Source organism: Gobio gobio (assembly GCF_949357685.1).
Source record: "Gobio gobio genome assembly, chromosome: 1".
NCBI lineage: Eukaryota > Metazoa > Chordata > Actinopteri > Cypriniformes > Gobionidae > Gobio > Gobio gobio.
In genome coordinates, this window is record NC_137097.1 from 16,431,768 (window position 1) to 16,503,856 (window position 72,089).

General features: G+C 41.4%; 1 protein-coding gene across 2 annotated transcripts; it reads left to right on the top strand.

The window, feature by feature from the left end:
- Positions 1–27,800: 27,800 nt before the first annotated feature.
- Positions 27,801–50,808, top strand: LOC307138386 (uncharacterized protein). Of its 2 annotated transcripts, none has more exons than XM_079836662.1 (3): positions 27,801–27,863; positions 47,963–48,172; positions 49,540–50,808. In XM_079836662.1, the coding sequence occupies exons 2-3, from the start codon at positions 48,013–48,015 to the stop codon at positions 50,358–50,360; spliced, it is 981 nt and encodes a 326-aa protein (XP_079692788.1). In that variant the 5' UTR covers positions 27,801–27,863; positions 47,963–48,012; the 3' UTR covers positions 50,361–50,808. The 2 variants fall into 2 exon arrangements, with proteins under 2 accessions (XP_079692788.1, XP_079692789.1); XM_079836663.1 differs by lacking the exon at positions 27,801–27,863 and adding an exon at positions 36,268–36,365 and having other exon boundaries at positions 49,540–50,800.
- The last annotated feature ends 21,281 nt before the right edge of the window (positions 50,809–72,089 follow it).

Here is a 72,089-nt window from a genome sequence, read left to right on the forward strand (position 1 = left end):
TGAGGGGGGGAAGTACCATAATTCAAATATACTACTACAGGGTTTCTACTGATACAAATCTTAATGCTAAATCACCGAAGTTACCCTTTAAATTGTTTAATGATTAAATGAATTAGACATGTTTTTTACTTTTTAGTAAAATTTGATGTAACCATTAAAATGGGAGTTAAAAAAAAATGGTGAAAACCAGGGCATTTGATGGGGCAGCGCCTGTGCTGTCGTCTCCGCTGGTTTCAAAACATGTCTCCTTTATGTTGTCATTTTCTGCTCTTAACAACATCACAACGTCTCTACAGTAAGAGACGAGTTTTAGGTTTTATCACTGAGGTGGCGTTGACATTATTTTTTTACGGACTACCACATGAGAAACAAAGGCGAATGGTGCATGACATGCGTCACGACCAAACGTTAGCAGATCTAGAGTGGCTCTGGGCAGATCCAATAGTTTTAAACTTCAGAGTTCCCGCCTTCAAGGAAGTAAGCGCTTGTCAATGGAGAGTGGCCAGACTCTCTGTACAAATGAAATGTACGAGAGTCTGGTAAGACCAGGCTAGGTAGGGCACTCTTTTCAATCCAGATATGCCTAATTCTCTGCAAAGCTGAAGTGGTAAACTGGTTCAGGTTGGAGCTAAACTATATACTATATACTATGCAGGATAGCAGCCCTCTAGGAGCGAGTTTGGAGACCCTGCTCTTGATTTTCCTTTTGTATTGTTTTGGCCTATGGATTAAGTCACACTATTCTGAAATAATGTCCTAGAATGACGTACCATAGCTAACAAAGATCGCATGTTTAGCATCTATGATCTGCAAATTTAACTTTCTGTATGTTCATTTACATAATATTTCTTAACTATTTTATGTATTACTCTTATAAGAGTCTTAAAAGGTATTCCCTCAACACTTTCAATTTTTTTTCAAATTCAGGGAAGAAATTCTGACATGAAGATGTTGAGCTAGTTTGTGCCATGCTGCGGCCTTGTCTTTTATGTTACAGCAGTTTAAAAAAAAGAAAAAAGTGGCATCCACACGAAAACGCAAAAACACACACTGTCAAGAGCATGCCAAACCAACAGGTGGCAATATAACCCTAACCGTGAAGCCATGTTGGCCAATCAGAAGCCTGGAAAAAAGGTTATTGCCGGTTCCGATTCTGACACAACGCCTGCGTCCCAATTCGCCTACTTATACTACGTCCTAAAAGTATGTACTCTTTTTGTGAAGAAAAAGTACATACTTTTGAGTGTGTAGCAGAAGAGTATGCAAGCTTTGGGACATACTACTTCGTCATCTTTAACGGACTCTGTTACGTGCGTCCCGTCACCGTTTAAACTGCCCTGTCAATCATCGTCACAGTTCAAATCCCCCGCTTTCAATTTAATTTCCTACCGTATCGGAGAGAAATGTAGTCGCTCGTTGTCTGCCTTTCGTGGGTCTTTAGACTCCTCTCATGTGTTTGCAAAGTTAATGGCCAAACGTATCATTACAAAAGTTCTCAATGCTGCTGAAGGAGAAATATAATGTGGATAATATTGAATAAATATCTTTTCGTCAGGTTAAATACTGATAATTGCTCACTCAAACCACTTTATCTTATCCTCTCCACTTAACCGTCAGACTCGCGTAACCGTCATGTTTGTAGTTTTTTAACACTTTTTATCCGCGTGTGTAGTTCTAATCGAATCCTCGTCCATCTCGCAATGGGTTGTGGGCAATATCAGCCGTTAGAGTGCGCATCGATCTGCACTTCGGATTCTGACCGGAAATAGTAGACCATCCGGGAATCTTTGGAATACTTTTTTCAACATACTAAGATTTGGGACATACTAATTCTTTTTTCGAATACTATTTAGTACGGATAGTATGCGAATTGGGACGCAGCCAACAAGAAAAAAAATCTCCTGTCCTTATCAGATTTAGCTCAAAGAAAAGTAGAAAATATCTAGTGGGTCTGAGATCACCAAACACCTGTAATATCTCTTCAGTGTTATTTGGAGTCTGGGATTCGGGGTCTGACACCAAACAAAAAAAATTTTTGTCTCTGCACTTACATGCAATTAAAAATCTCAGTTTAGTCACTTACTGCTTGAATAATGCGCATGAACACAATAATCGGTTTCAATGAATATTATTAGTATTCCTGGTCACTTCTTTCCAGGGTTGCCAGGTTTTCACAACAAAACCCGCCCAATCGTTACTGAAAACAAGCTCAATCACGTTTCAGGGGGGCTTCTCCAGTCAAATTCGCGTTCAGGGGGTTAGGTATGTGGGTTTTTTTGCAGGGCTGCCTGCTAAAATTCTTATTCCCAGGGCCAAATATCACATAATTGGGGTTGCTTCAAGCCGCAGACATGAAAAACAGCCCGCGGCAACAGTGTAGAAGTAGCCCTATTCTGCGGGAAAACCGCAGACATGGCAATACTGCTTCTTTCTTCTTTCACTTAACTGTATTGTGAAAGAATTAACTGTATAAGCGACTCTCAAATCTCTCTCACCACGAGCTGGCACGCAAGTGACGGCAGCAACATCCAATAAACTCACATAACATTGATAGCTTTGAACTTACAACATTAATTTTCATTATTTAAAACAATAATACAGACATGTTTAAATAATCTAATAGTGTAACAAAAACAACTTACATTTTTAATTTTACCCTCTTCATTCCCGATTCATGAACGGCCTTAATCATCCACATCATCTTCCATTTACATTGCTCTCGTGTGTACTGAAGGGGCAGGTCAGTTACCTGTGTCTCTTCTTTTATACACCTATCCTTCTCAATGTTTCTTTTTATTATATCTATAACCTGAATAATCAAGGGTAATCAAAATAACTATCTCTTTCTCTGCTTTCATATGTAGTCTAGAGATGATTGTAATTCTGTGTGATTTCATACTTCTATATATTTAGTTTGAGGAGTCTCTTCAGCTGCTTGGGTTGACCTCCAGCCAGGATGCATGGCTCACTCTCGTGAAGGATAGCTGTGGCTGTATCGCTGTTTGGGTATTGAGTGTTCTCTTGATAAACGGTCATAATCCCCTGACATTAACTAGAGTGTGATGCCCTAGAGCTTGTATGTGTGTGCGTTTCACAAGTTCTGTGTTTGTTGGAGCTATCTGATCGGGGCCTGTCCCCCCTCCCGACATGCAGGCACCCTTTACGGCGTCCGAGGCCAATCTTACCCATCTGGGAGGGATGTTGCGACGAGCATCCTGACTAAACTACGCCATTCCTGCATATCTATACATGTGTGACAAATGTTTAGGCTTTTAGGTCTCTGTAGCAAATCAAGGCTTAGGCCATCTGTTATTGTTGATGTAATCAATGTCCTTGTAAACAGTATAACTGGTGGGCAAAATTCTCTGGAAGTTAGAGTCTGGCCTGCGATTCCACGAGAGACTCTGACGCTGGCTTCTGCTGACGAAACTGCAAACTATTCTTCAGTAAATTTTTCTTTAATTAATCTAACTCCTGGTCTTCATTTTTCACTACTGGTCCTGGTTCCTAAACTGTTACACCAACAGTTTGCGGATATTTCTTGAAACGAGGAGGGAAAAAAAAAGATTGGATAGGGAAAGCTCTGGCTTCGTGTGGACGGGGCCTCAAACTCAGCTCACTATCCTGCAGAGTTTAGCTCAAACCATAATTCAACACACCTGATCCAGCTCATCAAAGTCTTCAGGGTTACTAGGAACTTACAGGTGAGTTAAAGCAGGTTTGAGTTTGACAGGAGCTGAGTTTGAAACCACTGCTATCGACATTCTCACTAAACTAAACCAGTGTTAGTGGGATGTCTAAGACTGACTTAGAATACTCCTAAAAGTACACGCCTCCTCCCACCAGCTGAAGGAGCAACGCCTCGGCTCTGTGACCTCTATTGGATAAAAAGTTTGACTAAATTAATAAATATAAATGCTAATAATGAACCATCGTACACTAGTGATGCGCGGGTCGTCTCATAACCCGCGGGTCGGGTTGGGGCGGGTTAAGAAATGTTCGCTTATTTTGCGGGGCGGGTCATTAAAAACAAAAAAAACTAAAATCAATGTATATTGCCTGCAATTCCCTATAGCCTATATTAAATATTTGGGAGTATATATTTTCATATTTTATTAGGTTCTTTGATAAGGTTACAATACGAAGACCGTAGCAACGTAACTTGCGTGATGTCCCCAAGCCTTTGGCGACACGTCATGAAAGCTGCGCGCCGAGCGGCTCCCACTACCGGCAGCCACCACAACAAAAATGGAGATAAAAGTGAAGATGGAAGACGAGGTGCGGAAGAATCCCGGCCACAAGCGCATCAAGCGGGCGCACTTTCAGCTGCTGGCCGTTGCTGGAGTCTAGCCGAAACAGATTAAACCCCGGTACAGTGGACGCCATTCTTATTTTGCACAGCGAATGTAAACACGCTATGAACATTTCTCTGTGTTAAATAAAACAAAAGTTTAGTGGTTATGTAGCGTAGGCTGTAAACTGCCAATACAAATCTGAAATAAAAAATAGTTTAGCCTACTATACAAACGCTGCTTTGGTGAAAATTAAATGTTGAAAATGTTTATCATTATCTTGTTATTAATATGACCTGATTTATGAGTCATATTCATAATTATCGTATGGTGTTGCCAGTTTACAGGGCGATGTTTCCAAGCACTTTCGGAAATAAAGGCTGTTTTCATTTACATTACAATGGCTAGTATGTCTATTTAATGGTCGCGGGTGCGGGGCGGGTTGTAAAAATAGATACACTGGTGCGGTGCGGGCTGGGGCGGGCCAAATAATTTCATAAAAGCGGGACCCGCGGGTTGGAAAAAAAGTCGATCCGCGCATCACTATCGTACACTAATCATCCACTCGCACTCATGATTTCCTCTGATTTGTGCATCCACACCCGATCGTCACACAATTATTAAAATGTGTGATGATATGGTAACATATAACTCTGAAGTAGGCTGCTTTTAATGAACATTTATTTAAAGAAAAAAAATCCTTTTTCATATATCTTCATTGGTGAAATTACATTTCTTTAATAACAATCTTTAATATAATAATTAAATGAATCCAGTCACAGTCAATGTAAGGCATCATATTCCCATTAGATTTTTCTTTTTCAAAAACACTGATGGTGCATTAATAATGACAGTATGAAATAATAAAATTGCTTTGTTATCTTCATGGTGGTGGTTCACTACATAAAATGTTTGTTATGTTCTTACATTACATTAAATCAGTGCTTCTCAAACTTTTTTGGTCATGCCCCCCTTTCAACTTATGCCCCCTGTCATGCCCCCCCCCCCATAAATTAATTTCATACAAAAACAAATTTGATTTTCTTTTTTTTTATTGAAATTGAACATTTTTTTAAACGTTTTGAAATTACTGACATTTTGAAATACATTTTGTGTTGCTGTTAAAACGGATCAGGCGCATAGCACATGAAGCACACAAATGCTTTAACTTTTGTGAATAACAGATTAAAGCATAACTTTTCATTTAAATAATCAACATATTTACACATTTTAGTGATGCTACTGTGGGATTACAAATTTTAGAAAGTACATTGCATTTAGCATTTTAGGTAAAAATGATGATATCAGATGAATTAGTCTGCTACGCAAATCTCCCAGACCTGTTTTACTGACTTCAAAGGCTCTAACAAGAGTCTCCTTTCCTGCCAGCTCTATTGTGTTTTAAATGAGTCAAAGCCCACCTTTGGGAGCCCAGCCCAGACATTGATCTTTTATGGCTCTTTGGCCTGGCTAGTATCAGCATGCGAATAGCTATGCTGATTCAATGGGACTGGTAGGGATTTCATAGTAGGGTGTGTCCTTTACCTACACAACACATGCATTCCTTTGTTTGAATGTCTCCTCCTCTGCTGTATAACCACTCCCCCTAACATCTAGATAAATTGCCTTATTTTGTACTGTTAAATCAGACTGTTTTCGGACGACCTGCAGCACAGAAGGTTCTCATTAAAAGAATAATTCTGTCTTGATCCGACGTCTCCTGGTCTATTCTTCAACAAACAACTGAAGTTCACAACAGATGGTGCCTTGTGACCCGGATATAGTTTCCAGCTTCCTCACCTAAAATCCAGATTGAAACTTCAAGCTCAAAGAAAAAGATCTGCCTACGTTCCAGACTGGAATCCAGAGCGAAACTTCCAGCTGAACAAAGATTTTCCAGACTGAATCTTTCAACCAAGGGTTGTGGTGAGTGCTGCTCTATCCAAAAGAACCTTAAAAGACCTTAAAATTTGTTTATCCTCTGGCTGCCAGGGAAGAGTTAACAGACGGCTGTAGGGTTTGGTTAACTAAGTTATCCTCTGTTATCAAACAGAAAAGATTAGCCTCACAAACTAAGAATTGTTCTGTTTGAAATAGGGAAGATTAGCATTTAGCTAATATTTGTGTTACCCTCTAATTCTGTTTGAAATAGGGAAGATTAGCATGTAGCTAATATTTGTGTTTTGTGTTACCCTCTAATTCTGTTTGAAATAGGGAAGATTAGCATTTAGCTAATATTTGTTACCCTCTAAAAAGTGTTTTTTAGGGATGAGTTATCCTCTGTTTGTCAAATAGGGAAGTTATTAGCCTCACAAACTAATAATTGTTCTGTTTTAAATAGGGAAGATTAGCATTTAGCTAATATTTGTGTTACCCTCTAAAAAAAAGTCAGTTTTTTTTAGGGATGAGTTATCCTCTGTTTTTCAAATAGGGAAGTTATTAGCCTCACAAACTAATAATTGTTCTGTTTTAAATAGGGAAGATTAGCATAGCTAATATTTGTGTTACCCTCTAAAAAGGTGTTTTTTTTAGGGATGAGTTATCCTCTGTTTTTCAAGCAGGGAAGATTAACATTTAGTTAATATTTGTGTTTGTCCTCTGTTTTTGTCAAAGAAAGTTAACAATAGTTAAGCTGTGTTAACAAAGAAATGATCAGAAAAGTCAGTGTTGGTGAGTGTGTGTGGTAACAGAGAAATTCATAAAATGTTTAGGAAAAGTGCTAGACTGATCCCCACAACTGAAAAAGGTGGTCTCGCAGCTCCTTTGTGGACCGAAAGTGATTTCAAATCACAGTTAGGGGTGCAGATGGATTTAATTGTCACAGAGAAAGTTAAGCAAGAACTAACTCAGAAATATGAAATACATCCAGACAAGACTTGGTCGATTGATGAATGTAAAAAAGTTTTAGGAGCATGTATTCGCAAGAACAATGTGAAAGGCATTATTTGTTGTCACAGAGAATTTGTTTTAGCAATAGCTACAGAACAATCTACACTTAACTCAGAGCTGGAGAAACAGAACAATGAGCTCCGGGCTAGAATATCTTCTTTGACTAATAAATTACACCGCAACAAAGATGCAGAAAAAACTGATGAGGGAGAATTTAGTCAGCCGGATAACATTTATCCTGACTTAAAAGTTTTCTTTGAAACAGATGTAAACATCCAATCAGTAACTGATAAGCCAGTAGATTCAGTGAAGGTGTGTGGGGCAAGGAGAAGGTCTCAGGGAATTGAGGGAACTGAAAGTGTTCCTCCCAACTCTTCTGTTGTCCAAATACAAGCTGTTGCCAAAGCGCTAGGACCCAAAGATATCGAGAGACTATCCCAGAGTTTACCCTCAGCACGCACAGATTTTTCTGAATTTAGAAGGGCATTGATCAGTAAAATGCATCTTTACGACATGTCGTTGCCGGAAGTTACACAGCTGATGTCACAAATTCTAACTGAATCTGAATTCAACAGTTTTGAGTCTGCTGTTACTTCCGAACTGCAACATGCCAGTAAGGGTGATTTGAGAGAAGGTGTTGTGAAAATCCTAAAAAATCTTTTAGGACCCAAAATAGATTGGTCGCAAATTACTAGATGTGTACAAAAGAAAGGAGAGACTATAAGTGAATACACTGAAAGATTTTGTCAGGCAGCTGCAACTTACAGTGGAATAGTGGAGGATTCCGAACAAGTACTAGATGATAGAGGAGCTCTAATCCGTATTTGGGCAGATGGTCTTATAGCTGAGTACAGATCAGCCTTGCCATTCCTACATGTTACATGGGCTAACGAAACTCTCAGAAGTAACCTAGACAGGTTAGCTACATGGGAAAGGGATGCTGATGTTAAAACCCAAGTGAGAATGGCAGCAGCTACGTTTAACCCAACGAAACAAGACAATAGATGGCCTAAAAACGAAAGTACATGCCACTACTGTGGAAAATTAGGGCATTGGGAGAAAGAATGTAGGAAGAAGTGGCATGATAATAAAAGAAATAGAATGCATAATTCTGCCCCTTCTCAGCCGGCTTACAACCCTGATGTAGTTCCGCAAGTATCCACTGAAACTTTAGGACAGCTCGTTCAGGCTCTTCTAAGAGCACAACAAGACCAGGAAAAAAACTAATTGTTGGGGCTGTGAGTAGCTACCTTTCCCCGGTAATTCATCACAATGACCAGATAATTTTTGTGAAAGGTAGCATACAAGAGAACGAGACCCTCACAGCCCCGGACATTGTTCTACAGAGTGCACCTGTCACAAACCCATCCTCATGTATGATGTCAGCAATGACTGAAGTTTTGTTAGAGGATGAAATGACTCATGATTGTGTTACGGTTACAAACGCAACTACGAATGAAATAGCAGAAACTCCCATTGAGAATGCAGAATTGGAGTTGTTTGTTGAGGGTTCAGCTCAAGTGATTGAAGGTAACATTACAGCAGCTGCAGTTTTGTGTCAGGGAAGGAAAACCTGGAGTCATATGTCACACTATAAAGTTGTTCCCCCACCAACAGGGATAGGGTAGGACACGAATCAGTGAGGAGCCCAGGAAAGAACTGAATGCAACAGGCATTCGGGGGCCAAACCTGCGGCGAAGATTCCCTTGTAGGCATTCCCATCCACTAGTCCATCCTTACCTCACTGTTTTCTTTAGGTGTCAAAGGAATTAACAAATAGGGAAAGAAGGAACAACAAGAGCAGACTCCGATTGAACAATGAGACAACCCTGATGTTTGCTGTCTTTTAGAACAAATACTGCTCTGTTGTCTTTTGTTTTTTCTTTGTGCAGATACCACTTGATGGCTGTCCCCAGACCCATATGCACAGACTTCCTCACCGGCGTATGAAGCCACAACCTCTGAAGGACAACGAGACCAACTACTGAGTCAACTGTCAAGAAGAAGAATAGGAAAAAAATAAAAAAAAATACACAACGCAGAGAATAATCTACGGGAACTTCAGTCTTCCATCAACATGATCAAGACTGCCTTGCTACTACTTGCTACTAGTAGCCTTGCTACTACAAGATTGCCTTGCGACATCACACAAAGTGTAGACTCCAGAAACAACATATTCTCAGAGCTGATGAATATGTCAAGAAACACCTTGTTTGCTGGAAAGAACGTTTGCATGCCACACCTGCCTTCAGTAGGAGCAGGAATCCCATGGGTGGCACATGATGGGAGGAACGTCTGTATATAACATCCTGCTCAGCCAATTCAATGGCAGGTGCACCCTGATTGCTCTCCTACCACCAACAAAGAAGATGGCTGCATTCAAGGACTCACTTATGCATAAACATGGTGGTCAAGGACTCTTGAACAAAATCCAACAAGACATTCTTGATCTTTCAGCAAAATTACATCAAATGACTGAAGATAATTCTTCATGGTTCGGAAACCTGTAAGGTCAACAAAGATCTCACAAGGACTGTTCCAACCACAAAAGAATATTGCCCGTAATGAACTTCACGGACCCTAGTGGCATGTTTGTTTCTGTGGCAGCATGTCATTCGTCACTACAGACAATCAACACAGAGCAAGTGAAATGTGCCTGTAACTTTTTCCAAGTTACATGACTAGACGATGGGGCTTATGCTAAAAAACATAAGCTATAGAATGGACTGATGAAGGTTTAAATTTGTATTATGTGGGAGTTATTAGAACTCCCAAAGGGGGAATTGTGGGATTACAAATTTTAGAAAGTACATTGCATTTAGCATTTTAGGTAAAAATGATGATATCAGATGAATTAGTCTGCTACGCAAATCTCCCAGACCTGTTTTACTGACTTCAAAGGCTCTAACAAGAGTCTCCTTTCCTGCCAGCTCTATTGTGTTTTAAATGAGTCAAAGCCCACCTTTGGGAGCCCAGCCCAGACATTGATCTTTTATGGCTCTTTGGCCTGGCTAGTATCAGCATGCGAATAGCTATGCTGATTCAATGGGACTGGTAGGGATTTCATAGTAGGGTGTGTCCTTTACCTACACAACACATGCATTCCTTTGTTTGAATGTCTCCTCCTCTGCTGTATAACCACTCCCCCTAACATCTAGATAAATTGCCTTATTTTGTACTGTTAAATCAGACTGTTTTCGGACGACCTGCAGCACAGAAGGTTCTCATTAAAAGAATAATTCTGTCTTGATCCGACGTCTCCTGGTCTATTCTTCAACAAACAACTGAAGTTCACAACACTACATATGAACACTCAGTGGCTGCAGTGAGCCTGGTTTTCACTGCACATTTTTTCAAAGCGGGGCTGCAGCTTTGATATTGCCACTCTTAAGTCATTTTCAATGTTGAGCTTAGATCTGTGCTTTGTCTTCAGTGAGGAAACAGCAGAGAACCCTGTTTCACACAGATAGGACGTAGCAAAGGGGAGCAGAATTGCAACTGCCTTCTGACCAATGAGTGGTAACTCCTTCTCCACACCAAGCCAGAATTCACAGAGGCTTTGTGATGGGAACTTTAGCCTCATGTTTGAGTCAGACGTCATTTCAATGAACTGCTCTTCCTCAGAGGAGCTCAGATCAGCAGGTGCAGAAGCAGTGAACGGATCTCTCACCCAATCAAACTGCACACTATTGTCAGGGAAGTACTTCTGAAAATGACGTCTCATAACAGAAATGTGTTCCAAAAAACACGGGATCGGTGTGATTTCTGTGAGCTTATTAATTTCTGAAAATCTTTTAAGATTTTCAAATGAATCTGTATTGCCTTGCTCAAGTTTCCTGCCCCACATCTCCAATTTTCGGACGAATGAGTTTACTTGGTCTGCCAGATGTGGTAGGTGTTTGTCTTTGCCCTGCAGCTGAAGGTTTAATTGGTTCAGCTTGGCGAACATATCAATGAGATATGCCAATTTCATAAAAAATTGTTCATTACTGAACTTGCTGGCAAGCTCAGTCAATCCTTCTTCCTGCAGAAAAATGTTAATTTGCTCCCTGAGTTCAAACACCCTGGATAGCACTTTGCCGCGGGAGAGCCATCTCGTTTCGCTGTAAAACAGCACAGCACTGTGATCGGTGCCCATCTCCTGACAGAGCGTGGAAAACAGTCGGGATTTTAGCGGTCTTGTTTTGATGTAATTTACTGCAGTAACAACGTCCGTCAAAACATCATTTAACTCAGGACTTAACTGCCGTGATGCGAGCGCTTCTCTGTGTATAAAGCAGTGAGTCCACTTCGCTTTCGGTGCGACTCTCTTGATGAGTGCCTGCAATCCTGCTCGTTTCCCAGCCATGGTCTGTGCGCCGTCCGTGCAAATTCCCAAGCCGTCCTCCCATTTAATCCCTGCCTCTGTCAAGTACGAATCAATAATCTTGAAAAGTTCATCAGCCGTTGCTGTTTGGGATGTACTTGCAAAACAGTATATCTTCAGTCAGTGAGTTTTCATCAACGAAGCGCACATACGCGATTAACAAACTGTCCTTGGAACTGTCAGTGGCCTCGTCAACTTGGAGCGCAAAACGTTTCCCTTTTATTTTCTCAATGAGCTGTTCCTCCACGTCATTTGCAATATCAGAAATTCGTCTTGATATTGTGTCATTAGACACTGGGATAGTCTTTAATTTTGTGACACTCGCCTCATCAAGCATAACTGACACCATATCCATGGCAGCGGGCAGAATCAATTCTTCTGCAATCGTGTGTGATTTCTTGCATTGTGCAATGCGATAAGCAATTTTGTACGAAGCCAGTTGTGCTTTCGTTGTTGCTGAAGTGGCTTTTACAAAATTACTTTGCTGCCCACGACATTGATCAAGTTTTATTTAAAAAAAAACTCAAGTGGCTTTTGAACATAATTCGGATGTACCGTCTCAATGTGTCTTCTTAATTTGTTAGGTTTCATGCTGTCTGCTGCCAGCGTTTTAAGACATAGGACACACATGGGCCTCTCCTCTTCGCCAATAACATTAACAGTAAAGCCGAGAGCAAGATATGCCTCGTCATACTTTCTGCATTTCGCTTTTAAATGACCAGCACCTGCCTGGGATGTCTGTGAGACCTCATCTACTGCTTTTCTCTTGCCTTTTAAAAAGCGATCCATCTTCCACGGGACGACAGGTAACTTGACAGTTGTAGTTGTTGTTTTTTAAATGTTTTTTTTTTATGTTCTGCGCCCCCGCTACGTCATTTGGCGTTTTTTTTGTTTTTTTTATATATATATAAAAGTCCTGCACCCCCACTACGTCATTTGCCGTTTTTTTTTTTTTTTTTTTTATGTCCCGCGCCCCCCTTCAGTACCCGTGCGCCCCACACTTTGAGAACCACTGCATTAAATGTTGACTAAACGTTTTCTTCTCATGGCCACACGGTGCCATCTTTTATATTAATGTTGTCTATTGATTCCTGACCTGCAGCCGTACCACAAATGACAAGCTCAATATGTTCCACTCATTTCATTAAATACTAGAGGTTCGCTCTCCCACGTGCAGGACTCTGTGTTTTACTTCAGATGTTTACACACACTTCCCTCACTAACTTTCCGCCAGATTACACTCATAATCCCCAAATCAATGCCCATTTCAATCTCCAATGACATTGTGGATTATGAACTAAATCTTCTATAGTACAACATGTTAGCTAAACAGAGAGCGCTTTTGGGGATGAGAAAAAAATCCCTTATAGACAACAAATGTAAAGCTGATCAGTCACATTTCATGCTTTGCTTTATGCAAAACACAGATTGTGTTAGATACTGTTATCTAGTGTAATTAGTGTGACATATTTAAGTAACAGAAGTAGATTTTGGGTTTAATGTCACGCGTAATTATAAAAGGCTATTACTGAATTATTTTTTCCTAATTTAGAGTGTCACAATAACGAATGGAAGTCGGATCTTCACAGGTTCACTTGAAGCAGCATTAGTGTTTGTCCGGTCATGTGATCTGAACATGTCTGTCCACATGAGGCGACCCACTCCATGTTCAATAATGACACTTTAAATTATGACACTCATTTGACATTCTTCAAAAATATCCTTCATTTCTGTAGAGCTGGAGATTTTAATAATGATCAAATGACTGAGTTCAGTTTTGAGAATGAAACCAACCTGTTTGTTCCTCAGTTTCTTCATGTTTCACTCTCAATGTTTCTTCAATCTTAATGTCTTCACTCTCCTCTTTAATGAACTCCATCTTTATAATAGTGTCTCACGTGGATCTCAGTCGCTTCAGCAGGAGTTTTTGTATTTGTCCTGTTTAAGAAGAGAATAATTAACAGAAAGTGAAGTCTCAAAGCTGTAGTTCAGTAGTTCTAACACAACTATTAAAAGAATGAAAATTATATATTAGCCAGTTTAGTTATTAATGATTTGTATAAATCTAGATAGAAATGGAGCGCGGACTCGGTTCTCTCGTCACTAGAAATAGAGATCGAATCACTGAATCATTGGTTGTGAATCAATCGGTTCAATTGACTCACAGAGTCTAAAGCTCCGGTTCTCTCGTCACTCGCCAGAGACTGAACTCATGTTTGAACTGATTCACGATAAAGAGCGAAATGAGCCGCTCCTTCTGTTACTCATGAGTTTATTATGTTACTTCACTCACACAATGGTAGATAAAGCAATGCAAAGTTACATTTAATAATATATCATTCATTCTGCTTCACTTTAAACGCTTCAAACACAAACCTCTCTTCAGCAGAATCACAACAGACGCAGGAGCGCGGCGCGGCCTTATGGCGTCATACACCAAGACCAAAATAAAAGTCCTGTTCACTGCTGAGTCCAAAATCACAAAAGTGCAGAGAAATTTACATAGAAAATATATATTAATAAAACTAAGAAAAGATGATAAAATTCAGAGTTCTATGTATTATTGAAATGCATTTAAAAACACAATGGTAAGTTAATAATACAGTTCACATTGAGAGATTAAAAAAATATTAAATTACTCTAAATCAAGACACAGTAGACTACCCGACTGCTGTTTGTATATATACAATATAGAAAACATTCATTATAAATTAAATAAATAAGGAAATACCATAAGGGCCATTCCACGAAATCTGTGCCTTTTCAACTTTAAAAATTTGAAAAATATAATTGTTTCAAACAATTTTTTTTAATACACATAAAATTAAGACATCTTAAAATGACAAGATATTGTTTTGGGCCATCTCAAGCTATGCCATTTATTATTTTATGACTGTTTGTTTATTTCATGGTTTGATATTTTCCTCAGTCCTGTTACCGACTAAAGTGTTACTATATATAATACTTCCAATAACAAATATGCAACAGTTTGCACATATAAATAGTATTTTGGTCCCTCTTTTCATTCAGATTACATCATATTAAAAAAAAAATCCGGTTTTATATCATAATTGCGATTCAGATTACTGAAAATGTCATATTTCAGGGATGACATCACATTACAATTAAGAAATATGTATACTTTGACTAGACATTTATTTTAAAAAGGGTCTTGTCCAAAATGCAATATAGTGCAGGTTACTATGGTGAGATCTGTTTGACTGTCAAATGTCATTTTTCTTTTAAAATATCAAATGAATGACAGTAACAGGACTGAGCTCTCAATAACCGAGAGTGTCTTTAGTCACCTATTGTTTGTCATTGCAGTTAATTGCATGTATTATGGACAATAGTTATGAACTTATTTACTTCCATTTACGTTACTGTTAATATTTTCTTATTTCTTGGGCTTCACTTTTTAACTTTCCTTGTATAACACTGACTTTTCTGCCATGGTACGTGTGCACAATTAGACAATACATTCAGTAGTCCTTGGACACATTCGCACACACCCAGACATCCAAGACAAAACATTAAGATACACATACACACATTTTGCGCACATACATGTTTCACTTACACCTTTATATATGACCTTTCTTCCTTAATAAATTTGAGAATGTTATAGTACTGCACTGTGTCTGTGGTTCCTTGAGCATTCTCCCAAGATCTTGCGCTGCAGCTGCTGCCACACATCACAGGGGTGGACATCGACTGATGATTGAGAATATTGATATACTGATAGTCTACCTAAAAGTTAGATTCTAACAGCTGGGGGCTCGTCCGGGATATTCCCAAGAAACACGGGACTGCTGAGAAGTCATCCTCCATCACAGGTAAGTTATCTTTGTATGATTTCCTGTGGTGGTAGGATTGATTGATTGATTGATCCCATAGAAGGTAGAGATAGCCCTGGTGTTCCTGTCCAGGAAGATTTGTCTGTAAGGGTAGTGTTTAAATGCACAGTTACCTGACAAATATTTTTTGAGTACTCCCTCCAGTGCGAGGAAGACCCGTTTAGATCTGCTCTGACGGGTAAAACATTCTGAGATAGCCCTCCAGTAGGAGGAAGGACCGTGTAGATCCGCTCTGACGGTCAAACAAGTGTTGATGGGAATATTCCGTTTAGACAACTAATAAAAGTAATTGACAAACTGATCGACACCAAATATTTGACAAATTGATAAAGAGACCCCTGTGATGTGGTGTGGTAAACTAACAAAATAATCAAATCACAATTGATTAAGTGAAGGATGGGTCAAAAAATATCAAGACCAGAACAAGGGGAAACACCCCGAGACTGGATGTTTAGAAATAGTTGCGGATACTGGACCGAACTGTATTTATCAAATTTGAAAGGGTGGACTCAGGGAAAAATACAATTGGATCATTTCCCTGAAGATGGTTCTTTTAAGCCAGGGGATATGGATAGTGCAGATTCAATGATTAATGGGGGATGGGGAAATCCAGAATGGAATTATAAGTACATGAAAGAGGCATACAATAAATGGAAAGAAATGAAAAAATACTGGGATAAGGGTCCAGAGAGGCCGAACTCAAAAAAGAAAAACCAGTCACCCCCATACCAGCCAGCAGTAATACCCCATGTCACACCGGTAGAATACAAGTCAGCTGTGGTGACACATGTCCCGCCGGTAGAATTCAAATCGAGCACTTACCAACATAATGTTCCTAAACATAATGTTCCTAAATTAGAGGAATTGAAACAATCCATCCCTGAAACAAAACTATACCACACCCTGACAGAGAGTAGAGACGGAGTAGAGAGTGAGACTGAACTGTGTGTAGCAGGGGGGGCCACAGCTGATGAACAGAAAACAGAGCCTGCATTTATGTTTGTGAGAAGGGGAAATCAAATTTCCATACGCCCTGCTAAGGTGAGTGATATTGAAAGTATATGTAACAATCTGCCTTCTCCCTCTCATCCGGTGAAATATGTCCAGATCCTAAAAAGTCATACACGATATGCACAATTGACAGGTCCAGATTTTAAAGTAATACTACTCAGAACTCTGGGGGAGGACGTGACAGAAACAGATATAATTGACGGGTGTCCTTCTCTGAGAACAGAAAACGATAAAATGACTGGTAAAGGTACCGCAGATAATCCTAATAAGCTGCTTTGGGAAGAGGAAGAGCATTTAGAGACTTTTTATGAGGAGCTGCAAAAAATGTTAGAAAGAAAGGTGATTTCTAAAAGAGACATTTCATATGCCGCGAACACTAAACAGGAGCCTATTGTTTGTCATTGCAGTTAATTGCATGTATTATGGACAATAGTTATGAATTTATTTACTTCCATTTACGTTACCTATGAAGTTACCTAAGGAACATTAGACCATAACAATCTGCTTCCATATGGGAGGTAATCTAGAATTGTATAGAAAAAAAAACAATCATAGAAGAAAACATCTTTATTAAAACAAATCATCTTTGGACATATAAAAAACTGGCAAAACTGTAAAGTACTTTTAAAAACTGATTATTTCTGGTAAGTATGACATTTTGAATCATCTGGTAAGAACAGCCATACTAACGTCACATTACATGTTGAAGTTAAAAATCTCAACAAAGGAAAGGAATTTCATCAAAGGAAATTAGATGTAAAAACTTTCAACTCAATCATGCACTTAGTAGTGTTTAACATGTAAAAACTCAATTTTATGTATATTGTGACAGTTAAAGAAACAGCTGCCACAAAAAAAGTGCAAACAGTACCACAGAAAAACTGGAATTGGAAATGGAATGGAAGTGGTGACAGAGGAACATTTGGCGGAAGGTAAATAATTTGATCTAATGCAATTTCATTCAACAGAGAAACCTCTATGATCGAAGATAATGACAGAGCTACTTCTCATTTTACTTTGTAAGCTCAAACCATACATCTCTCTGTATCTCCACATGGCGGGCAGTGACTGGCAAAGGAGCAGGGATGAGACGAAGCACATCATCAAATAGATACCAAAGTACATCATCTCGAATAGGCCAAGAGAATCTGTTTGGACCTCTGCTGTGCATGCATTTCACCTGGACGTAAGAATCATCTGTTGCCATCACAGTCCCGGGGTAAAGGTCATCTCCATATTTAACAACACACCACTTTCCAATGACTTCGGAATTGGTCCAGTCAACTGTGTTGTCTTGTATTGGAGTTTGGTTGTCACGCAGGAAACTGAAGGCCTGAGATCCAAGGCACTGGCACTGAAGTCTCTTCATAGCTACGCATGTACAACTTACATCACGGCAGATAAGGCTACCTCTTTCTAAGGTCAAAACTTGATGAAGGCGCATAGTTGAGGGAACTGTTGGGATGTTCTGAGGCATAGCCTGCACTGCCTGTTCTATATCGTCCTCATCACACATAGAACAGCTTGATGGTGGTGTGTGCTCTGATCAGCGCTGAGTACAGAGACCTTGCATCAGTGATGTCATGGCCTTTGCTGACAAGGCCATCAGCTTGTCTCTTCAGTGCACCTCCTACTCCATCAGGAGCCCCCTTCCCATGACTGGCCTCAAAATAGTTCCATGTGCCTTGTGTGAAGCCCCATTTGTGTAATTCGGTGCAGAAGAGGAAAAAGTTGCTGCGCTGCCGGTATTGTGAGCAGGGTCCATCACTCAGAAAATGTAGCACCTTCACAGTAGGATGCTCCTGCTTGACGTATGTCAGCACTGGCCTAAGATGCTCCCATATTGCAGCCGGGCCTTTTTGCCTTGAGGAAGTCACCGTACAGAAACAGGTGGATGTGGCATTTGGGGCCGTATATAACACACCTGTTTGCAAGATGGCCTGTTGGTGTGACCCCCCAAATTGCGCAGCCTGGATCTCGGAGGACCACTTACATGCATAGTTCTCTGAAAAATCAATATGAATGATACATTCATTATCAGAGAGCTCTGCCTTCAGGGCTCTGACGAAGGCAAATTGCTTGCTGATATTGAAGTTATGCCGTTTGAACTTTACAAGGTGGTCATTAAATTTTTCAACAAGGTCACCCAGAGTGCTCTCCATTACCTTTTTTACAGTGATTTTGAATGCTACACTTTCACCTCCTTCAGACCTCTGTCGCTCCTCCATTCCCCACTGAACGTAGGAGACCAATGTTTCTGGTGTGTAAGGGGCCTTCATTGGAAAGTTGGTGAGTTTGCATGTCTCACACTCACCATACATGCACTCTTTTCTTTGTGAGTCACACACGATTTCTTTCACTAGCTCTTCGAGGTTGCAGTGCGAGACAAGCTTGTGTTGGTGGAGCTTATTCACTATGAAGGTAAGATTCTCGTGTGTCTTACACAGACACGTCTCCCTATCTGCCAGACTTGGACTGACCACCCAAAAAGGTTGCAGGTGACAAAACAAAGAATACGAAATTATTCTCTCGGGGTATTCGGCCAAGAATTTCCTGTGAGCATTCCGCATTGTGTCAAGGAGGAATCGTTTTTGCTTTTTCAATTTACTTTTTGTTTTAGTCTGCTTTTTGCCAGTTATCAAACGGCTCACATCATCACGTTCAAAATATTGTCTCACGCAGGTCTTAACTGTCTCTCCAATTCGTGCGTTTCCTTTACGTTGAAATGCCAGGGGTTCTTTGTTAGACATTCTCCACCTTTTTTTTGGAGAAACCCAATGCTGCCTCTGCGTACTTCCTCAGCCTGTACTTCCGGATAATTTTACCCCCGGCACATATTTTCGCAATCATCTGCCTTTCCTTTTCGCCAGTGGCATTTTGGTAGCGTGCTCTTAGGTCGTTGGTAAGGGCCGCATGGAAAAGGAGACGTTTCCTTACCACTGTAGGTGAACTTCGCAGCTCGAGGTTTATCTTTGACATTGGGGACATTTGTTGTTTCTTCTGCCGTTGGCATCTTTTCTTAAATTTCTCCTTCTGTTTGCGTTCCTTTTTCAGCTCTTTTTTTAGCCATAACAGCAGTGAAGTTATTTTTTTTGTGTTGTTTTGACCGTTTCCTTCCCTCTCGATGTTGTCTGAAATGTAAACATAACACAAAATTACTCCAATATTGCTTGTCAGTCTCTTTAGGAATAAATCAGTTAGATTCCACTAGTATACATGTTTGTGGTGGTGTACTTGTTCCATGTCTATTCTTGAATGCACTTCCCTACTCCTCATTCCACTGCCTATATTTGCTTGTATGGTGCAACTCAATACTACCTTCTGCTTATATTGTGCAGACTTTACATATCTTTTTACTATTCTAACCTTGAAGGGCCTGGTTCTTGGCAATCTACTTCTTGGTGACCAGACTCCGGACTCTCTGGTGGTGTGGAAAGGATGTTGACTGCAACTGCAGTAGCCTTCTTTGCTGCACTGGTCTTTGCCTGGTCTGCTCTCCATCTCCTTCGCCTCACCACCTTTTCTACCTCATTGCATTCTTCTATGCTTTTTTTCTTTCCTTGTTCTCTGTCTCTCTTATACTTCTTTTTTTCCCATAGAAGGTACCGTTCCCTCCTCTCTGGATCCTGGTCTCTATGAGCGCGATAGCGCCGTTGCTTCTCCGCTGCAGTTAATGGCATTTTATTAACAACTGTAAAAGTGTATAGCAAATCAAAAGTGATGTTAATTATATGCAAATAAGACAGTAAAGTAAGGAGCATAAGAATACACATAAAAAACAGATGCATAAACAAACAATGGTAACTAAGCATGTACTCGATGCTCATATGCTGCTGACTCATGTGTCGCTGGTTTTAGCTCAATAACACACAAAATAACCTTTATAAATGTCTATATCCCTGAGTTGTTGTCCTAATCCTTAAATTGCATTTGAATGTTTTCCCCTGCAAATAACAAATACACCATCTATGCCTGAGTTATGCAGCTGAGCTAGAATCTATGCTCCCTATTGCTCTGGGAAAGTAACAGGACTGATGGTAACAGGACTGATGATTTGATGCTAATATGCTAATTTCTAGCTAACAGGTCATGGTCAGAAAAGCACATGGTATGTAATCTGAAAGGTTATTAATTCTATTTATTGATAAAGTCAGGATTAATAAATAATTGTTTATATGTACACTTAAAAAAATGGTAACAGAACTGATGTTGTATGCCGACCCCTCTCTAACAACCCTGATTAAAAAAAGAGGAAAAAAGTAAATTTAAGAAGCGAGAAACTTACCCTTGCTTATACTGTGGAATCCTCTTCTTCTAAATGATGTCACTCCCTTGAAATGATGTCACTTCTGGTTTGTACCATTATTTTATAGGGTGTTTTTGGGGATAGTAACAGGACTGATATGAAATTAGGGGACAATGATAAAATTACTTTTATTTCTAAGAAAACATTTATTTATGTCAAAACCATTGCTTAACAATGAGATTACACTTGAGACAATATAAAACTGTGAAAAATGTATAATTTTACCAACATTTTACAAATGAGAAGTCCTGTTGAAAAAGAACAACCCTAGCAAGGGACAGGCCAAAATCCTTACCTATGGCATATAATATGTGATTTTAATTATTTAAAATGATATTTTATTGGCTTTTATTTGGTCTTATATTGATGCATATGATCTATAGTAGTAATACGTTTTTTAAATGACAAATTTATTTGTTGTTAAAGCAACTTTAGAACTGATTATTTGTTAGGGACGCAAAAGGCACCGATTTCACGGAATCACCCGTAAATGTAAGTTCTCTGTCTGTCATTGCTGAGGAAGAGGATTACGTACCTGTGTATTCACCTGTCTGCTTTGCAGTGAACTTCTCCCGTTGCAAGCTCTGTGTCTGCCAGTTCTTCAAGAGGAATTCATACCTGAATACTCACCTGACTGCTTTGCAGTGAAGCCCTCCAGCCAAGAAGAGGAGTACGTACCCGAAACCCGTGCCTTAACTGTTCCATCACAGTCCCTCCGGTCGTAAGCCCCGACTCATCTCTCCCATTGGAAGACAGCGAAGCCACTCACCCGAGCACTCCCCTACATTGCACTCTGTGGGCCTCTGGCGGGTCCGCAGGTCGGAACGACCCTGCCTAGAAGACTCACCATTTTAGATCCCCCTTTCCATTTTTATATTTAATAAAATATTGTGTTACTTGAAGCCTTGTCTGTCGTCCTTGCCGGGTCTCTGTCCGACTCCCCAAGGGTGGTACGGGTCTTGGGGGTGAGTGCAGCCTGATTGGCCTACCCTGTGACATTAGTGGCTGCCATCAACCGTATGGTTGGTCAACATTCTTCTAAATATTTTCTTTTGTGTTCAGCAGAACAAAGAAACTCATACAGGTTTGGAACAACTCGAGGGTGAGTAAATGATGACAGAATGTTCATTTTTGGAGTGAACTATCCCTTTAAAGCTGCAGATTATAGTTCACTCCAAAAATGAACATTCTGTCATCATTTAAAGGGGTGGTAAAACACATTCTTTTGAAGGCTTGACTGTGTTTGTGGGGTGCACTGTAACATGTGTTCATGCTTCGTTTTAAAAAAAATTGCCTTATTTTTCATATATTTGACCTTTATTCTACACTGCTCTGTCCCTCCTTGTAAAACGGTCTGATGCTTTCGGGTTGTATGAAGCCAGTCCCTCAAAAATACGCAGTGGGCTCTGATTGGTTAGCTGGCCCAGTGTGTTGTGATTCGCTAAACGCCTAGTGCACGTATGTCGGAAACGTCACGCCCCTTACCGGAGGCTGTGATTTGGTCAGTGTTAGAAACAACGGCGTCAATAAAACCATATGAGCCCGAATCAGACCCAGAACATTTGAGTGAAGATGATCGAGCAGAACCTGTTCAGTCCTCAAGAGTAAAGACTGCGGATCTATAATGATCGCTACTGAATGGCACTTTAACTTTTGTATTTTTAGAACGATTATAGCCAAATATCTTTCACAAGAACTAACCCAAAACAAACACTAAGCACTGGCTTTAACAAGTAAGTTAGCCAAATCACACTGTAGTAAACGTTGTTTGTACGGGAAGAAGGAGGCGGGAACCGGCGGACAATCAAAAGATTTAATAAAAAACAAACACAAAATAAAATGGCGGCGGCAGCCCCTCGCGGTCGACTGCCGCCTACACACAAACACAAAATGAAAATAATAAGCTGCAGCCCCTCACGGTCGACTGCAGCAACACATAACAAAACGTAAATAAAATACAACATAAAGTCCAGGCCTGGTCCTCTCTCGTCCCTCACTGTCATCGCTCCTCCTTTATACTCCCTCACTCCTCCGCAAGGGCTCTCTGATGAGCGCCGCCTCGTCCCGCCCTCACGGTCCCTCGGCCTCGCTGCTCGCCACACACACACAGAACCATGTTTAGCATGCCTGTAGATAAACAATACATAAAAGCTCTAATCAAAGAATCATTTACACTAATGTCAGGTTCGCTGTTGAGATTTTAACGTTAGTGTTTGTAATGTTAGGTGTTCGTCGGATAACGTTAAGTATGAATGAGCATTTAACAGACTGGTTTGCAGAACAGCGTTGTCATCTGTTTACTTCCTTGCTACAACCTATTACAGGAAAACACATCGATGAAAAATAAATCAGACTTACAGGTTGTGGCCCGTAAACAGCTTCTGTTTGTAAATCCAGCTTTCAGGACAAGCCGTTGTGCATATCCTGTATTGAACTCGCGAAGTTTGTGGAAGATTGTGTTGTCCTCCGTGAAATGTGCAGCGCCTGATTCCCCGCTGACTCAAACACACGTGCATATAACATGCTGTGTGTTAAACGCTCTGCAAGGCACCCCTGTCCCAAGGAAGGCTGAACAGAGCAAGTACCCCAGACCTGCAATCCGGATGAATATAACAGCGTTTCCTCTGCATCGCGGCAACAACACTCCAGCCTAACTAACTTATACCACAACAGCGCCGCGATACAAAATGGCCTCACCCCCCCTTATTTAATATTCTCGGAGGAGGGGTTTATGTAAATATTGGGCCTGGTGATGTCACCAACCCTGGAGGAATGTGTGTAGTTGCCTGCTGGCCGTTTGCTGTAGTTCTTAGAAACTGATTTCTTTAAAAGCAAATATCTCCCTTTGCTTTAAACTTTGAACGTTGTAACTTTGCAGATGTTGTTTATGCTCAAGCAGCAACATTACACGTTAGCTAAAGTTAGAATAGTGAAATCGTGGTTTACCACCCCTTTAAGCTTGGAACATACTCTGCAAGAACAAAGAAATTTGTTCGTTTTCTCGAGGTGGCAAGAACAAGAACAAAGTTCGTTCTGGCCAGGACATTCCATACTTCACGAGAAAAGCAGGTGCCGAACATCTCCGTTTCTCCGCATTAACCCCGCTCACTTCAAAATTCTGACCAATCACACAATAGTTCTCGGACACCCACAAGAAAAAAGTTCTGCTCAGACGATGTATCGAGAACGAGCTGCGAGAACTCCCAAACCAGGGAGCGAGAACTTTTTTCTTTGTTCTTGCGGAGTATGTAGCAGCCTTTACTCACCCTCGAGTTGTTCCAAACCTGTATGAGCTCCTTTGTTCTGCTGAACAGAAAAGAAGATATTTGGAAAGTCGAACAAAATTTCTAACCGGCATTAGGGATGGCTGACGCGAAACTGACGTTTCGGCGCTTTGCCGAGATCCCGAAGCGCAGATGTTTCGAAACACTGCTCCGAACTGTGATTCGAGACACCCATGTCACGTGACTATAGCTAAATGAAGCTTCAAAGTGTTTCATCAGGTGGCGCCTGCCGAAACTGCGTTGATTAAAGGGGGCGGGAACAAACCAAACAATCACACATCTGTATAAACCTCATTCACCACAGTTTAAAAGTGAAGCAAATCCATCTTCACCTCGTGGGTTTTTGTGAGAGGAGAGACATTTTGTGATAGCAGTGATTCTGTGATAGAAGTGAGATTTATAGTGTGCTTTGGTTAGTTAGGCTATATTTAGGCTAGATTTAAATTAGATATATTGACTGATAGGTATAGACAGTGACAGATAGGATAGATATAGTGACACATTCATATGTTAGATAGTGACAGTGAGCACAGCATACGAGAGATATAGAATTATATTCATAGGTGATATATAGATAGATAGATATATTAATAGAATAGATACAAATGGAGGCTCCACATAAGAGATGCCGTACTTTTTTTATTATTGCTGAACAAATAATCATTTACAAACAGCATGGCAATAACAGAATATTTTTGTATTACAAAATACAGATCAGGTGCTTGAAAATACAGTAGAAAAATATATCAGGCAAATCATAATAAAAGAAACAAAAAACATTAAAGGGGCTAGGGTTTTGTTTGAAGATCATATTCTTCTATAATGGAAAAAAGACTGATTGCATTTTCATAACTTTGAGGGCTTTTGTATAAGAGTTAAACTCATTATGAAATTAATAAAATCTTGGTTTCACCTTTAAGAACTTGCATTTGTGTAGGCTATATAAAATTTTCCCAGCATGAGGATGTTGTTAATCAGGAAGTTATCTTTGTTATTGTCCATTATTGTCCATTACTGTTTTCTCTCCTGCCCTCCGGCAGGCGTTTCAGGATCCACCGGACCAGGACCAGCAGACTAAAGAACAGTTTTTTCCCCAGAGCTGTCTCTTTACTGAACTCAAACCCCCGTTGATCCACTTCCCTCATAAACTGCTAACTCTCCTACCTCACATCTGCCTTCACTTTGTTATTTGCACTACCGACTGTTTATTACAGTAACAACTGTTTACTTATGCATTCTGCACTACCACACCGTAACTGGATTATGCTCATTTGCACTGCCGACTGTATATACAGTAACAATGTTTACATTTGCATTTTGCACCGTACTTCTAACTGTAATATGCCACCACTTTCCACTGCACTTTTACACTTTTTTCCGGATAGCTCTGTCCATAATTTATTGCACTACCTTAATCCACTGCTATATTCCTCATATTAGCCTTACATATTATTGTATACCTCTATCTGTAAAAATTCTGTTTAAAGTAATAGCCATCTGTATATTATATTCATAGTACATATTCACCTGTAAATTCTGTTTATAGTAATAGCCATCTGTATATTTATTCACTGTATATATTCATCTGTAAATTCAGTTCTGTTTATAGTAATAACCATCTCTCTACTTATACATATATATATATATTCAGTACATATCCATGTCCTGCACTTATGCAACCACTGTATATCCTGCACTTGCTGCTATTGCACTTCTGGTTAGACCTAAACTGCATTTCGTTGCCTTGTACTTGTACTTGTGTAATGACAATAAAGTTGAATCTAATCGAATCTAATCTAATCGAATCTAATTACAAGAGATGCCGTACATCTGTGGTGTGGGTTAATTTCCATTTGGAAACACCAAATAAAGTGAGATGTGTGTATTGTGATAGGCATGCACCATTTGAGGAGCACTCATCCTGGCATTCTGGAGGGTGCAGAGGACAACAATTGTCCCATGTGAGAGGATTTTTCAAAGGCTGGAGAAAATATATGTAAAAAAAGAAGTCAGTTAACTCCTTCAACAGCAGAGCAAATCATATTTTTTGAATAAAAATGTTATGCAACAAATGTGACTCATTCTGGCTTTATTTATTTTAATTTTCACAAGACAGATGTTAAAATATATATTTTTTTAATTTTTTTTTTTTTTTACATGGATCATTGTCAAGGTATTTCAGATCAATACATGCAAGTGACCACTAGATGTCGCCGTAGAGACGGGTGTCGGATTGATTCGAAGCTTCGAAACAATATGGCACATTTGCTTCAACTGTTTCAGTGCTTCACGAAGCCTCCGTCTGCCCATCACTAACCGGCATGCACTGCTTCATCGCTGTATGAAGTCCAACAAGCCTATGCTAAACCAAAATGGGTGTTTACCAATCAGTGGCCAATTTCAAACTACAATAGATGTTTTTCAACCACTTTTCAACAGACTTGCTAAACTCATGAAGGCCCACCCCTAAACCAAGCCCTCAGTGGATTAGAGCAAATCAGGTAATGCGATTGAAAATACCCATTATGGTTTGAAAACGCTGCACTGATTGGGAAACACCCACTAGTGTTCTGCAGAGAGACACACCTGCATGATCTTGTGCTCATCAACTACAGATCACTGCTAGTTCAATGCCACTGTCTCCACCCATGTGTGCTGTCGACTTTCATCACAATCTCAGTGCTGATACAACACACTTTAAACATTGAATGTCTATCTCAACCAAAATGATGGTTTGGATCAAAACTCAACATTGCATCAATGTTACCATGCTGTCTGGGATTATTATTCTTGCCCCGCTGGCAAATCATTTTACTTGTTTTTTTTTTTAAGTAAAATGCACTTTATTTGTAGATTTTTTTTTTATAGAGATTTGTGACAAAAAAACAGACATCCCAAGTCTCCAAATTAGTTAAAATCTCCAGGAATTTAATTAAGTCAACCAATAAAGTGTCAGTGTGGGCGGGCTTTTATCTCTTCTCCTGAACCGAATGAATCAGTTCAGTGTATCTAGAAACTAGGTTTGGGACTTTTTGCAGGTTGGGATGTCTGAAAATACTCAAATAATCAGGTAACTGACTCTGAGTATAAGTTACCTCTCTTTCAGAAACGGGCTTGACTTACCCTGCTTTCTCAGGTTTGACATACCTCACATTCTGAAACAGAAAACCCAGAGTTCCCCTCATTTCAGGGTTAACATACTCAGAGTTTCCCTTAACCTCCTTTCTGAAACGGCCCCAGGACAGTTGTGGTAAAAAATAAAACATATCACTTTACATGTGTAGGGGGAAAATAAATGGTTCCCCTTTATTAATTATTACTTTTTAATCAATTATAATAATTGGGATCTATTGACTTATTGGGGGAATTCCTGAAAGAATCGTCTAATAAATGTTTAATGAGAACATTTATAGACTATAGTTCGTTACTCAAATTAGGGATGCACCGAAATGAAAATTCAGGGGTTTTGAAACCAAAATTGAAACTAATATTAATAATTTATTGTTTTAAAATTTTTTGTATAATTGTATTTTATTATTATCAAACTTTTTAATTAGTAATTAGTAGTGAGAAGACACAAAAAAATTAAGTGACTGCATTGTTATTGCTTAAATATTTATTTTAACTCTCAATGAACTGTATTATTAACTTACCATTGTGTTATTAAATGTATTACAATAATACATTCAACTCTGAATTTGGCCATCTTTTGTAATAGATTTTTTCCTAGGTAAATTTCAATGCACGTCTGTGATTTTAGACAACAGTTTATGATCGGGACTTTTATTTTGGCATATACGTGTGACGTCTTAAGGCTGCGCCGCGCTCCTGCATCTGTTGTGATCCTGCTGAAGAAAGGTTTGTGTTTTAAGCGTTTAAAGTAAAATAATGAATGTTGTATTATTACGTGTAACACTGCATTGCTTTATCTAACATTTATCAGCGTTGTGTGAGTAAAGTAACGTAATGAACCTCACGAGTAACAGAAGGAGCGGCTCATTTCGCTTTTATAGTGAATCAGTTCAAACATGAATATGTGCTGCGTCCTACTTATACTACGACCTAAAAATATGTGCTCTTTTTGTGAAGAAAAGAGTACGCAAGCTTTGGGACATCCACTACTTCTTCATCTTTAACGGACTCTACACGAGTCTCTGGCGAGCGATGAGAGAACCGGAGCTTTAGACTCTCTCGGTTCACATCAAATGATTCAGTGATTCAAAACGCTCAATTTCCAAATCAATCTCGATTTCTACAAATCATTAAATAGCTAAACTAATATACTAAGGGTCTGAATAATTTTTATAATTTTAATAATTTTATTAATTTGTTGTGTTCGTTTTGAGGGTTTTTGTCTAATCAGGTTATTTAGGTCCATTAAAGGGATAGTTCGCCCAAAAATGACAATTCTGTCATCATTTACTCACCCTCAAGTTGTTTCAAACCTGTATTTCTTTGTTGAGTTTCTTTGTTCTGCTGAACACAAAAGAAGATATTTTGAAGAGTGTTTGTAATAAAGCAGAGAGAGCAACCAAATGACCAGTAAAAGATGACTGTTCATTTTTGGGTGAAATGTCCCTTTAACCCATTTGTGCCCAGTTTTTCCCCCTGAATGGTTTCAAGCATATAGTCATGTTAAAGTGTCCTATGTGAACATGTTCTGCATTTATTTTCCCCAGCCGTTTTTTTCTTTAAAATCGTATTTGAATGTGCAGCAACTGTAGTTGCCGATGGGCTAATATGTTTTATGCCCCTTCAATGTCAAATTGTAATCGGGAGAGAACATTTGACATCTAAATAACTGCTCTCAACAGATCAATTTTTATTCATAAGCAAATGTATGTGTGCAAATTATGTATAAAAGTCGAAGAACATTTGATGCAAAAAAAAAAAAAAGCTGCATCTATGATCTATCTTATAATCTTATATGAAAACACAACAAATACATTTGTCTTAAAGTGTTGGAACATAGTGCAGAACTACATACAGCCATTAAAGGTAGGGTAGGTAAGATTTTGGTCCAAATTTGTGTAAAGGTCCCGTTTTTTTTTAAGCTTTGATTGTGTTTACAGTAAGGATGAAACGGTATGGAAATTTAACATCACGATTATAGTGACCCAAATTATCACGGTTATCAATATTATCACGGTTTTGTTCAAGTTTTATATTTGAAAATCAACAAACAAACTAAAGCAGCTCTATGCACTTTTTTAAGCAAGATTATGTGGGATTTTCTTCCTTACAATGGCCGTCGTCAATATCAACTCATAAATAACAATAATTTATCGTAAATATAATCTCTAATATTATCTCTGTAAATATATTCTCAAGCAATAATCTCATCAGTGTTCAACAATGATGCATTTAAATCTAGCATGTTTTGTGTAAAAGCCCAAACAGTATCCTAGAGAAATAATGCATATCCATATTTCCATATGATTTGACAGTTTATTTTATTAAATATCAAAATGTCTGCATCATACCTGACACCTAGATGATCACTTTACAGCCAGTTTTATGACTGTCATTCTTTTCAAATGCTATTAAAGTTTCAAACGTGTATAATGTTACCAATGTTGTGTGTAACTTTAGAGACGGTCCCTGAATTCACCTGCGTTATGCCAGTCATATCAGATGCGCTGTGGTTCTGCTGTGTTTGTTTGAAACTATTTTCGCTGCTGAAATAGAATAAAAACAGTCATCCACTGTATGATGAGTGAATCGCTTGCGTACATCACACACACATCTGCTTTTAGTGTAGATTTCAGCGCGTGGGAGCGGCGCGCGCTCTGAACAAAATTCCGGATAATCTGAACGCCTCTGATTATATATTACATTGCATTCATAAACTCAATATAAACACGTGTGAGTGGTTATAATGCGCAACGCGATTATAACAGATGGATTTTGAGAAGACTATAATAAGTTCAACAGCAGAGTGGCTAGTGTGCAGCCGACATAACGTTAACTTACACCCGCAAATGGCGGTTGTTAATGGCAAACCCTGATTATTATCCCTTAAATGTCACCCTAGTCTTGTCTGAACTTGTTCGTTCGCTTCACGTTATTATTTCCCAGACGTAGTTTTGGTATTGAGGTCAAAGTCCACTTGCCTTGCGTTCGTAGTTTTGAAGTGTTTCCCTCTATTACAGCGACTTTCTTCTGGCATGTTCTGCAGACAGGGTGACCATCTTCGATTAAGTTTCCCTCAGGACTTTTGTAAAAGCCAAAATATGACACCGCCTCAGATTTGGTCCTTTTAGATATCTGAAAAATCTCCCGGTGCTGTCACTGCCTTCTGCCATTTCTTCTCATTCAGAAAACAGCGCTGCAGCCAGACTGACGCTGACTGGACAAGATTTACTGCGAGTTTTAAAATCGTGATAATCACACGCGGTTTTAATGATAATTAAATTTTATACGATATTACTAACCGTCACTACATTTTATCGTGGTTTATCGTGAAACCGGTAATCGTTTCATCCCTAGTTTACAGTGTGCAATATAACATGTGTTCATGTTTCGCGTGTAAAAAAACACAGTATTTTTCACACAATTTACTTATCTGTATACCGCTGTTTTCACTGTCCTCAAAACGGCTTGAAAGATTTCCCTGTTCTATGAAGTCCCTCCTTCAGAAACAAGTAACGAGTTCTGATTGTGCCAGCGGTTCCCGTGTTGTGATTCGACAGCAGCTTAGGGCACGCAGAGCGCACGTTACCGGAAAGGTCACGCCTCTTACCATAACGGGGATGCATGCGCTCAATGATCTCTAAGTACAGCGTCCCTGGGAAAGCCAAACAAAGGTGACTTGACTCCGGGATGAAAATAACAGCGTCTCGACGACATGGCGACAAACAAACTATACGAACGCAACCGAACGCAACACTTCCTATTCTCCACGCGGGAGCAGCAAGACCACGCCCCCTTTTTCGAGTGTTCTTGTGGGCGGAGGTTAGTCGACATACTGCTCTACTGACGTAATTAAAGCAGGAAATACCAGGATGTAGTCCAAACCAGCCGTTCGCTGTAGGCTTTGAAAGGGAACTTCTGTTAAATAAAATATCTCGCTTGGCATTGAACTTTGAGCTTTATAATTTTACAGGTATTATAAACGCTCTAACAGCAACATTACACACTAACTAAAGTTTGAAAAATGGGATCACGAAGAACAGGACCTTTAATCTTTCTTTATATATCAATACATAATTAAAATGTAAGTACTCAGAAAAAGAAAGTATAAAAATTGAGTGTCTGTAGACCTCTCACGGCTGTTTTAAAGACAGCTCATTATTTCCATTCACTCCACCTTCTCTCTTCTGGGCTCTTTCCAAAGCCACGCCCCCAAAACACATGAACGTGCTACGCCGACCGCGATCAGCTCAGCTGAAAGGCGCATTATTTACCTGAGATGAGCGGAGAAGTGCATGTAGTGACATCATGTCAGAATCACATGTAATAAAAAATCTAACTCTATCATTATGAATATAAACAAATAAGATGTCTTTTAGTACTCACTATCAAGCTAGAATAACGATACTGGTAAAGTTTAAAATACACACACAACACAGTGTCTACGACACACAGATACAAGATAAAAACATCAGTAAACATAGGCAGAGAATATTTAAAAAAAACCAAGGGCCGAAATAAACGTGCAGGTAAAGTTCCCGGTGAACATGGTAGAAGAGTTTAGACAGAGGGTAGTAGCTAAAGCTAACTTAGTTCTAAAAAAAGTTCCTTGATGCGGTGTACTAGCTTTTACACATGCATTTTGATATCTAAAGTTTCATTTTGCGAAATTCAACACGACAGCGATCAACTTGAGCTAAGCATATTGAGTATTTATCATCTCTACTAATGGTTCGCTAAGTGTATAACATTGTAACTTTATGCTAAGTAATGTTATGTTAGCTATATTAGGCAGCTACGTGTGCTAGTGAGACATGCTTCATGAAAACATAAACCAAAAAAATGTATAATCAAAATGAAAGATTACCTGTCCAGCAGAAATACAGCCTCTTGAACTCCTCAAATCAAACGGGTGCGCCAGGGTTGCCAGGTTTTCACAACAAAATCCGCCCAATTGCTACTTAAAACTAGGCCAAAACAAGCCCAATCGTGTTTCTCCGGTAAAAAATCGCGTTTGGGGGTAAAATATGTGTCTTTTTGGTAGGGCTGCCTGCTAAAATTCGCAAATCCCGGGGCAAAATATCACATAATTGGGGTCGCTTCAACCCGCGGACATGAAAAACAGCCGCGGCAACAGTGTTTGAAGTAGCCCGACTTGCCAACACTGGGGCGCATGTGGGCAGATCCTGTAGCAAAAGCAGCGGTAGCCATGGTAGCGAGAGAGAGTGACAGTCGCCTAAGCCAATCACTTGTTTCGGCCCGAACGAAAATAATGAGCGGTGTTTATTGCAGATTAAAAAGTCTATTAAGATACCACAACTGTCCTGGGCCCGTTTCAGAAAGGAGGTTAAGGGAAACTCTGAGTATGTTAACCCTGAAATGAGGGGAACTCTGGGTTTTCTGTTTCAGAATGTGAGGTATGTCAAACCTGAGAAAGCAGGGTAAGTCAAGCCCGTCTCTGAAAGAGAGGTAACTTATACTCAGAGTCAGTTACCTGATTATTTGAGTATTTTCAGACATCCCAACCTGCAAAAAGTCCCAAACCTAGTTTCTAGATACACTGAACTGATTCATTCTGTTCGGGAGAAGAGATAAAAGCCCGCCCACACTGACAATTGATTGGTTGACTTAATTAAATTCCTGGAGATTTTAACTAATTTGCGGGCATCAGGGAGCCGCTATCAATTTGAACTTCCGGGAGACTTGGGATGTCTGTTTTTTTGTCACAAATCTCTATAAAAAATATCTACATGTAAATGTAAAATCTGAAATAAGCGCATTTTACTCAAAAAAGTAAACAGCATTACTGTCAATATAATTATTTTATATTACACGGCTCTGTGGAATACTTGATTCTGATTGGTCAATCGCGCATTCCAGCGGTATGTTATTGCCAGATAACAACTGCCAAAATTAATAACACATCGCCCATCCTGGTACTAAGAGTTATCTTGACATGGAAGACTGCAAGGGATAGTTCACCCAAAAATTTTAGCCCATGATTTACTCACCCTCAAGTTATCCTAGGTGTGTATGACATTCTTCTTACAGACGAATATAATCAGAGTTATATTAAAAGAGTCCTGGCTAATCCAAGCATTATAAATCCATAAAAATGCATCTGTCCATCAAATAACGTGCTCCGTGCGGCTCTGGGGGTTAATAAAGGCCTTCTGAAGTCAATCCACGCCTTTGCGTAAGAAAAATATCCATATTTAAAACTTAATTAAGTTCTGGCTGATCGCATTCCGTGGAAAAGTGTTGAAAAGTGTTGGCACTTTCAACACTTTTCCCATAAACTGAATACGGAAGGCGATTGGCCGAAGCTCTACTTCATAGAGTTTAGCGTCGGGGTCCTGATCACTCTGTCGGGGTTTATTTTGCGATAACAACCGGCTGGATGTACATTATACCTTACTTATTATATTATATTTAGGGCTGAAACGATTCATCGAGTTACTCGATTACAAAAATTCCTTGAGGCAAAAACTCTGCCTCGATGCCTTGTTAAATTCCGGAAGCACACCATAGCGCGATACATGTTGAATTTAGTTGGCGCGATGGCGGAGAGTAAAGATGCCCATAAACGGCAGAGAATGTCAAAAGTTTGGGATCATTACATTCTTAAAAAAGAAGAGAACAAGGTGCAATGTGTCTACTGCAAAGTAGACCTGGCGTTCCACAGCAGAACGACTTCAATGATTCAGCATCTGAACCGAAAACATCCACTCCTTGCTGGTTCACTGAAACGTAGCCTCAGCATTAATACATTGATGTTCGCTGATTTTAACCCCATACTGTATTTGTAGCGATGTCGTGATGCGGTTTGACTAGATATGATGTTTAGCTTTGATGTTTTTAAGTAGTAAACGTTTTCACGTTCAATTGCAAGAGAGTATAGCCTAAAAAAGAACCCCTATACACACACACACACACACATGCACCCTCGTCTCTCTCACGCGCCAGTCAGACCAATCGTGGCAATGCATCACAAATGCTTAAACTTTTATGTAGCCACGGAACAATAATTTCAGCATGCATTCACTGTATACACCGGGACTAGGGATGCACAATATATCAGCAACATATCGTTATCGGCCGATAAATTATTATTTTTTATGTTATTGGTCCAATAAGAAAATTGGACCAATATAGTCAAGCCGATAGATAATGTATTATTTCCTTCAGCTGAGACAGACGGACTGTCCACCATGATGGGTTTTGAATTGCTCTAAATATGATTGGAATCACTTCAAAAAGGAAAATACTGTTATGTGTAACATGTGCAGCGCAAGTCTAACATATCATCTACATAAAATGATAATGAGAATATGGCTGTAAAAGAACGTTGTGTTTCAGCGCGTTCACAACGCATTCTGACCAGCACAGTCAAGTTCGCTTGTGCATTTGCATAAGCATATGTAAGTCGTAATATTACGTTTTTGTAGTATAAACATCTGATTAATGTCATATAGGATGCGTTTCGTTTATTCAATAACCCGCAGTGCTTCATTGTACCGGTGATCATCTTCAGTTTCAACGCGCGCTCTCAAACAGGGGAAGAGCATCCACAGGAGTTATAGGCCTTCACCTATGCGGGATTTTGTGCTAATATAAGTTGTAATATTATATTTATTTTGTATAAATATCTGATTGCGCTTCAGTTTACGGTTGTTCATTCATTCTCTCCAGCTTCAGCGCACGCTCTCAAATAGCAACATAATTTAATAGACTAGACTAATATTAAAGATGTTTACTATTACTGTAATATTAAACATATATTTTTCAAAAACACAGAAGCGTTATTTTTAAAAACTAGCACTTTTATTGTTCTCGTATCATTTCCATCTACAAAACCATTTCCTTATTGTCTGTGCGGAGGCTATTTCATGCACTTGCATTCTGATTCTTTATTATGCAGCCTAAGGGATGCTGTCCAATAACTTGTTTGCATTATTTAGGTATATTATTTAAATTTTTTTAGGCAATAGAATTTTTGGTAACATTTTACAAATAAGATCGCATTTGTTAACCCATTTACTCCTAAAACGCCTATAAAAACCTATGTTATTCTAGGATAAATATCCTTATCTCCTGAGGGTTTTCTGAAAAAATACTAAGAATTGTCAACGTCTACCAAAACCTTAATATCTCAGCCTCTGTAGCACTTAGAAACATGAAATAAAATGCATTTTAAAGGTAAGAATCACAGGTTTTATTAAAACATGCTCCCTTAGCACTAACATAACACATTTTTCTAAACATTGCCAAAATCATATGGGGAAGAAAAAATATATAATTCAAATATATAAAATGTTAAACATGCCAACACATTGAATAAGGCATCTTGTTATGAGAGAGAGGTGGGGAAAGTCCTGAGGTGGAACTGGGAACAGTCTCAGTCTCTGAGCTCATGGCTCAGATCTCTCCTCTTTGACTTTTGAACAGCATTATCCTCTCTCTCTCACACACACACACACACACACACACACACACACACACACACACACACACACACACACACACACACACACACACACACACACACACACACACACACACACACACACACACACACACACACACACGCTTGCTCGAAAGGGAGTGGAAAGAAGTAGAACTTATTTACTCCCACCCCCAATTCTGGTGATGATGATAAAGGAGCAGAGTTTATTAAATAATATTAGTTGCGTACGTTTCAATGCTCAGACGTCATCTAGAAAGTACAATTACAAAAGTGTTCATTTACCAAGGGAAAAACAGTGGAAAATCACTCCTTCACATCATCATCCTGTGATGATAAAAACCTTGAAATGGAGACATTCTCTCATCTCCTACCGCTGAAGACAAACATCCCTTCAGATTACAAAATCATAAGATTAAACAACAATAGAACATAAATAATAAGTAATATAAAATATTAAAACATAAAATTACAAAATTAATAAATGATAAATCAAATAACTATTGAAATGATTGTAAAATTAAGTATAAAAACAAAAGAAAATAAATTAATTGTGTTATTTCTTTAATTATTTTTACTCTCAATGTGAAATATATTATTAACTTACCATTGTGTTAGTAAATGTATTTCACCAAATATTTTCAACTCTGAATGTTGTGATTTTAGGCAGCGGAGCGTGAAAGGGACTTTTATTTTGGTATCCATGTGTGACATCATCAAGCTGCGTCGCGCTACTGCAAATGTTTTGATTCGACTGGAGAAAGGTTTGTGTTTTAAGTGTTTAAAGGTTTTTAAAGAGAAAAGAAACCGTTTAAAGCGGAGCAGAATGAATGTTAAAGTATTACATTTAACACTGCATTGATTTATCTAACATTTATCAGCGTTGTGTGAGTAAAGTAACAGAATAAACTCATGATGAGTAACAGAAGGAGCGGCTCATTTCGCTCTTTATGGTGAATCAGTTCAAACATGAGTTCAGTCTCTGGCGAGTGACGAGAGAACCGGAGCTTTAGACTCTCCGAGTCAATTGAACAAATGATTTTGTGATTCAAATCGCTCCATTTCGATTTCTACAAATCATTAAATCAATAAACTGCGTAATATATCAAGGGTCTGTATAATTTTAATTATTATATTCATCTGTAGTGTTAGTTTAGAGTGTTTTTATCTAATCAGGTCATTTAGGTCCATTCACTATTGCTCTGACTGATTAATAGAGATATAATTTGGCAGAAATAGAATTCATGACAATACAATATTCTTTAACATAAATATGACACTTACATTTAAGACAAAGTTCAGTGATACTCAAAAGCTGACCAACTAATAATATCTTACAGTCAAATTAATGTCTAAAAAATAACGTTTTTTTGGTGTGATATACTTATTATTTCAAATTAAAAAAAGAGTGAGGAGAGCAGTATAAAAACCAAACTCTGCATCAAAAGGACATTATTAGTAATTATTATTATTATTATAATAAATTAGATAATCACAGAAGTGTTTTGTCAATATCAAAACTGCATCTAAGAAAAAAAATTATACGACCAAGTTGTTTAAATAAATGGTTAGGGGAAAATATTCAACAGTGCAATTATTTTTAATAAAAAAAATTAAGTCTCCAAACATTTGTTTTTAGATAAACTTGATTTAATTCATGAAAAATGCAGTGACCAATCGATTAGATCTCTGTTTGTTTGTATCTCTTCTCCTCCATCTGAATTAGTTTGGGTTAATATGTTTCCATTAAAGGTGGGTTAAGTGCTTTAAGTAACCGATGTTGATATTTCAAATCACCAAAACAAACACGCCCCTATTTTGATAGCTCCGCCCCACACATATAATGACTATGGCAAATCTGTGTGTTATATGGTAATCCAGGTAGAATGTTCAATGAAAAAGTCATCCCTTCCATGCCAAAAACACAAACAGTTCTCATGAACAACTCGATGGCATGAGCACGACAGTCCAACTAACGAACATATTACAATTATGACCAGATTAGAGGGATATCGATCATGAAAAGAGGAAACAAACATATTAGGATTATATTATCTTGTTGGACAAACTTTGTGAGCTGACGCTTGAAACAGACAGTGAGGAGGTTTAGACGCTCCAGGCTTATACGGTGTGGAAATGAACGGGTCTTTATCATTGCTGAAGTGAACGACAATACGTTCGCAAATGGACAAGCAAGCGAACATGACACACGAGCATATTCAAGCAAAATCCAGCATATATTAGTTCTGTGAAACTAGGGATGTGCAATTAATCATAATCGCGATTTGAGCACATGCGATTTCTAAACCGCATAAGGCTGCGATTTTATTTATATTTGAATTCAGAATACTACAACGTTCTTGTGCGCATGTTTAAGATGTTAACCAATCAGAGATCACTCAGCGCATGCGTTCTCTCACTGCAGCGGACCGGACACAGCGTAACAAATATGGTGGTGAGGGAATTAGGCTAAATAATGAATTATATATTATTCGGAGCTTTTATAATCGCTATAAGTTCCCGTGCTAACTAAAAAGACTGATTATCAGCGCAACATGGCTGAAGCCCGGTTTATTAGTGGCGCGAATCAACGTCGTATAGGCTACTCTGCGTTCACCAGCACGCTCCAAAAGGGTGATGAGATTTGCGCGAGTCGTTCCTATCATGCTATAGTAAAAAATAAAATAAAACGTTAAGTAAAGTTAGTTTGACTTATTGAAGTAGAAAGCAAGCAACAGTCTCACGCAGACATAGCATGCAGTGCAGGTTTCTTTACGGAAAGAACTGAGAGGTTTTACAACCTTTACAAGCGATGGCCGAGGGAAATCGGTCTATATGAATTAAAGTAGGACTGAATTCTATTAATGTATCTCTGAAGGGAAATGACTACTGTACCAAAACTACACCCTTGAATAATTAGCTTTTATATTGCCACTAATGCCAAAGCAAACTTTAGAAAATTATCTGGAAATATTTATTTCATGTTTTTTTTACCACCCACCTGCATAATGAACAATTCATTTAAGATTTATCACATTTCACAATGAATATAATTCCAAAGCAATATATTAAAATTATTTTCAGAACTTTAATGCTGTCAAAAATAATCCGTCAACTAATTTTAGAATCAATGCACTGTAATTTATTTGTTTTTATGAAAAAATGTTACTAGTGAATAAAAACATTTAATACACCACGACCACAGATGTGTGGTCCAGCAGAACGATGGAGCCGCATATAAATGTAACGGTTTTGAAGTTTATTGATTATGACTGGAATTTAGCTAAGTTAACCTTCATTTTTAAAGACAGTTTATTACAGTTGTGTTTATCAAGCTGGTAATACTGTTATTTCATTGTGAAATGTGTTGTTGTGCACTTCTTGTGCACTGGCATGTTTGAAAAAGCAAAAACAATTGCCAAAATTGCAATATTCATTTAAAAAAAAATCACAATATGATTATTCTGACCATATTGCACAGCCCTATGTGAAACAAAACAAAACCTCTCGGTTACGTATGGTAACCCTCGTTCCCTGAAGGAGGGAACGGAGACGTACGTCAGACGTACCGACGAATTGGGATCACTTCAGGGAGCCCCTATCAGCTTCGAGATATAGAGAACAGGCCAATGGCCATTGGGGTATAAACAGGAAGCGAGAGCGAATGCACGCTGTTTTTCACTGAGGAGCCACACGTAGTGGCTCGACCTGCAGTGATGGTACAGCAACTGTGGCGACGGGACGTACGTCTCCGTTCCCTCCTTCAGGGAACGAGGGTTACCATACGTAACCGAGACGTTCCCATTCAGTCGGTAACGTTCGGAGTACGTCGGACGTACCGACGAATTGGGATCCCTTATGGAAAACGCCATAGTTACTACCCCTTCCAGCGCCCAGCGATGAGCGCCTCAGACCCCGATCTGATGCGGGCGGGGAATTCATGCAGGGAGAGTCAAAGCTGCTGTTCCGCAAGACCCACTCAGCTGACTGTATTGGATAACGCTGGGAAAGCGTGCCTGTGAAGGCAGCTGCGGAAGCCACATCATGCCCAAAGGGAGTTACCATGTGGAGAATACACGTATGGGCTGGCCGTGGGCAGCACAACATACGGAAGTCCCAGGGGTGGCCCCGGCCAATTAGAGGAGGGGGACAACACCTTCCTGAGACGGCAGAGAGTACTCTGCCGAGGGAAAGACACGGGCTCGCCGTAGGGAGCCGTACCGTGGAAGAATACACATATGGGACCGCCGTGGGGGTCACAAAATATGGAACCCAGCCTAACACAAGTTCCACCAATGCATACGAGTGTTAGACCTGGCGTCGAACGCTCCGCCACATCCGACTGCCGAGGGTTACGGAGGACTCAACAGGGCTCGCCATTCTGGGGAACTCGACTGGAGAAAATAAGCGCACGTATCCGTCTACCAAAGGGGAGGGAATGGCGCAGCAAGCCGACACTAGAACAGGCACTTCGGTGTTACTGACTATGGGAAGTGAGCACACAGGAAGATACCGGCTCTACACGGAGGCTATAGAATCTAGCGAACGTGTTAGGTGTCGCCCAGCCCGCAGCTCTACAAATATCTGTCAGCGAGGCGCCACGAGCCAGCGCCCAGGAAGAAGCAACACCCCTAGTGGAGTGGGCTCTTAACCCGAGCGGGCAGGGTACGTCTTGGGTCTCATTCGCTAAGACGATGGCATCCACTATCCAGTGGGCCATCCTCTGCTTGGAGACATCCTTTCCCTTCTGCTGTCCTCCGTAACAGACGAAGAGCTGCTCTGAGGTCCTGAAGCTTTGCGTTCTGTCCACGTAAGTCCGGAGAGCACGGACGGGACAGAGAAAAGCTAGGGCTGGGTCTGCCTCCTCCGAAGGCAGCGCTTGCAGGCTCACCACTTGATCCCGGAAGGGAGTAGTGGGAACCTTGGGCACATATCCAGGCCGGGGTCTCATGATCACATGAGAGTTACCGGGCCCGAATTCCAGGCAAGATTTGTCAACCGAAAATGCCTGCAGGTCCCCTACCTTCTTGATGGAGGCCAACGCAGTCAGGAGTATTGTCTTTAACGACAAGATTTTCAACTCAGCTGACTGCAAAGGCTCAAAGGGCGCTCTCTGTAGTGCAGTTAGCACCAGAGTTAAGTCCCAAGAGGGTATAGAGGGAGGGTGAGGCAGATTTAGCCTCCTCGCCCCCCTCAGGAACCTGATGATCAGATCGTGCTTACCTAGAGATTTTCCATCTACTAGCTCATGATTAGCGGCGATAGCGGCAACATAGACTTTGAGGGTGGAGGGAGACAGCCTTCGCTCCAACCCATCTTGTAGAAAGGAAAGCACAGACCTGATCAAACATCTCCGGGGGTCTTCTCGGCGAGAAGAGCACCAATCGACGAACAAGTTCCACTTCAACGCATAGAGGCGCCTCGTAGAGGGGGCTCTGGCGGAAGTGACGGCGTCAACTACCGCTTGCGGTAGGTCACCTAGAACCTCCGCGTCCCGTCCAGGGACCAGACATGGAGTTTCCAGAGGTCTGGACGCGGGTGCCATAGGGTGCCCCGTCTCTGAGTCAGGAGGTCCTTCCTCAGAGGTCTGGACGCGGGTGCCATAGGGTGCCCCGTCTCTGAGTCAGGAGGTCCTTCCTCAGAGGAATGGGCCAAGGAGGTGCTGTCGCGAGGAGCACTAGTTCCGGGAACTAAGTCCGGTTGGGCCAATACAGAGCGACCAACAGGACTTGCTCCTCATCCTCCCTGACTTTGCACAGTGTCTGCGCAAGAAGGCTCACTGGGGGAAACGCATACTTGCGTTCTTCCCGGGGCCAGCTGTGGGCCAAGGCATCCGACCCGAGGGTTCCCTCGGTCAAGGAATAAAACCACTGGCAGTGGGTCGTCTCTGGGGAGGCAAACAGGTCCACCTGTGCGGCCCCGAACCGACTCCAGATCAGCTGGACCACCTGGGGATGGAGTCGCCACTCTCCCGGAAGCACTGGCTGACGTGACAGCTTGACGGCTGCACGATTGAGCAGGCCCGGAATGTGAATGGCGCGAAGCGACCTCAGATGCTTCTGACTCCATAGGAGGAGATGGCGGGCGAGTTGTGACATGCGACGGGAGCGTAGACCACCCTGTTTGTTTGACGTACGCAACGGTCGCAGTGTTGTCCGTACGGACCAGAACGTGCTTGCCTCTGAGCGGAACTTTGAAGCGGCTGAGTGCAAGACGAACTGCTAACAACTCGATGCAATTGATATGCCATTGCAGTTAAGGCCCCGTCCACAGACCCGAAACTGCAAGCCCGTTGTACGTGGCACCCCAGCCGGTGGATGAGGCATCCGTGGAGACAACAGAATGCCTGGACACTTGTTCTAGGGGAATTCCCACCCGTAGAAACGAAGGGTCCGACCACGGGCTGAAGGTTTGGCGGCACCTCAGAGTCACTTGGACGCGGAGGGAACCGCTGCGCCACGCCCATCTCAGGACTCGGTCGTGTAGCCAGCGTTGAAGCGGTCTCATATGAAGCAATCCCAACGGCGTTACTGCGGCTGCCATATGCCCCAGGAGCCTCTAAAAGTGTTTCAGTGGTACCGCTGTCCTGCCTCTGAACGAATTCAGGCCGTTCAACACTGACTGGACGCGCTCCTCGGTGAGGCGCGCTGTCATGGCGACCGAGTCTATCTCCATACCGAGAAAAGAGATCCTCTGTGTGGGACAGAGTTTGCTCTTCTCCCAGTTGACCCGAAGACCCAACTGGCTGAGGTGACTGAGCACCTTGTCCCTGTATTCGCACAACTGCTTTCACAACTGGGCAAGGATCAGCCAGTTGTGAGGTAGTTGAGAATGCGAACACCATGCTCTCTCATGGGAGCAATGGCCGCCCCCGCAACCTCCGTAAAGACGCGGGGCGACAGGGACAGGCCGAAGGGCAAGACACGGTACTGATATGCCCGTCCCTCGAACGCGAAGCACAGAAAGGGCCAGAGTCCTTCAGAAAGTACGCGTCCTTCAGGTCCATCGCTGCAAACCAATCTTGGGGACGGATGCACCTGAAGATGCACTTTTGCGTTAGCATTCTGAACGGCAGCGTGTGAAGGGACCGGTTCAGGAATCGCAGGTCCAAGATCGGCCGTAACCCGCCGCCTTTCTAGGGTACAATGAAGTACGGGCTGTAGAACCCGGACCCCATATCGGCTGGAGGGACCGGCTCCACCGCTTCCTTCGCCAGTAGGACTGCGATCTCCGCCCGGAGCACGGGGGCGTTCTCCTTCGCTACTGTCGTGAAGTGAACGCCCCCAAACTTAGGGGGACGCCGGGCGAACTGAATCGCATAGCCGAGTCTGATGGTACGGCACCGAGACGGGCTGGGAGCCAGGCTCCCAGACACCGAGCAAGGGGATTAACCACAGACGTACCTGCAGCGGGGCAGCGACGCGGAATGCAGGGATCCGACTCGGACGGCATGGGAGCGGCCCGAAGTGGGATCTGAGTGTGCTGTGCAACACTTACCTGCGTCCGCGGAGAGGGCGTGCAAGTGTAGGGAGGCCGCTTGAGTGCGTTCCCACAGCCGGCGCCCCCTGCTGGCGAAGGGAGAGGCGTCTGAGGGTGGCGAGGCATGGGAGCGTCGACCACCGCCAAGCGCGCTCCCCAAATGAAGGAGGGGCTGAGCATGGCAAGGCTTTGTGGCATTGCGCACAGTCTGCCTCACCTCCTTCCTCAGCGGGGAACAAGAGTGGCGAGGCATGGCGTCACGCACTGTTGTCCACACACCGCTGAGAAGAGGGGAATGAGAGTGGCGAGGCTTTGTAGCGTCACACACTGCCATTCTCGCCCTCTTGTGGGGAGGGGAATAAAAGCGGCGAGGCTTTGTAGCATCACACGCTGCCATTCCTGAACTCCCCAGACCAAGAAGTATTGGAACTGCTCTTACTTTTTTTTTGTTTGTTTTTTGGGTACCACTGGCTGTTTTTAAAATCAGTGGCGGAAGAGAATTACTAATGGTTTTCCACCCGGCCCTCCTCCGGGGGGGGACCGTTCCAGACCGAATCCGGGTCAATGGTGTTTCTGGACCAGGGTGGACATCGTCTAGCCAAGGGCCAGCGCTGTGCGCAGCTCAACCTCAGCTCAGAACTACCCTTGTGCACTAAGCAGGGCGGAGGTGGCCTGCCAGTGGCACTGACACCCCACCGATGAGGGTAGTGAGAGAGAGGAAAACTTTATACAGATTATGGCCCTATTGGTGTTCCATATTAAAAAATATATTTATTATATTTAATTAAAGTGCATCAAAATAAAATTGCAAAGGCAAACCCTTTATCTAACTGAAAAGTCACTGTTCAACAAAGATTGTTAAACATCCAAATAATTTATACTGTATTTGGATTGAGCTAATAAACAACAAAAAATCCTGAGGTAACTCTTAGTTGAATTGAACATGTAAACAGTTCGCCATTCGCCATAAAAAAATGTAATTGCATTTTAAACATTCTTTGCAAGGAAAATGAGCCTATCAACAACAGCAGGCTTGAGGCAAGCTCTGTTACAGGTGACAATACCACCACCCACACTAAAGACCCTCTCCGATGGGGCGCTAGTTGCTGGAATGGCCAGGTATTTTCTTGCCAGACGACTGAGTGATTGAAAAGCTTTGTTGAAGAGTTGTTTGCTTTGCAAACGGGGTGCTAGTAGTGATGTTACGTATGACACTGAAGCGTCGATGCGCGTATCGCGCATGCGACACATTTTGAAGTGAAGCTCCGTATCGGGGTGTGTATTGGTTTCCTAGAGTCACGTGATCGATGACAAATGAAGCCTCACTTTCTGTCCAATCACGTGCGCGTTTCACTTTGCGTGTCAGAAGCTTCGAACCCCCAGATCTTACTTAACAAGTCCTTGTTGCCTCAGTCTGGTTGATGGTTTTGTGAGGAGAGTGCTGTACTTTGAAAGTTAAATAATATATTACATTTAGATAAACATTTATTTGTCACTATTTATTATTTTTTGTTTGTTGGAGTTGTGTCTTTTTATTTTGGTAAAATATTTGCCTTACTGTCATTCCTACTGTTACACAAGCACTATCACTGCCAAGTGTCATAAGCACATTTAATTACAGATGATCCTATCACACAATGCCCTTATTTTGTGTGTGTGTGTGTGTGTGTGTGTGTGTGTGTGTGTGTGTGTGTGTGTGTGTGTGTGTGTGTGTGTGTGTGTGTGTGTGTGTGTGTGTGTGTGTGTGTGTGTGTGTGTGTGTGTGTGTGTGTGTGTGTGTGTGTGTGGAGAGAGAGTAGGCCTACGTTACATCTTATTGAATCATATAAGCTCATATTATATTTTATTGACACACTTTAATGGGTAAATTAATTTATTTACTGGACACATTAAACACAAACATATAAAGCTTTTATTTGTACACATAGCATTGAAACGATGGAGTGTGTTGTGGTTGCTTCATCTGACAGAGGTTCTTCCACAGACTTCTGCCTGCTTTATTTTAAATAAGCACCAGATGGCGCTGTTCTTGACACTCTCGAAGCTTTGAATCTTTTCCCGAAACAGTCAGGGTAAAGCCTCACTGCTTCATGAGGCTTCATTTCCACATCACTAGGTGCTAGCGCTAACGCCACTCCAAACCAACTCCACACGACTTAAGGCGAAGAGCATTTTTTTGGAAGGAGCTGCTCTCTTTCGCCGGCTGTTTCTGCCATATTGTTTGTGTATGCATGCGCTGCCCTCGGGAGAGGGGAGGGGCAGAGGGCTGCGCCGCAGGGAGCGTGCTACGGAAACCCTGAAGGAAGATTTGGCGAATTCAAAATGTATGTATCGCGCTATACTGCAGAGGGGGAGAAAAAAAATCTAAAAAATCGATTTTTTGAAAATATGAATCGATTTGACCTACCAACTCGATTTTTAAATCAAATCGATTTTTTTCCCAGCCCTACGTTTGAGGTATCATAGTCTCGCCCGCTCATCGGAAGCGCCGAGTGACGCGCGCTGAGTTGCCGTGGCAACCCACGCTGTCACCCGGCAGCTAGACGGCACACGGCGCGCTGAACACTCAAACCCTCACGTGGAAGGTGAGATGACCAGCGCGTCGACGTGATACCGTTCCCCTGAGAGAACACGGATCACCCACGAACACAATCTCAACATGTTTATGCGAGAGGGATCGTGGCCGTCAGGACAGGAAACAACCGCATCCAGAAACGCACGAGTGGAATGACGTCTTGAAAAAGACGCAGTGTCACACCCGAGTTGCTCTTTTATGAGGAAACGCTCATTCAACAGTGCTGAAGCACCCAGGGGAAGACCGCGGCAACACACAGGCGGTAAGTGCAGTCCTGTGTTTGCACTCACTGAACAAACGCCCTCACCAAACCGACAGTTGCTGTGAGAACAGCAGTTTGTTATGCTGATGCAGCGGTGAGCATGCGGTCGCGCTGATTGTGCCTTTTCGCCAACACAGAGCGTCCTTCTCGTTCTCTGGAGCATCTCTCTTGTAGATAGGCTCTCTTTTAGAAAAGCAGTCTTGCTTCATCAACGCCGTTCGGCTCCGAAGTGAATGACAGCGTGCATTCGCTCTCGCTTCCTGTTTATACCCCCGGCGCGGGGCGGAGCGCGAGATACAAATCTCGCACGCCAATGGCCATTGGCCTGTTCTCTATATCTCGAAGCTGATAGGGGCTCCCTGAAGTGATCCCAATTCGTCGGTACGTCCGACGTACGTCGAACGTGACCGACTGAATGGGAACCAATGTTACTCGCCTATCGAGAAGAAATAAAGCAACCTCGGCCTTCGCTCCTTGAGTTCTCTCCAGCGCTGGAAAGCTGAGACTTCTTGCGTGATTGTAAGCCTGCTTTTGTTCCACATGTCTTTTAGTAGACACGCCCCTTACTGCTGATTGGCTATCAGTTTGTTATTGCACTCGGCAAGTCACATTTCTAAAGCAGTTTTGAAATAACACTTACCCCACCTTTAACACTTTACAATAAGGTTGTATTAGTTAACATTAGTTAATGCATTAGTTTACATAACCCAACAGAGTTAACATGAACTAACATCTCTGTTCAGCATTAGTTCATCTTTGTTAACATTAGTTCATAAAAATCCAGCCCTTCATGATTTGTTCATGTTAGTTCACTGTGCATTAACTAATGTTAACAAGATTTTAATAATGCATTAGTAAATGTTGAAATTAACATTAACAAAGATTAATAAATGCTTTATAAGTGCAGTTCATTATTAGTTCATGTTAACTAATGTAGTTAAAGGACAACTCCGGTGAAAAATGAACCTAGGGGTAATTAACACATGGTTACCGAGTAGATCGTTCTCTGGGATGCGTTTTCATGAAAATCAAATGTAAAGAGTTTTATCTCTAAAAACAGATTAGCTTAAAACGCTAGTATATGGGGCATGGAATAAGTAAAATTAAATCGCTAGTTAATACCACTAACAAGGCTCAAAATAGCCTCACACTAACACGGTAGCATAATGAGGGTCCCTACATGCAAACCGAAGCATTGAGAACTCTGTAAGTGTACAAACAGTTTAATAAGAAGATACTTTATAAAGACAGTACATTACGCGTATACAGACAGGAGCCATCTTGGTAAACAGTCTCGACCCTGATTAATCCCTGATCGATAGGTTTTATCGATTAAATGTATTATCGACAATTAATCGATCATCGATTAATCATTAACATCCCTAGTTACCTCATACTCATGACTGGAAAAGCGGAAGTGACGCCGGCGACCGTGTCATAATAAAAGTCCCACCGGCAACTATGCTATAATAACAGTCCCGCTCTTCAATCGCTCCTGCGGCCGTGCTCAGCTCCACAACACTCGGCCCTGCTCTGCTTCACTACAGTAACGTTAATAATCACATCCATGAACATGATTTCTGCCCGAGTCCTATCCCGATTCTTTTCCACCGGCTGTGAGGTGAAGACCACATGTCCCAAGATTCTGCGCTCAAACGTGGCGTCATCAAACTACGCCTTTGTTTTGAACAGGCGACCTCTAGTGGATGGAAAAGTTACATAGTGTAGCTTTAACTAATGTTAACTAATGAACCGTATTGTAAAGTGTTACCATGTTTCCCTCATTTGAGTGGGAAAATTTTTTGGGTTTTCTTAGTTGGTACAGAATATATCCTGTGAAAGACACATTAGATATGAGTTGTCTCAATTTCTAAGTGATGCGCTTTCATTTTAAGTTAATTTGTTTCTTTTTATTTAAATTATTGCATTAACTCTCTCTCTGACTTTCTTACCGGTGACTGAACTACTCAACTAGAGCTGATTGAGACTAGGTGATTTAGTTTTTATGTGCTTTTCTTTCTGTTAATTGTTCTCATCTTAAACAGGACAAACACACCTAGAGAAGCGGCTGAGATCCACGTGACATACTATTATAATGATGCCGTTTATTAAAGAGGAGAGTGAAGACATGAAGATGGTGTTTATTAAAGAGGAGAGTGAAGACATGAAGATGGTGTTTATTAAAGAGGATAGTGAAGATGTGAAGATTGAAGAAACATTGAGAGTGAAACATGAAGAAACTGAGGAACACACAGGTTGGTTTCATTCTCAAAGCTGAACTCAGTCCAGTCAGTTGATCCTTATTAAAATCTCCAGCTCTTTAGAAATTAACAGTGTTGGGCACGTTACTTTAAAAAAGTAATTAGTTATAGTTACTAGTTACTTCTTACAAATTGTAACTGAGTTAGTAACTGAGTTACATCATTATAAAAGTAACTAATTACCAGGGAAAGTAACTACTGTGTTACATTTTTGTTCCCCCAAATGTTCAAATATGTCAAATCACTTGGATGCCCCCGATATTAGATATGTTAAATGAATGAATTGGACACTAAATAGAATAAATTACTATTATAAAACATTGTACATTAATGTACACTATTGTAATGTTGCTGTGGGACAATGTGAGAGACACCTATCAAATTCAATACATTATTGTAAATATTATCAGTAGACCTACTATAGTGTAAATATTATCAGTACTATACTACTCCTTTGGTAGTGGAGCTCACATTATCACCTGGGTTTTTATCCACTCATTTTGTGGCGGCATTGTGAGGCTTCATTAGATTAGAATGACTTGCCACTGACGTGGAGAGACTCTTTCTTCCTGGGCATAAGTTGCACGTTACATAAACATTCTTACCTTTCATCTCAACGAGGGAAAAGTAGCGCTTATACTTCCAGTTAGCGAAAGCTACCTTTGAAGTCGTTTGACTTGCCATCGCTGACTGTGCATATGCGTGTGCGTCATTGGTGTGTGTGTGTGTGTGTGTGTGTGTGTGTGTGTGTGTGTGAACCATAGACCGTAAAAAAATAGGTGTGAACTCAACCTATCAACCTCAACCTTGTCTCCCACCCACCCACCAATCATCATCAGTTATGTGTAGCCTACCACCCCCCAACACGCATGGCTGGTGCGCGCGCACACACACACACACACACACACACACACACACACACACACACACACACACACACACACACACACACACACGTTGCAGGTCCATTACCTGGGGATTTCCAAATCCTGATCATTCTGATCCAGATTAAACTTTTTGAACAACTGGGGCCAGGAGACTCTGGTGTATCTTCAGCTGGATTCTTTATTGAGAAGATGCTGTGTGGCGCTGCAGGCATCGGAGCAAATGTATTTTTCCGTCTTCATTTAGGGGTAAAAAGAAGGTCCTCCTCAGGTATTTCAAAGGACATTGTAATGGATAGGATACAGATGTCCCCCCATAAACTTCTAGGCCCTCCGCACTCCCCCCGGTTCAATGCCCATGAGAATAGGATCTAGTTGTATGTTGGTTTTGATGCTTTACATGTCTAAATGTTTTGTTGTTTATTTCTTTGTACCATTAAACTGGTGTTAATTTGCATTTGTCTCTTTTCCCCTTAGAACTGATGGTGCTGAAAGAGGAGAGTGAAGTACTGAATGAAGAGAAAGATCAATATAAGAATCATGATTTCATAACAAGAGAAAACACTTTTAGTTGCTCACAGACTGAAAAGACTTCCTCAAGAAAAAGGGCTGAAAAGAAGGGAACTAGAAGTAATTTCACCTGCCAACAGTGTGGAAAAAGTTTCAAACGAAAAGGAAACCTTAACCGGCACTTGAGAGTTCACACTGGAGAGAAGCCGTTCACCTGCCAACAGTGTGGAAAGACTATGGCTGAACAAGGAAGCCTTAGCCGTCACATGAGAATTCACACTGGAGAGAAGCCGTTCACCTGCCAACAGTGTGGAAAGAGTTTCACCCGGAAAGGAAGCCTTAACAGGCACATGAGAGTTCACACTGGAGAGAAGCCTTACACCTGCCTACAGTGCGGAAAGAGTTTCAAACAACGTGGACATCTTAAGGTCCACGTAAGAATTCACACCGAAGAGAAGCCTTACACCTGCCAACAGTGTGGAAAGAGTTTCGATCAACATGAAAAATTTAAAGACCACATGAGTGTTCACACTGGAGAGAAACCCTACACATGCCCTCAGTGTGGAAAGAGTTTCACAAAAAAAAACCACTTTGTAATCCACATAAGGATTCACACTGGAGAGAAGCCGTACACCTGCCAACAATGTGGAAAAAGTTTCAACCAAAAAGGAAGCTTTAACAATCACATGAGAATTCACACTGGAGAGAAGCCTTACACATGTGGGGACTGTGGTAAACGTTTTAGGAATAAAATAGCCCTTGAGTTCCACATGAGTATTCACGCATGAGAAAAACATTTGTATATGTCATCAGTGTGGAATGAACTTCACAGACAGGAAACGTCTCATGTCTGAAGCCGCGTTTCCATTACAGATTTGCGCAAAACTTTTGTAAAAGTCGATAAAAAAAAATTGCAAAATGATGCCGTTTCCATTAACTGATGTTATGCGACTAAAACTATTTTTTTCCTCTTGTGATAAATCATTCCAAAAATGATGCCACATATGTTGTTAGGTTTATGTATATCCCAGCCACCGCACACCATTATTTTTAATGGAAGGAGATGTGTGTGTTATCCAAGCACTGATGGCAAGGAAAGTACCTTATACTTGAGCGGCACACATGTTTCTGTTTGTTTCTCTCTCTTATCTGCTTCAAGGTCTTGATAAATTGTGGCATTTTCTATTCTATTGTTTTTTATTAGTTTAATAAAGAACTCTGTCTCGTCTTCTGTACAAACATACCTGGCCATCTGTACAGAATGATCCATTGAGCCAGAGCGCCTGACATCAAAGCAAATTTAAAAGTGCTGGCTAAAGCTAATCGTAAATTCTCTAAGATTATTATTCACGTCGGCACTAATGATGTTCGACTTCGCCAGTCGGAGATCACCAAAATCAACATTAAAGAGGTGTGTGAACTCGCTAGTACGATGTCCGAGGCTGTTTAGTGTTCTGGACCTCTCCGTTAGGCGGAGTGATGAGATAGTTAGCAGACTATCATCACTCAATGGCTGGTTGTCTAAGTGGTGTCTGCAAAATAACATAGGGTTCATAGACAATTGGAAAAGTTTTTGGGGCAGACCTGACCTGTTGAAGAAGGATGGCATCCATCCCTCCTGGGGTGGTTCCGCTCTTCTCTCTAGTAATTTGGCACATAGTCTTAAAGCTAAACCTTGACTCACTAGGGCCCAGGTCAGGAAGCAGACAAACTGGCTAAACCGACCGTCTGCTAGCTGTCTCACGTCACCGGAGTCATATAAATCCCAGCACATAGAGACTCTTTCACCTAGATATTATCATATAGAGACTGTGTCTGTTCCCCGAATTAGTAAATACAAAAAAACATCAAAACCATTCAACAGTAAACATTTTATTGATGTCCAACAAATAAACAACAGATATAATACAGATGAACAATTGATAAAGCTTGGGTTGCTGAATATTAGATCCCTTTCCCCAAAAGCGCTTATTAATTATATCATTACAGATAATAATCTAGATGTGCTCTGTTTGACAGAAACCTGGCTAAAACCTGACGACTACATTACTTCAAATGAGTCCACCCCCCAAGATTATTGTTATAAACATGAGCCGCGTCTGAAAGGTAAAGGGGGAGGGGTTGCTGTAATTTATAATAATATCTTCAGTATTACTCAGAAGTCTAGTTCAAATATAATTCCTTCGAAGTTTTGGTGCTTTATGTAACGCTATGTAGTGTACATGATAAAACCCGTTCAACATTTGTGTTAGCTACTGTATACAGGCCACCAGGGCATAATACAGACTTTATCAAAGAATTTGTTGATTTTCTATCAGAGTTAGTACTGGTCATAGATAAAGTACTAATTGTTGGTGATTTTAATATCCATGTAGACAACGAAAAAGAACCCTTTTATACTTTATTTAATGGAAAATATATTAACCACTCAAAACTGACAAAGAATGATAACTTGCTTTCTGATATGAACAAGTGATTTATCTTTCATCCAAAGCCACATACACGTCCATTCACATCTGACTTCCGGAAAAACGGGATTGACCAATGACATTTCAGGTTACAATGAAATAAGTAAAGTCCCGCCCCACGACTGACAAAAATAAAAAGTTTTCGCGCGAGCAAAATAGAAGCTCGAGCGCGAGTGTGGGGAATGATGACGCGCGTGCTGCGAGTCGTGTCCAAGCTCGCAAGGGCTTGATTTGCGCGCAGAGGAGATGTCATGCGCGCGTGCGGGTTTAAAAGGAGCTCGCTGCCTGCCGTTTCCTCGCGTGTAGATCTGCTATTCTCTCGCTGGAGTGATTTACTGCGCGAGCAAGCATCAGTTGTGCGCTCGGTTATTATTGGCATTAGAATGCCGGCATAATTAGCATTTAAAGACATTCTAAACTCTATTGGAGTTAGGAAATTCTGCAGCAGAGCGATGACATCTCAGATCATTTCTTAGTATCATGTATACTTAATTTAGCTAAGGTTGCAAAGCCGCCCCCTCGCTTCAAAAATGGCAGGACAATCACTGCCAATACTAAAGATTGCTTTTTAAATAATCTTCCTCATCAGTATCATCTCCTCAGAATCCCAGAGAGCTTAGAAGAACTCGATGTTGCAACAGAAACTATTGACTCTCTCTTTTCCAGTACTTTAGACACAGTTGCTCCCCTGCGCTTAAAGAAGATTAAAGAAAATAGTCCAACGCCGTGGTACAACGAGCACACCTGGGCCCTTAAAACAGCAGCCAGAAAAATGGAGCGCAGCTGGAAGAAAACAAAACTCGAGGTATTTCGTAATTCGTGGAAAGAGCACATGATCACATACAGAAAGGCCGTAAAAACTGCTAGATCTGCTTATTTCTCAACTCTCCTGGAAGAAAACAAACACAACCCAAGGTATTTATTCGATACAGTGGCTAAATTAACCAAAAATAAAGCTTCAACTTCTGATGATTGTAAACAGAACAGCAGTAATGACTTTATGAACTTCTTCACATGTAAGATTGAAAATATTAGGACAAATTTTTTAACCATGCAGCCGTCTAATACAGCATCACATCAGACAGAGCATTGTAGTGTCACTGAGGAAAAATTACACTCATTCACTGCTATAGGAGAAGAAGAATTGGCTAAACTCGTTAAATCATCAAAATCAACAACATGTATGCTCGACCCTATACCGACTAGGCTATTAAAAGAGATGCTACCAGAGGTCATAGATCCTCTTCTTAATATCATTAATTCATCTTTGTCATTAGGATATGTACCGAAAACTTTTATCCTTGTGTTGGGTCCTTGATCCTACAGATTTAGTCAATTATAGACCAATCTCAAATCTACCCTTTCTGTCAAAAATACTTGAAAAGGCAGTGTCTTCACAATTATGTTCCTTTTTAGAAAGAAATGGTATCTGTGAGGATTTCCAGTCAGGATTTAGACCATATCATAGCACTGAGACTGCTCTCATCAGAGTTACAAATGATTTACTCTTATCATCTGATCGTGGCTGTATCTCTCTATTAGTGTTACTCGATCTTAGCGCTGCATTTGATACTATCGACCACAACATTCTTTTGAATAGACTCGAAAATTATGTAGGTATTAGTGGAATTGAATTATCATGGTTTAAATCATACCTATGCGACCGTTATCAGTTTGTAGTAGTAAATGAAGATATGTCACACCGATCGCAAGTTCAGTATGGAGTACCACAAGGCTCAATGCTAGGACCGCTACTCTTCACCCTGTACATGCTACCACTGGGAGATATCATTAGGAAGCATGGCGTTAGTTTTCATTGTTATGCTGACGATACTCAGCTCTATATTTATTCACGCCCTGAAGAAACTTACCAATTCACAAGATTAACGGAATGCATAGCTGATATAAAACATTGGATGACCGGTAATTTCCTGCAACTCAATTCAGAAAAAACAGAATTTTTAATTATTGGACAAAAAAGCTCCACAAGTAGTAGCCTAGAATACTGTCTAACACTTGATGCTGTTCTGTCAAGTCCTCGTCGTCAGTGAGGAACCTGGGTGTGCTCTTTGATACCAATCTTTTGTTTGAAAGCCACGTTTCTAGCATCTGTAAAACTGCTTTCTACCATCTTAAAAATATATCTAAATTACGACACATGCTCTCAATGCAAAATGCTGAACAGTTAGTTCATGCGTTCATGACCTCAAGGCTAGATTATTGTAATGCTCTACTGGGTGGTTGCCATGCTCGCTTAATAAATAAACTTCAGCTGGTCCAAAACGCAGCAGCTCGAGTTCTTACTAGAACCAGGAAGTATGACCATATTAGCCCAGTTCTGTCAACACTGCACTGGCTGCCTATTAAACATTGCATACATTTTAAAATCTTGCTTATTACTTACAAAGCACTAAATGGTTTAGCTCCCCAATACTTGAGCGAGCTCTTAACATATTATACTCCATCACGTCTACTGCCCTCTCAAAATTCTGGCCAGTTGATAATACCGAGAATATCCAAATCAACTGAAGACGGTCGATCCTTTTCCTATTTAGCTCCTAAACTCTGGAGCAATCTTCCTAACATTGTTCGGGAAGCAGACACACTCTGTCAGTTTAAATCTAGACCAAAAACACACCTCTTTACTGTGGCATACACATAAAACACTTTTTCAATGAAATGATTGTTAGGCTGCATTAACTAGGTCAGCCGGAACCGGGAACACTTCCCATAACACCTGATGTACTCGTTACATCATCAGAAGAATGGCATCTACGCTAATGTTAGTCTCTCTGTTTTATCCCGAGGTTTACTGCAGTCAGCTGGATCCGGGCCGTATCCAGATCAGATGGTGGACCTGCGCCCAGAGAAGACCAACACAGGACCCCAAAGTGTCTGCAGAGACCGTGATTAGACTCCCCCTGCAACTGCCTCATCGACACGGCATCTCAATAAACCCGTCTCCAGCGTGTTGTTGGGGTAACAGCTTAGGACCCAGGACCAGTAGTGAAAAATGAAGACCAGGAGTCAGGAGTCAGATTAATTAAAGAAAATTTTACTGAAGAATAGTTTGCAGTTTCATCAGCAGAAGCCAGCTCAAGAGGAGTTCGTAGGCCGCGCTCCCTCTAACAGTCTCCCCAACAATTTTCTGAAATGGAAGCTTCAGCTTAAGTTCTGCCAGGAAGACTTAATCACTTCGTCACTTATTAACTTCATCTCTATCCAATCACGTCTTCATATTTTCTGTATAAAGGTCGTACTTACACATGTTTGAGTTCGCAGATGCCGATGCGACAACACGCGTATGCCGATGCGACAAATCAGTTGACGATCCGGGCGTTTCGTAGCGGTCGATCGTTGGTTCTATGATAACTAATAATGTTCATACAGTAGCGTTCTAGTCCACGTCAGCCTATCATTCTGTTCAATGTGTTACCACAGTAACAGACGCGAGTGCTTCACTAACAAAAGCAAGTCTCATGTCAGACTCAGATCAATCGCTTTCATGGAGGACTATCTGGGCATGTTATCAAAGACACGGCTGCGGTTTTCATCACCATTCTGGCGACATCACTACATCAGCATTTATCACAGTGATATGCATATGGTTATGCATTCCGATGGCGATTGGGTGTAGTATCTTACTCTTGTCAACTTGTCGCAAGTATGTCTGTATAGAGCACACACACATGCATCGTGTGAGTCGCGCACAGGTGTTTGCCGGTCTGCTTGTGCAACGTGATCGCTCGTTGTGACTCGCTTGTGTCCATAGTGCTCGTAAATGATTCTCATGACACCGGTTAACGTTATAGATAGTATTTTGTTAGGAAAAACTGAAACAGAACAGATATGCACAGCATATTTATACTCTATCATTCTCCCTACGAATGCAAGGAAACAACACGGGTTTTAAAGCAACATGCACCTTTTTAATCGGGGCTTCATGTTGAACTGAAGTCAAGCTGAAATCGCGATTGGTTCAGTGTTATCAGATCACTGAAATTCAAAAAAAAAAAAAAAAAAAATAATAATAATAATAATAATAATAATAAATAAATAAAATATGCTGAGCAAATTAGCATATTTAGGTACAGGACCGACATCAGTGCTTTCTGTCTTATTCAATGGCGTTAGATTCATCTTCCAAACGCTGTGAGTTCGTTACATATGCAATTTAACTGACATAACAGTTTCAAGCTAGAAGTGTTTGGCCTGCATCCAGCAGAGAACATATTTGCTCAAACATATGGGGCGCCAAGTGTTGGAATGGCTTTCTTTCGTGATTCGATATGGCCTCCTTCCCTATGAGGAAGAACTGCAGCGTTCTGTGCTCACATTAAGGTGCTTTGCTTATTGTATTATAAAAATGCGCAACATATTATTAAATTGGTTAATCAAAACAAACACGTCATATATATTAGTAATTGTGTGCATTTGTCTTCGCTTTACTCCAGTTAATTTGACTCTTAGTTTTTTATTCAGCTACTGATATCTGGATACCTCTTATATTTCGAGAAACTTAGATTGTAGCATTACGTCTTACTTGATCCTTCCGGCTAGGACGCCATGGCTACATTATGATAAAACAAATGTGTATCTTGCTTGTACTCTCAGCACCATATGTCGGGTAAGGTTTGCATACAAAACAAGGTCTGACTTGACATTCTATAGCAGCACTAAATTGATTCAGTACTCAATCTGACCTGTTTACATAAAGATTGCATCGTACAGCATCTACATTACAATTATTGATTTGAAAACAATTATTCAAATCTTTTATGAATACAGTGAGCAGAGTGCACTCCCTTTATAAACGCATGAAACTGTCAAATGCTTCAGTTCAGAAACTCAGTGGAAACTGCTGTGGTCAATCTGACTACACCGAATCATGAATCTATTGCATGTTCTACTATTCGTTGGTAGAGCGTATGCGCTGGAAGGCAGAGTTGGCAGTGATAAGCTCTGGGCCATTCAATCCTGATTGAGTGTTTCTGCGTTGTGTGGCGCGCCAATTGGGGATTGCATTCGAGTGCTCAACAGACTTTATATTACATTTGTGCATTCGGCGGACGCTTTTGTCCGGGGCACCTTCAGTTGCATTCGGGGTGCACATTTCTCGTTTTCCGGGTCTTGCTTTTCCTGGGAGTCGAGCCCGTGGCTCGCCGTTGCTGATGCCGCGCTGCTGTTTGAGCTACTGAAAAGACATGTCTGTGATCAGCTACACTTGCATCGGATCCTATTGTGACTAACAAAATATCAAGGGAGTTAATAGTGTTGACTGTTCACACAGTCTGCACAGGCGTATTGATTCCTGGCTGCACCGCAAACGGCAAGGTCTCTCGCAGTAAGCTTTTTCTCTTCACTAAAGCTGGCACACGGTGCACTTAGAGTCATTGTGTTTTGTTGCTTTTCAGACTGCGATCCTGATGCTAACTGTGGGATCTCAATCCATTTACTTAGCGAAATTATTCAGGCCAAAATTTTATCATGGCGTTGGGGAACAAGTCAAACTAACTATTAAAAAAAAAAAAAAAAAAAAAAAAATCACAGTATTATCCTGGCTTAGGTTATCAAATGATGAATCTCGTTTTTGATCTCTTTCATAGGTTCGGTAGCTGTGTCGGGTCCTATATAGCTAGTTATGCAGGTTGACGGTTAGATGGTGTTCTATCAAGATGTGAGCGGGAGCTACGCCAGGGGTTTAGAATCCTCCTAACTGCAGATGGAAAGAAATGTGATTTCCAACTCACCTGTGCATGGGCCATTCTTTCAGATTGGTGTTGCTACGAACATAGCTCAACGCACGGAGTTGGCATCCATGAATGTGGGATTCCACGATGGTCAATATGGTTTTCTTCAGCAATGCTCAAGCCATCAGGCATGTTCAGTAAACTCCCATAATTCCAAAGGTAAAACTAAGATTACCTACTCGTCTTAACAAACATCAGGTAAATTCAAAGCTTTTAAGGTTGATCTTCCACTTCCACCGATATACTGCTAGAAGCCATGTTATCAGCTTTTGGCTTCATGTGTCCAGGAAAATTCACTTTAGAAACTAATCAGTTTGATTTACAGTCTTTCCTATTCTGATCTTCACTTCTCACTCAATTTCTTTACTCTTTACTTAAGCATTCTAGAATGACTCTAAAGGTTCAGGTATCACATTAACAATTCTAAGATGAAGAATCTCTGTCCCTGCACTTCCACGGTAAATATCTTCACGTTCGTCTAAGACTTCCGACCACTCCCCCCTATTTATTTTTTCTATTGGAGCACCTCTCTCTAAGGACTGGTTCAGACCCACTTTTATACTGACCTTAAAAGCTGCAGCCTACCTCCTTCTCTTCGTAATGGATTTTCCTACAGCTACGACCGTGGAACTTCTAGGCCAGCATTCAAGCTAAGGGGGAGACCGTGTTCTTCTGCATTCGAGTCTTATATAAGACCAATTCTTAAATCATCCTTGAAGCTCAGCAAGCTCTCAGTAATGGTTCAGGTAATTCCTATGCAACTACTGGTGGTGGTTTATTAAATAAAAAAAAAAAAATTAAATAAATAAATAAATAAATGTATGTGGCCCTGCGGCCTTGTCTCTGTGGTCTAACAGACCGTGTGGCCCGGCGACCTTGTCTCTGTGGTCTATCAGGCCGTGTGGCCCGGCGACCTTGTCTCTGTGGTCTATCAGGCCGTGTGGCCCGGCGACCTTGTCTCTGTGGTCTATCAGGCCGTGTGGCCCGGCGGCCTTGTCTCTGTGGTCTATCAGGCCGTGTGGCCCTGCGGCCTTGTCTCTGTGGCCCTGCGGCCTTGTCTCTGTGGCCCTGCGGCCTTGTCTCTGTGGTCTATCAGGCCGTGTGGCCCTGCGGCCTTGTCTCTGTGGCCCTGCGGCCTTGTCTCTGTGGCCCTGCGGCCTTGTCTCTGTGGCCCTGCGGCCTTGTCTCTGTGGTCTAACAGACCGTGTGGCCCGGCGGCCTTGTCTCTGTGGTCTATCAGGCCTTGTGGCCTGGCGGCCTTGTCTCTGTGGCCCTGCGGCCTTGTCTTTGTGGCCCTGCGGCCTTGTCTCTGTGGTCTAACAGACCGTGTGGCCCGGCGGCCTTGTCTCAAGGTTTGTTTCAGTACTCACTTAACCACTGTTATCAAAAGCTGCAGTCTATCCCCTTCTTTCTATACCGGCCATTCATTCAGGATCGGGGCAGCTACAACAGCTGCTGAACGAGGAATCTCTACATCAGCAATTAAGATCATGGGCAGATGGTCTTCCCCAGCATTTGAATCATACATCAGACCCGATTCAAAACCATTCTCGAAGCTCAGCAAGCTCTTAAATAACAATCAGGTACATTCATGCAATTACTGGTGGTGGTTTTACGGCGGTAATGGACTTGCGTGACCACCGGACTATATTTGTCCGGTCTATCGAGGCCTGTCTATGTCTGGCCTAACGTGGCTATATATGTCCAGTCTATCGAGGCCGTCTATGTCTGGTCTAACGTGGCTATATCTGTCGGCCTATCGAGGCCTGTCTATGTCTGGCCTAACGTGGCTATATCTGTCGGCCTATCGAGGCCTGTCTATGTCTGGCCTAACGTGGCTATATCTGTCGGTCTATCGAGGCCTGTCTATGTCTGGCCTAAAGTGGCTATATCTGTCCGGTCTATCGAGGCCGTCTATGTCTGGCCTAACGTGGCTATATCTGTCGGCCTATCGAGGCCTGTCTATGTCTGGCCTAACGTGGCTATATCTGTCGGTCTATCGAGGCCGGTCTACGTCTGGCCTAACGTGGCTATATCTGTCGCCCTATCGAGGCCTGTCTATGTCTGGCCTAACGTGGCTATATCTGTCGGTCTATCGAGGCCTGTCTATGTCTGGCCTAACGTGGCTATATCTGTCCGGTCTATCGAGGCCGTCTATGTCTGGCCTAACGTGGCTATATCTGTCGGCCTATCGAGGCCTGTCTATGTCTGGCCTAACGTGGCTATATCTGTCGGTCTATCGAGGCCTGTCTACGTCTGGCCTAACGTGGCTATATCTGTCGCCCTATCGAGGCCTGTCTACGTCTGGCCTAACGTGGCTATATCTGTCGCCCTATCGAGGCCTGTCTATGTCTGGCCTAACGTGGCTATATCTGTCGGTCTATCGAGGCCTGTCTATGTCTGGCCTAACGTGGCTATATCTGTCGCCCTATCGAGGCCTGTCTATGTCTGGCCTAACGTGGCTATATCTGTCGGCCTATCGAGGCTTGTCTATGTCGGCCTTATGTGGCTATATCTGTCGGCCTATCGGGCTTGTCTATGTCGGCCTTATGTGGCTATATCTGTTGGCCTGTCGAAGTCTGTCTATGTCTGGCCTAACGTGGCTATATCTGTTCAGTCTATCAAGGATCAGTCTATATCTGGCTATATAAGGCTAAAGCAGTAGCGCTATTAAAAAAATAAAATAAAAAAAATAAAAATAAAATAATTTTTTTTTTTTTTTTTATTAAAACCAATTTTATTAATCCGTCGTAACCCCTATTTTTCCTATCTTTCAGGAACCTCAGGATCACGTCCGGCACGCATTCTTTTCATTTTGGGGGAAGGCTGGCCCCGTCCGGTGGATCTACAATCCACCTACTTTTGGGGGTCGGCTGCGCCCCTGCCTTCATCTTCAGGCAGGGATATGCTGATCCGCTACCCTCGGATTACTAACTATGGACGGGGCCTATGCCAAAACTTATTATGCTTGCTGGGCTGTTAATAAATGTATGCTTCATTCATCATCCTATCTCTGAGTCTTTCTGGTAGAAATGGAAGCTTCAGCTTAAGTTCTGCCAGGAAGACTTAATCACTTCGTCACTTATTAACTTCATCTCTATCCAATCACGTCTTCATATTTTCTGTATAAAGGTCGTACTTACACATGTTTGAGTTCGCAGATGCCGATGCGACAACAACCTCCACCCTCCCCACCACCACCAGGATGGTTCCGTCCATACCTCAAAAGGGGGGTCGGCTGCGCCCCTGCCTTCATCTTCAGGCAGGGATATGCTGATCCGCTACCCTCGGATTACTAACTATGGACGGGGCCTATGCCAAAACTTATTATGCTTGCTGGGCTGTTAATAAATGTATGCTTCATTCATCATCCTATCTCTGAGTCTTTCTGGTAGAACAGTTATACTGTTTTCAAGGTCTAGACACGTCATTACTGCCATGTGGAATGATTCTGATTGGTTCTAACAACATGCAACGTAAGCAACTTTCCACACGTAGACAGATAGGAGCATATATCACTAAAAATGCGTAGACTTGATGTCGCCCAGGCCCAGATTAGTCTCCAGTGACCTCGGAGGTCACAGAAAAGCGTCTAAAGGTCTGGCATCGCCTGCAGGAAGGCCCATATCCAATACTGAATCTGCACAAATCATACAACGCACACACACAATACTCCAGAGAATACCAGTTTCCATCAAGGTCGGAACATCTTAACTAACTATCAACAAAGCACTTCTCCAAAACATGCTGATACTACATTTAGTACAGAAGTGACTTTATTCTATTCTATAAAGAAAGAAAAGTATATCAGAGAGGTACATTTCTCTGAGTCCCCAAAAGAGTCACATAGCTGTTACATAGGTGACCCCAGGGGTCACTTTAGTAAGACATACAGTTAACACATGCTGAGCACTCTTTACTCCCTGGAGTGTCAAACACCAAGGACATTTGCCTGTCAGCACGTCTTGACACAGACATCAGAGCTGCACCTAAATAATCTGGATTCAAAAGCACACGGCAACTAAAACACTACAATATCCAAAATCACTCCTTGAATATAGAGAACTGATTTATCAAATGTAGGAAATGGTTATAACTTGATTATCATTCATTCTTATTTTAATATTGAACATAAAATCATTCTTGAAGGATATGTGTCTGATGAAGAGACAAGTGATGTTTGGCTTGACCCTTGACCCTTCAGTGTTGCCTCCAATCATTCAAATATTGCACTTTAATAATTATTTAATCAACATCATCCTCAATAAACCCGTCTCCAGCATGTTGCCCCCGGTCCCTCGAATATTCTGATCTATTATGACCTCTGAGCTGTAAAGCTGCCAGAATAATAATAATAATACTACGCTGTTTGTTAATTGGCCAGAGGAGAACTGGCACCCCGACTGAGCCTGGTTTCTCCCAAGGTTTATTTTTCTCCACTAGGTCACCTAATGGGGTTTTGGTTTCCTTGCCACTGTTGCCTCTGGCTTGGCGTGCTCAGTTGGGGACACTAAATTTTTCAACTAAACATCGAAATAAATCTAATTAATAAACTAAATTAACCATTTAAACTAAATTACTGATCTAATTATTGATCTAAAGCCCACACTGTCACTGTATGATAATTGAAATTGAAATCCAGAATGGCTATACAGCTGAATAAAATTATGCTGCATTATTTTCCTGTTTAACACTGTAAAGCTGCTTTGAAACAATCTACATTGTTAAAAGCGCTATATAAATAAAGTTGACTTGACTTGATTATTTAAGCTGTGAATATTTCTACCTTTTCGCATGCAATTTCATTAACAAAACAAATAATTCATAATCACTTTTACAGACTTAATTTGCAACATATTAACTCACTCAAGTCCACTTTATTTCGCTATATAAATTCGGCAGACTATTCAACATTGCACACCTGGGAACTGCAGGAATAGCAGTAAAGCACTGATACCTGATCTCCATCTGCTGTTAGTTGAGCAGGTGTTGACCAAGTCCAGAGCAACAGAAACAGAGAATCATTCCTTCACAAAAACTGATTTACAGAAAAGGACCAGTTGCCTATATATGCAGAAAAGCTGAATGAGAGACTGCATTTAAGTTAGCAATTAAGAGTCATGGTTTCCCTTCCTGTGTACATGCAAGCAGCTTTTCTACCACAAAGCAGAAAATTATATTCCCCCGACACTGATGTACAGAACAAACATTACATCTGACCTATATTGCTCTCCGTTGCTTTGTTTTAACAATATACTGGTATGTCACAACATAAACATGTACTATTATCACATTGTGTACATTTGAGTATCTACGGTACTAGAAATAAAAATCCGACGTAGAATCTCACCTGTACATAGGCAACAAATTTCCATGTAACTAGACTAAACTTGCTCCACCCACACACGTACAGACGCAAAGTAGCCGTAAAAGAAGGAAACAAACATGTCCACCTATAGTCGAGAACACCAGGTACACTCCGTTTATAACTTAAGGTGTATGGGGAATCCCATAATCCAGTCATCTATATAAAAACACCTGTTTGCTTTGCATGTCTGTGTGAATGAGCTGAGCTGTTTCGTGTACTTGCCCCAAATCAATGCCTTAATATTAAATAATGTTGATAAGGTAAACAACAGGATTTTTGCATTTAGTTTAAGATGCGGAGTTAGAAATGTTCATCCTTAGTGTGCAGAGGTGTCAAGTAACGAAGTACAAATACTTCGTTACCTTACTTAAGTAGAAATTTTGAGTATCTATACTTTACTGGAGTAATTATTTTTCAGACTACTTTTTACTTCTACTCCTTACATTTTCAAGCAATTATCTGTACTTTCTACTCCTTACATTTTAAAAATAGCCTCGTTACTCCTATTCCATTTCGGCATGTTTTCATTCCGGCTTGTCATAAAAAAAACTAAAACTATCCAGATAAATCGCGCCATCCGGACAGAGTGAATTTGATTGTGGTTGGATGAGAAGGATAAACACAAACCATTCCGACACGCTGTAGGCGATCAATCACGCCTGCACCTGCACAAATCACACACCATGTTGCCAGATAGGGCGGGTTCTCGCCGACGAGCCTGCACTTTCAGCCAATCAGCGATCAGCAGGCAGACGTGCTCAGCCTCATTCATGACTTTAGCCGGGTTTTTAGCACGATAACTCATAGCTGTATATTCCAGTGATCGCTATGCCAGTGGCATAAATATACAGTAAGTTGTATCTACAGTAAAGAGTGGGAGAGTGACTCAACTCTCAAACGTGAATTACACCTGTGACTCGAAGACTCTTTAAATATAACCGTGACTCCTGTCCATCGTCATATACACACTTAGGACATCTGCAACTAGCAACCCCGACAGATGCTGAAAGAGGTTTAAATCAACGATTAACCCGTTCGGACTGTGCTAAATGTGCATGTGCCATGTACTTCACGAAAGACATACTGTAGTTTTGTCAAAGCAAAGTGCAACACAAGGGTAAGCGCATTGTTGTTATTTATTTGTTGACGGATTATTGTACAGTATAAATGAATTAACGTTACGCATTTTGACATTGGTGTGTGCATTAACGTGTGAAATGCCTGTTAATTACATAGCTTTTTCCAATCTCTATATTGGGCACTTTTTGCACGTAAATTGGCTTCTTACTGTTGACATTGAAAATCTTGTGTTTTTCTAAGGGATAGCTGTTTTGACAGTTTCTACCTGGACATATAGTCATATTTGAACCGTTTTACTGGGATTTTTTTTTTTTTTTTAATCATCAATGTTATGCTTTAAGGAGATAAAATGGTAACTTACTTATCAACATTGATTGGTATGGCAATAAAATAATATCACATTATTTTGGCAGTTAAAGTTTTGGGTTTTTTTCTTGGAGTGACTAGTTGCCTTTAAGTATTGTAAGAGGTGCAAAATTGTTATCAATAACCAGGCATGTTATCAATAACCATTTTTTTAAAAATATAAATGTACATTTGGTGAGGTTTTTGGGCTGGAAATTGTTGACCCAATCTGGCCACACTGATCACACATTCAAAAAATGGTTATTGATAACATGCCTCTGAATTTTGACTTTTTGCACCTTTACAATATTTATAGGCAACTAGTCATCCAATCTTCCACTCCATGAAACACGTTAATGCTCAGTAGTACACAATATGGTTCTTTAATGTATTTGAATTGTCCTAAAATGTGTTCATTTTCAATGGGAATATATGCGGCTGAAACGCGTAGCCAAGTGCATCTAAAAATGTTCAACATTAACTTTTTAATATAACATTATAGTCATTATGGCCATCAGAAAAATGTTTTTTTGAGGAGGTGGGGTATGCACTGTGGCGCGGCCTAATCTTTTGTCCTTAAAGGGATAGTTCACCCAAAAATGAAAATTCTGTCATCATTTACTCACCCTCAAGTTGTTCCAAACCTGTATGAGTTTTTGTTCTGAAGATATTTTGAAGAATGTTTGTAACCAAGCAGATAGAGCAACCATTGACTGCCATAATAGGGGGGAAATGCTATGGCAGTCAATGGTTGCATATAATCTGCTTGGTTACTAACATTCTTCAATCTTCAGAACAAAGAAACTCATACAGGTTTGGAACAATTTGAGTAAATTATGACAGAATTTTCATTTTTGGGTGAGCTACCCCTTTAATGACATTGTTTCCCCTTACATTACTTTTACTTTTATACTTTAAGTAGTTTTGAAACCAGTTACTTTTACACTTTTACTTGAGTAAAAAGCTTGAGTTGATACTTCAACTTCTACAGAAGTCTTTTTAAATCCCAGTATCTATACTTCTACCTGAGTAATGAATGCGAATACTTTTGACACCTCTGTTAGTGTGTGTCAACTGCTACGTAAACTAATGTAAATATGTACAGCAAGTTAATCTCACAAAAACAGTACAGCTACAGGCAGAGTTCATGGTTAGTTCATTTGAACTCAAATGAACTAATTGTGCTTGGCTAACGTGGTGGTGTTTGGTGTGCTGTTTGTCTTGATTTTTGTGAGGCAATTTAACTTGTTTTTAATAAACTCCAGACCGCTACTTCTTTTCATCTATTGTCTTTTCTCTTTTTGGTTTATATGGAGGTTTTTTTACACCTCGTCACAACTGCACCAATTGAACGGTTCTTCTCGGTTGGATATTTCTACATATGAATGATGTAAAAGCCTTGGAATTGCTCGCCGCCCTTGTCATATTCAGTCAGCGAAGCGCTGGTTGATTAAAGACTCCTCTTCTCTGTCTTCAATACCCGTGATATGGGCATATAGAATGAAGCATCACCATGATGACAAGATTTCTTGTTGCAATAACGTGTCTTGTATTCTCACACCTTTGGCTAGAGATGTGTCATACTCTCAGTGCTGGGAAACTAATAGTCCCCTTAGATATAATTTTGCTCTACTCAACATCCGTTCCCTGGCCAATAAAGCTACATTTCTGAATGACATTATCATCGAAAGAAAGTTGGACATAATGCTACTCACTGAAACCTGGCAATGACCTAATGACTTCATGGGGCTTAACTTGTTGACTCAATGTCAAATTTCATGCTGATGTTAGCTTTGAATATCTGTCAGAATATCTGTTAGAATTACTGGGCCCACACCGCACTTTATTTTGCTTATCTTCAGACCCCCTAAACATCATGCAAACTTTCTCTGAACTTTCTGAGTTGCTCACTATTGCTTGTGCTCAAAATAACAATAGCAGGGCTCGACATTAACGCTTGTCCAGAACAAGTGGATTTTTTGAAGGGGCAAGTGAAAGAGAATTTTACTTGCCCGACGGGCAAGTAGCCTGATAAAACGTCATTAACAAAAAATAACTAGGGAATCACCAAAATGCAAGAATGATTCTGCATTCATTACTGTAAGTGGCGATTGACAGTGGATGATAATATATAATGTATAATGAACTGACGGTAACTAACGTTGCACTGTTGACCCTCGCGCAGCCTCTCGAGGAGAAATCGAAACAAATGTGCACCGCTCACACAGCGAAACTCAGTTAACACACTGCAGTAAAAATGTAGAAATGTGGAGTTTATTTATATTTATAACATGATACAGTTGCAACGTCACATTACCAAGAGTGTTGTTTTCCTGAATAACATCACGACTGAAAATGACACTGATTTCATATGACAGTTCCATAAACAATTATTAACATTAAGTCACTTACATTTTAGATGCAATATTGAGTGTTTTTGTTCTAATTCAGCAGCGAAAATAGTTCCAAAAGATCACAGCAGAACGCGAATGATTCAGCGTTTTGAATGAATTGATAGAATCAAAGATTCAATGAACTATTCGTAAACGACTGCCTCATTCTTGAATGAATCAGTGTTTGAACGAATCGACTCAATGACTCACTCATTGAGACGGTCACCTGCTGCCACCTACTGGTGGTTTAGTTTCATCTTTCCAACATTTCTTATTTGTATATTCAAAAAATATTTAAAACAATCTCATAACATTATTTAATGCAGTTGTAATTTTTCAGTGTAAATGATTTAATTTGACTGGTAACAGCCAGTGTCGTCTTCTAATTTAATTTATTGATCCAATTTAAGAATATAAAAGGAAATCTGAATCATAGCCTATATTTAATAAGATTAGGGGGAAAATGCCCTTTATAAAAGGTACAAATATCACAAATATGCATATGTCAAAGCTGATTGAACACTGGTGAGAATATTGCTTCAGAATAAATTTTATGTACAACACACACAAACATTTTTTTTTTTTTTTCGGACAAGCACATTTTTTACTCGGACAAGTGGATGACAGATTTACTTGTCCGAAGGACAAGCACGTGAACATGCTTAATGTCGAGCCCTGAATAGTATTATGCTCAGTGATTCAAATATTCATGTGGATTCTGACTGTACTTCTGCTAAGGACTTTATAGCTATAATGGACTATTTTGATTTTCCTACACACTACCATTCTCATACCCTTGATTTAATCTGCTCTGTTGGTATTAATAATGTTTGTATCCAGGGTCTTGAAGTTGGCATATCAGACCATAAACTCTCTCCCCGTTGCTAAACCTAAAATTAAATCTACAATATCTTATCAAAACCTGAAAAACATAAACAAGGACAATTTGTCTACTTCTATTGTTGCTTGCACCTCTCTCTGTCAATCTCTCTTGTCCTGGTGAGATTCTCTCATAGGGTAACTAAACCCCTGCTCAGAGCTTAAATTTTGAAAAATGCTGGAAAAGTGGGCAGAGACCAGCGGAGACAGAGGGGACGAACCGAGGGCGCGGCTGAGCGGAGGGCGTGCACCTGAGACCCGCAGTGACGGATTGATTGACAGCTGTCAGACTTGCGAGTCGCAGAGATGGAGAATGACTGGAGTGACGCCAGCTTTGCAACAGAGCGGTCATTTCTCCTACCTTCACCTGAATTGGAGGAGAGTGAATTGTCTGTAGACACAGACCCAGAGCCTTATCAATGCGAGCCGCTGGTTCAAACTGCGTTAACTCCCGATGCCGACGATGCTAGTGAAGCAGCAGCGCAAGAGAACTGACCTAATCTATGAACAGTCAAATCCTTATACTGAATGCCACTAAAAATAGATCAGATATCTGATATGCATACGATTTTCATTCAAATGAACTGAATCAATAAGCAGCGCAGGACCAATAAGTTCAGACCTAAAAGCCAGATTTCCTCAAATAAGTTAGACTATACGCCAGCATGTTACGGTATTGTTGCTCGTTACCGCGGCAACCACTTGCGTGTCAGGGTTTGAAAGCGCGTCTCATGTATGAAACTTATCTGTACACATGACGGGCGGCAATAATATCACAAGAAAAGCCTGACGTGTACTGACAACTGCATTATTTAACCGTATTTTCTTCATTACAATGTTAAAGCAAGTGTCAAGTCAGTTTCATTCATAATGTTTCTACCTCATGTAACATGAGAATTCATACTGGAGTGAAGCCGCTCTCATCATGTGATTGGGGGAAACATTTCTGAGGGCGTGGTGAGCTCGTGCCAGGGGCGCGGATAGTGAGCCGTTGGAAGTACCATCCTACGTCACGATGTACCACAACGTCCAATAGGAAAATTCAACTGCAGTAGCCACTGTTCAACCTTAAGAGGGCAGCACTTTGTTGGTTTTACACCATATTTTATAGAATTAAAACACTTTATACTTCACTTTATAATCAATGAACAGCAGTAATAAAGCCCCAGTATTACAGATCATTAACTAAAACAAGTTGGTTTAGGGTTTAGTTACCCTTTAAAGATCAGAACTGTACCCTGAGATCATTCTTCCCCTTGGTTCATCCTGGAGCTCAAATCAATAAAAGTAAAGACCAGGCGTTATAAGACTTGTCTTCCTGTTCATGCTACTCTCTACTCTGAAATCATTTTGCAATATAAAAATTACCTTAACACTGCACACGCTACTTACGCAGCTACTATTATCAACAGAGAAAAGTGTAAACCCAGAACCATATTTTCTGAGATCAGCAAACTTGTTAAACCACAATCTCCACTTCTTAATGGTTTCTTAATTTGTTCCTCCAGAAACTTCTACTTTCCAGATACTTTACCCACTTTCTAACTTTCGCAATACATCTGTGGTTGAACAGCTGATTATGAACTCTAACTCTACATCCTTTACCTACACACCTACTCAAAAACGTTCCCCTTTCCTTTATTATACCCATCACTCACATGATAAATAGTTCATTTATGACCGGTTATGTACCACCTGGTCTGAAAATGGCCATTATCACCCCTATACTTAAAAAACCTGGCCTTGATGACACAGCCCTGAAGGCCTTTATTAACACCCCAGAGCCGTGTGGAGCACGTTCCCTTTCAGTCAGTCACGTTCGACCTACGTTGGAACTGGCCGACGAATTGGGGATCATTTTCAGAGACCAATCTACTTTGGGTGTTTAAAAGCGAGCCAATGACCATTGGCATGCGGTTCACACACTCTACTCTCCGCAGCACGGGTATAAATAAGGAAGTGGAATAGCGCATCTTTGCTTTTCTGCTGAGGAGCTGAACTAGTGTAAAGTAGTGGTTCTCATCCTATCTGACCATTGGACCCACATTTTCCTATTTTCATTTTATTTGTATATATTTGTATTATTTGTGTATATACCACCCCACAAGAGCTGCAATTCCCTTTCGAGGGAACTCGCACTGCGTCGGAACGACAAATTTGGGGATGCTCCCTAAGCAACAGTGTATCTGAAGTCTGAATGAAACTATTCCAATCCTGATTGGTGTTGCGTCATGACGTAGCTATGACGGCATACCCGGAAGATATATAAGGGGAGCCGGCGCATTGTAACGGCAGTTATCGCTCTTCAGCATAGCGCTCTCTGTGACTGTCTGTCTATTTATCGTTGTCTGTCAAAAAAAAAGAAAAGTGTGTGAAATGGCGACTCAGAAAGAGTTCAAGCAGTGTGTGCATCCGTGCCCTCGTTACATGTCGGGATCGGACACACACTCGCTTTGTGTGGAGTGCCTGGGTGTTCAGCATGCTAGGGCGGCTGTCAAGCCTCTGAGCATTGTGAGAAGCTGACACTCAGATTGCTTCGCTCTAGGCTGGCCGTGTTCAATGAGGCTGGCCAGCCTCGTGAGCCCTGTGGTTCTGGACCCGCAGTCGCTGAGGAGGCTCGGCGTCGCAGACCATGGGGCTCACAACTGGATCTGTCAGATAGGTTTGGGACTGCCGGGGCACTTTCCCACTCCTCTTCTGACAGTTCCGAGATTCTCCCTCCCCGTGTGGAATCCCGCGCTGCGGCTTCTTCCCCCGGGGTGGAGAATCCGATGTTCATTCTCTCTGGTTCCGAGGAACCAGACGAGGTGGACATCGAGGCGTGGGTGAAGCACCAGATGTGTCGCCACTTCATCCACCTGCCCAAGAGGAGCTGGTAGAGGTGTTAACCCGTGCAGTGGCCAAGTAAAACATCGATTGGCCACAAGAAATGCAGGAAGTCCAGCCACCCAGCAGGCTGGACGATCGCTTTCTTACACGCCGGGTTCAAACACCTCGCCGGAGGCTTACCTTTCTTCCCTGATTTGCACAATGAGTTGTTTCATGTCGGGATGATTTGCACAATGAGTTGTGCAAATCATGGAAGCAGCCTTTTTCACCGCGTGTCTCCAATCCTCCAGTGTTGGATTATGCCAACGTGTTGGGGGCACGCGATGCTGGGTATGGGATGATGCCGCGGGTGGAGGATGCTCTTGCGAACTATCTTTCGCCCGAATCGGCGTCATCCCTTAAAGCCCCGGCACTGCCCACCAAGCCCTGTAGGGACACATTATCCTTGGTGGGCAGAGCCTATATGGCAGCTGGGCGGGCTGGTAGTACCCTGCATACGTTAATCAATATTGCAGGCCTACCAGGCCAACCTCCTAAAAGAGCTCGATGAGGGTCCCTCTCCGGAGGATATACTGGAGCTTCGGAAGGCTGCTGACTTGTCTCTGCGCATCACCAAGGAGACGGCCCATGCCATCGGCCGCTCCATGGCTTCTATGGTGACTGTGGAGAGACATTTATGGCTTAATTTATTGGGGATGAAGGAGAAGGATAAAACCTTCCACCTAGACTCCCCGATCTCGCCTTCTGGTCTGTTCGGCGACGTTAACACCGTCGTCGACAGATTTCAGGAGGCGAGAAAGCAGTCAGCGGCCTTCCACCAGTATCTCCCTCACCGCTCAAAGCCTGGGAAGGCTGCCCCTCAGCCGTCTACCAGCTCCTCGCACAAACAGGTGCAGAAAGAGAGCGTCGCCTCTAGAGCCCCTCCTCCGGGAGCTTGGCAACAGAGGCGGCGTTCTCACCAGCGCCCAAGGGCGATCTAAGGAACGTCCTTCAGGCTAGGAAGGCTGCTGGGAAGAAGTCCTAGCTTCGGCTGGGCTTCAAAGAGCGGTCCCCCCCGTGCATGAGCAACCGAGGTTGCTTCCTCCGCGGCGCTCTGGGGAAATCGGTGTGGTAATCCCGCCGTCACTGACGCTTCGGGCCACATCGATTTCCCGCGAACGCACGTTGCTCCAGCCGCCTCTGGAAAGACCTGCGGCTGGGCAGCTCACGCGTCCGCACACTGAAAATCGTTCCAAACTACTTCCTGCCGGTCAGCCGGTTCAGGGGGTTGGGAACGAGGCTTGTGTAACGCCCGAGGCCAGCCTCAAGAGGCTGGTTCCCTTAGTAGATTATCTCGCCGCATGGAAATGCCTTCCGAATATTTCTACATGGGTCCTGCGTACTGTAGAGACAGGTTACAGACTGC

Bases quoted from the DNA above. Each gene is read 5' to 3' on its own strand.
- LOC307138386 (XM_079836662.1), top strand. From the start codon at position 48,013: ATGATGCCGTTTATTAAAGAGGAGAGTGAAGACATGAAGATGGTGTTT. The intron at 48,173-49,539 runs GTTGGTTTCATT...TTTTCCCCTTAG, and splicing joins AGAAACTGAGGAACACACAG to AACTGATGGTGCTGAAAGAG.